The following is a 72,089-nucleotide window of genomic DNA, read 5'->3' as shown; positions in this document are numbered from 1 at the left end:
TACCCGGCTGGACACAAAAATGGGGCGAAGCTCACGTCATTTGTTTTTTAATTATTTCATGAAATAAGTGAAATAATTTAAAAAAAAAGGGCTTCCCTATATTTTTGGTTCTTAGCCGGGTACAAATAGGCAACTGGGGGTTGGAGGCAGCCCATAGCTGCATGCTGTACCTGGCTAGCATACAAAAATATGGCGAAGCCCACGCCATTTTTTTGGTGGGCAAAAAACTTCTGCATACAGTCCTGGATGGAGTATGCTGAGCCTTGTAGTTCTGCAGCTGCTGTCTGCTCTTCTCCATACAGACACACAGCAGCTGCAGAACTACAAGGCTCAGCATACTCAGCATACTCCATCCAGGACTGTATGCAGAAGATTTTTGCTGAAAAAATTATGTTGGCTTCGCCATATTTTTGTATGCTAGCCAGGTACAGCAGGAAGGTACGGCTGCCCCCAACCCCCAGTTGCCTATTTGTACCCGGCTGGGAACCAAAAATAAAGGGAAGCCCTTTTTTTTATTATTTCATGAATTTCATGAAATAATTAGAAAACAAATGACGTAGGCTTCGCTCCATTTTTGTGTCCAGCCAGGTACATCTAGGCAGCTGGGGATTGGAATATGCAGCACAGGTTGGCCTGAGCTTTCTGGGCCCCACTGCTGCAAATTGCAGTCTGCAGCCGCCTCAGAAAATGGCACTTTCATAGAAGCGCCATCTTCTGGCGCTGTATCCAACTCTTCCAGCACCTGCCTGCTATACCTGGCTAGCATACAAAAATATGGCGAAGCTCACGTCCTTTTTTTGTAGTTTTTTGGCCAAAAAATTAAAAAATGCTTCCCTGGATTTTCCATTGCCAGTGAAGGTAACACCAAACACTGGGGGTTAGCAGCCAGTAGCTGCTTGGATTACCCTTAGCTAGCAATACAAAAAATGCAGCGGGAGCCCATATATATTTTTTTTAATTATTTATTTAAATAACTAAAAACAAAATGGGCTTCCCTGTATTTTGATTGCTGGACATCACAGTGCTGTAAAAATAAATCTTTAAAAAAAATGACATAGCGCTCCGCGGTATTTTTGATTCTCAGCGCAGATAAAGCAGACAGCTATGGGTTGCCACCCCCATCTGCCTGTCGTTACCTTGGTTGGCAATCAAAATACAGGGAAGCCCATTAATTTTTTCTATTTAAAAAATAGTTAAAAAAAAATGACGTTGGGTCCCCCCATTTTTGATAGCCAGCTAGGGTAAAGCAGATGTCTGTAGCCTGAAAACCACAGCTGGCAGCTTTACCGTGGTTGGGGATCCAATGTGGAGGTCCCCCAGGCTCTTTTTTTATAATTATTTTATAAATATTAATAATTACGCAAAAAAAGTAGGGTCCCCTCCAAATTGGATCACCAGCCAAGGTAAAGCGGACAGCTGTGGTCTGGTATTCTCAGGGTGGGAAGGTCCATAGTTATTGGGCCTTCACAGCCTAAAAATAGCAGGCCGCAGGAACCCCAGACGTGGCGTATACACTAGATGCGCCAATCCTGGCGCTTCACCCCAGCTCATCCCGTGCCCTGGTGCAGTGGCAAATGGGGTAATAAATCGGGTTGATACTAGCTGTAAAGTCACCTGAGATCAAGCCCAGCAGTTTGTGATGTCATGGCGTCTATTAGATACCCAACATTATAAACTGTCAGTACTAACAAAAACAAAAAATCGACAAAAGAAATTTATTTGAAAAAACAGTCCCCAAAACATTTCCTCTTTCACCAATTTATTGTAAGAAAAAAAATAAAGGGGTCCCACGACGACTCTGGACCGTCTAGAATATGGGGGGGAGACACTCAGGGAACGTATCCCCCATTTTCTAGGACTGCGGACCCTTCATGTGAGGAGTGTGGGTGCAATGAATCTGCACTCACTCTCCCCGGGTCCACAGCAGCAGAGTACATGTCGTAATGGTTGCTACCAAAGCTGCAATGCCCTGCTCATGAGGTAAGGGCATGCCTAATCAGGAGAACTACTGTAGAGGAAGCTCTGCTCACTGGTATATAGGTGCTCAGAGGTAAGATCAGATAAAATTAGTGAGTAACCTCGGCACTCTAAATCTCCCAGACTAAGTCAGTAAGTCACAACGGATAGTAATGCAAAATCACTCTTTATTGGTCCGTATTAAGAAATTTTTTTTTTTCATAAGCATATATGTTTTTGTCCAAAACAAGTTACAAATGACGTTTCGGCCTGAGCCTTCGTCAGATTGGACTTATCTGCATGTAATCATGAAAAATGACAATAATCAGTATCACATATGAGTGAGAGAACAATAACATAAACTCGAACAATGTAGAGGTACAATTGGGATGCAGCAAAAAAATTGCAACACAGCAAGAAATGAAACACATGATACAAATGTCATAATACAGTACAAGGACAATATAGTAATGACAAATATGGGGTCAGAGTAGGCTTAGACAGCTCTGGTACGAAAGAGATGTCAATCATAAAGTAACATGTGCAGTAGGTGTAGAGCTACAGTATGCATGGCAGAGCTAATGGGTAGACCGACCATAGAAAAAGAACGGAGAAAAAGTGGAGAAAAAGTGGAGAAAAAATGGAGAAAAAGTGGAGAAAAAATGGAGAAAAAGTGGAGAAAAAGTGGAGAAAAAATGGAGAAAAAGTGGAGAAAAAGTGAAGAAAAAAATGGAGAAAAAGTGGAGAAAAAGTAGAGAAAAAGTAGAGAAAAAATGGAGAAAAAGTGGAGAAAAAGTGGAGAAAAAGTGGAGAAAAAATGTAGAAAAAGTGGAGAAACAGTGGAGAAAATGTGGAGAAAAAGTGGAGAAAAAATGGAGAAAAAGTGGAGAATAAGTGGAGAAAAAGTGGAGAAAAAGTGGAGAAAAAATGTAGAAAAAATGTAGAAAAAGTGGAGAAAAAGTGGAGAAAAAGTGGAGAAAAAATGGAGAAAAAGTGGAGAAAAAATGGAGAAAAAGTGGAGAAAAAGTGGAGAAAAAGTGGAGAAAAAATGGAGAAAAAGTGGAGAAAAAGTAGAGAAAAAAATGGAGAAAAAGTGGAGAAAAAGTGGAGAAAAAGTGGAGAAAAAATGGAGAAAAAGTGGAGAAAAAATGGAGAAAAAGTGGAGAAAAAGTGGAGAAAAAATGGAGAAAAAGTGGAGAAAAAGTGAAGAAAAAGTGGAGAAAAAATGGAGAAAAAGTGGAGAAAAAGTGGAGAAAAAGTGGAGAAAAAGTGAAGAAAAAGTGGAGAAAAAATGGAGAAAAAATGGAGAAAAAATGGAGAAAAAGTGGAGAAAAAGTGGAGAAAAAGTGGAGAAAAAATGGAGAAAAAGTGGAGAAAAAATGTAGAAAAAGTGGAGAAAAAATGGAGAAAAAATGTAGAAAAGTGAAAAATGGAGAAAAAGTGGAGAAAAAGTGGAGAAAAAGTGGAGAAAAAATGTAGAAAAAGTGGAGAAAAAGTGGAGAAAAAGTGGAGAAAAAGTGGAGAAAAAATGGAGAAAAAGTGGAGAAAAAATGGAGAAAAAATGGAGAAAAAAGTGGAGAAAAAGTGGAGAAAAAATGTAGAAAAAATGGAGAAAAAGTGGAGAAAAAGTGGAGAAAAAGTGGAGAAAAAGTGGAGAAAAAGTGGAGAAAAAGTGGAGAAAAAATGGAGAAAAAGTGAAGAAAAAGTGGAGAAAAAATGGAAAAAAAATGGAGAAAAAGTGGAGAAAAAGTGAAGAAAAAGTGGAGAAAAAATGGAGAAAAAGTGGAGAAAAAGTGGAGAAAAAGTGAAGAAAAAGTGGAGAAAAAATGGAGAAAAAATGGAGAAGTGGAGAAGAAGTGGAGAAGAAGTGGAGCAGAAGTGGAGAAGTATTTGTTCATGCCAGATGGGAGATAAATAATTTTTTTACCGGCGCTGTCATTTACTGTAACGTGATCATCGGTGTACGGTGTATACCTGTGATCACGTGAGCGGTGACCATAAAAACCGTCCTGAATCATGATCTCCAGGGTCTCAGCTAGCCCTGAAACCCCGGAGATTTTCTGACGCTGGGGGGCGTTATTCACTTATTTCTGCCTGCTGTTTATAAACGGCAGATCAGAATAAGGCTACATTAACACGACCGATCCATTTTTGTGGTCTGCAAAAAACAGTCAGTTTTTTTTTCACGGGTGCATCCGTGTGGCATCCGTTTTCGTTCCGTAGACGGTCCGTATGTCATCTGTTTGTCATCCATGTGCCTTCCGTTTTTTTTGTGTACTGCAAAAAAACTGAATGAGGGTAAATGCATAAATTTACCCAGGATCCATAGCTTCATCCTACATGAGGCGGTCACATGTTCACTCCAGTGCCATTTTCTACTGCTTTTCATAGCGTAGAGCGCTCTGGTGATTTTCTTGTGCTTGTGCACTTCATATCAGTCTTTTCTGTCATTATAATGGCAGAAAGACACATAATGTCCCACTCTCCTGCATTTTGTAATTTTGCACCCTTTGGTGCCTTTCATGTGGCACTAAGGGGTGCTTAGCTTTGTATTTAGCCAAAAAAATGAAAAAAAAAAAATGACGTAGGGTTCCCCCTATTTTTGTAGCCAGCTAGGGTAAAGCAGACGGCTGCAGCCTGCAGGCCACAGCTGGCAACCTCACCTTGGCTGGTAATCCAAAACTGAGGGCACCCCACGCTGTTATTTTAAATTAAATAAATAATTAAAAAAAAAAACACGTAGGGGTCCCCCAAAATTGGATCACCAGCCAAGGTAAAGCAGACAGCTGGGGTCTGATATTCTCAGACTAAGGAGGTCCATGGTTATTGGACTCTCTCCAGCCTAAAAATAGCAGGCCGCAGCCGCCCCAGAAGTGGCGCATCCATTAGATGCGCCAATCCTGGTGCTTCGCCCCAGCTCATCCCGCGCCCTGGTGCGGTGGCAAACGGGGTAATATTTGGGGTTAATACCAGATGTGTAATGTCACCTGGCATCAAGCCCTGGGGATGGTGAGGTCAGGCGTCTATCAGATACCCGACATCACCAACCCAGTCAGTAATAAAAAAAAATAGACGACAAACACATTTTTATTTGAAAAAACACTCCCCAAAACATTCCCTCTTTAACCAATTTATTAGAAAGAAAAACAAATCCAGGTCTGGTGTAATCCAAGGGGTTGCCATGACGATCCACACTGTCCCAGTCAATGAAGAGCAGGATGTTCCCCATTGGCTGGGAGAGCAGTGCAGTGACCTGAGCTAACATCAATGGGTCAGCCCAGGTCACTGCAGGGGATGACAAGTGCTGCTGTCAGCGAGGTACATTACCTGCGCTGATCTCCAGCACACTGACAGCACCTGTCACTGAGTTCAATGACCGGCGCCTTCACACCAAGTATCGCGAGAGGCCCGTGACGTCACCGCTAGTCAGACTCGGGTCGGAAGCGAGAGGTGATGTGACAAGCGGCGGCCATGGAGGACAGTGACAGCGCTGAGGTCGGGATGGCGGGACTTCATCACCGCAGGTAAGCCGAGCGGGACCATGTGTATGTGTGTGTGTGTGTGTGTGTGTGTGTGTATGTATGTATGTGTACATGCCACGGGCAGGAGGGGGCGGAGCGAGCTGAGCGGGGAAGTTTGGGCTTCCTGCACGTAACTAGGATAAACATCGGGTTACTAACCAAAGCGCTTTGGTTGGATACCCGATGTTTATCTTGGTTACCAGCTTCTGGCAGGCTGCCAGGAATGCTCCCTGCACACTGTAGCTGTAAAAAGCCCTGCTTTTTGCTGCTAGAACCGTTCTCGAACGTATCTAGAACTATCGAGCTTTTGCAAAATGCTCGAGTTCTAGTTCGATCTCGAACAGCCCCCAAAATCACTCGAGCCTAGAACTGGAGAACCTCGAACCTAGAACCGCGCTCAACTCTAGTCGTTACCAGTGTTTGTGTAGGGCACTGTAAATGTTCTGGGTATTGTCTGGGTGGGGGTGTGTGAGAGAGCGGTGTTGTATGTTTGTTGCGTTGTGTGTGTTGCGTTGTTTGTGGAGCGCTGTGTGTCTGCAGTCTTGTCTGTGTGTGGTGCTGTGTGTGTTGCGCGGTTTGTGTGGGTGTGGAGTGCGTGTGTGTGTTTTGGGGGAGGTATGTTTTGTGCAGTGTGTGTGTGTTGCGTGGTATGTCTGTATATTTGTGTATGCCGCGGTGTTTGTGTGTTGGGTGTTGTGTGTGTGCGGCATTGTCTGTGTAGGGTGGTTTGTGGTTCCCAGTTTGTTTGTGTGGTGTGTTGTGTGGCGCTGTGTGTGTGTTTTGGGGGGAGGTGTGCACCCCCATCGTGCTCCATCCCCCATGCTGCGCACCCCCCATCGTGCTCCATCCCCCATGCTGCGCACCCCCCATCTTGCTCCATCCCCCATGCTGCGCACTCCCCATTGTGCTCCATCCCCCATGCTGCGCACTCCGCATCGTGCTCCATCCCCCATGCTGCGCACTCCCCATCGTGCTCCATCCCCCATGCTGCGCACTCCCCATTGTGCTCCATCCCCCATGCTGCGCACTCCCCATCGTGCTCCATCCCCCATGCAGCACACTCCCCATCGTGCTCCATCTTCCATGCTGCGCACCCCCCATCGTGCTCCATCCCCCATGCTGTGCACCCCCCATCGTGCTCCATCCCCCATGCTGCGCACCCCCATCGTGCTTCATCCCCCATGCTGCGCACTCCCCATCGTGCTCCAGTCACAGATCAGACAGTATACACTCACACCCCACTTCTTCCTTTGCCCTCCGGTGGGCGGTCCCAGCAGCTGTGCTGCACGCCGTGCTCCTCTGCCGACACTCACAGATCCGATCGCATACACGCACACATCAGAACACACGCACACACCCGATCGCATACACGCACACACACACTGACTATATCGCACATATGCGCTCACACACTCACAACATCCGCAGATACCACATGCTTCCAGCCATGTGATCCTCCGGCAGGTCCTGGAAGGTCACTGCATGGACAGTATCACCGCCGAGAAGTAAGCGATATCACTGGATGTTGTTGTGTGTGTGGATGCGATCTGATGTGTGTGTGAGGTGTGTGTGAGAGTGAGTGTGATCTGATGTGTGTGTGTCTGTTCTTATATGTGTGTGTGTGTGTGTGTTCCGCGGCTGCAGGACCTTGATGCGCTCACCTGCTCCCGGTCGGCATCTGAGTATGACTGCGGGGTCTTCTTTCTTCTGTTTTCTCTCTTCTGGGGGTGCCCGCTGCCTATAATGAAGTGTCTTGCAGTGTCTTTAACTCTTTCACCGCTGCATGACACTTCATTATTGACCGCAGCGTATGCCGGCTCCCTGCACATGTGTACCGGGAGCCAGTGTACGCTGGAGCGGGGCTGAGCAGGCGAGGCGTCAGCGTATGCCAGCTCCCTGCACATGTGTACCGGGAGCCGGTGTACGCTGGAGCGGGCGATGCGTGCGGAGGTCCAGGGCGAGCGGCTAATCCATGCGGGGGGCGGGGCCAGGCCAAGGCGAGCGGCCAATCTGACAGTTGTCACTGTTATGACACTTATGGTGACACTGTCACGGGATACAATTTTGGAGAAATATATATATATATATATATATATATATATATATATATATATATATATGTATATATGGCCCCGCAATGTCCCTAAATATAATTTTTTTTCTTTTCTTCTTTTTTTTTTTTTTAAACCCTTTATTGGGGATTCTTAATGGCCGGGTCAAATTTGGCCTGACATTAAGAATCTACTGCTCTGCTGTACTGCCAGCGTGACTTGAATGTCATGTGTGGGGATTGCAGTAATCCCCGTGTGGCCCAGCCTAATCGGCTGACACTGAAGTCAGCTGATCTGAACTCCTGTACACACAGCCCACACACGGTCACATATGATCGGCAGCAGGCAGTGACTGCTGTTAACCTGCATCCATTGCAGCGTGTGCGGGCTGTGAGATCAGGATCTCGGTTATATGCGGTTTGCGTTTTTTTGCCTACAGGGAAAACCCGCTGATGTGAAAGTTGCCTGCAAAATGCATGCCACATGGATGATACAGACGACACACAGAGACTAGGCAAGAGGGAAAAAGCAATCTCATGACTCCAATTTTTTTTTCCTCCCAATTATGTTTTTTCACATGTTGTGCCGGCTAATAATCATAATTTCTGTACACACAGACTATGAACTATATGAGAACAAGCAGAAGATGGATGCTTTCTTTCCCTGGTTGTGGCATCTTCGTTCTGGGTTACCAACTAAGTAAACGTTAGAACTTTTTTTTATCTTTTCTAAACAGAACAGATAAACAAGTGACCCTGTATTGTTAGCTATTTAAAAAAACCCTGCTGGGATACACAAATGACCTGTTTACCTGTCTAAAAAATATCAGATACAGAAACCTCAACACTTAAGCTGGGTTCACACTAAGCGACAGCGACAACGATGTCGCTGTTACGTCACCATTTTCTGTGACGTAGCAGCGACCTTGTAAGTCGCTGTTATGATCGCTGCTTAGCTGTCAAACACAGCGACGCAGCAGCGATCATAACGTCGCTGTGCTACATGTGCAGAGAGCAGGGAGCCGCGCTTAGCGCTGGCTCCTTGCTCTCCTAGGTACAGTACACATCGGGTTAATTAACCCGATGTGTACTGCAGCTACATGTCACAGTGCAGAGAGCAGGGAGCCGCGCACACTGCTTAGCGCTGGCTCCTTGCTCTCCTTGCTACAGTATAAATCGGGTTAATTACCCGATGTGTACTGCAGCCACATGTGCACAGAGCAGGAGCCGGCACTGGCAGCGAGGGCGGAGGCTGGTAACGAAGGTAAATATCGGGTAACCAGGGAAAGGTCTTCCCTTGGTTACTCGATGTTTACGCTGGTTACAGCTTACCGCAGCTGCCAGACGCCGGCTCCTGCTCCCTGCTCGCTTCATTTCGTCGCTCTCGCGCTGTCACACACAGCGATGTGTGTGTCACAGCGGGAGAGTGACGACCAAAAAATGAAGCTGGACATTCAGCAACGACCGGCGACCTCACAGCAGGGGCCAGGTCATTCCTGGATGTCACACACAGCGACAGCGACGGGACGTCGCTGCAACGTCACAGAAAATGGTGACGTAGCAGCGACGTCGTTGTCGTTGTTGCTGTGTGTGACACCAGCTTTAGGGTACCTTCACACTTTAGCGATGCAGCAGCGATCCGACCAGCGATCTGACCTGGTCAGGATTGCTGCTGCATCGCTACATGGTTGCTGGTGAGCTGTCAAACAGGCAGATCTCACCAGCGACCAGTGACCAGCCCCCAGCCAGCAGCGACGTGCAAGCGACGCTGCGCTTGCACGGAGCCGGCATCTGGAAGCTGTGGACACTGGTAACTAAGGTAAACATCGGGTATGGTTACCCGATGTTTACCTTAGTTACCAGCGCACACCACTTAGCTTAGCTGTGCAGGGAGCAGGAGCCGGCACTGGCAGCATGAGAGCTGCGGAGGCTGGTAACAAAGGGAAATATCGGGTAACCACCTTGGTTACCCGATGTTTACCTTGGTTACAGCTTACCGCAGGCTGTCAGACGCCGGCTCCTGCTCCCTGCACATTCAGGATTGTTGCTCTCTCGCTGTCACACACAGCGATGTGTGCTTATCAGCGGGGGAGCAACAATAAAAAAAAAACCAGGGCTGTGTGTAAGGAGCAGCCATCTCACAGCAGGGGCCAGATCGCTGCTCAGTGTCACACACAGCGAGATCGCTAATGAGGTCACAAAAAACGTGACTCAGCAGCGATCTCAGTAGCGATCTCGCTGTGTGTGAAATACCCCTTAACCAGAGACAATAATGCTGAGAGACGGTCACAAGGGACAACCACCCCCGACTGCAGTACTCAGAGATACATGTATACACAAGAGGACAAGGAGTATATGTGCAAAATAATGGACAATTTTATTAGATATGAAAAAAACACAATAGACAGTAGACAATTAAAAACATGATAAAACATCACCAAAATGAATCATCTGGGGGAATATACAGATTGTTACACGGACAGAATTTTTACACAGACAAGGATATATAATATATATACATTATGGCCCCTCATTGTCCCTAAATTTAAATATAATTTTTCTTTTTTTTTTCAGTTGGGTAACTAAGCCTCGTCATGCTGTTATATTGTGGTTCATTTATTTTTCCGCAATATGTAAATTAACTGTCAACCACTAACGTTGCTAAAATTGACTCGGTGTGTGAGCAGCGCAATTTAAATAAAAATGTTTTTTCTTTCTCATTGGAGTAAGTTCATACTGCTTGCACATGTGAGGTTTACTTTTGTATATGTGCAATCATATTGAGAATTTACTCGTTTCATCTGCAGTATATGGACTTATTCCCAAGTGTTGACTTAGTAAGCAACCATTTGCAGCATGGGATTTTGCCTCAAAATGTGGGATTTACAAACTTGATTCACATTACCTGCAGTGTGTGTGACTCCTATGCGGTGCACATGTGTGGCTATGTGGAGAATTTGGCTGTCTTATCCATAGCGTATAAATTTCTCCTGTGTGCCAACTATGGAGGTCGCTATCTGCAGGGTGTGATTTTGCTCCTAAAAGTTTGAGCTTGATTCCCAGGGCTTGCAGTATATGTAAATTCATGTGAAATTCATGAATGGCTGCATCGCGGACTTAACTGCTCCATTCACAGCATGCGATCTGATCTGATAGTGCTAATCAAGCAAGTCACTATCTTACTGAGCCCTAATTAGTATGTACAAATGTGTTGCCACACTCTGAGTAAAGCTGGGTTTACACACTGCAACATCTCAAAGGACATCGCTGTAACGTCACCGGTTTTGTGACGCAATAGCGATGTTGTTTGCGATGTTGCAGTGTGTGAATCACATCAGCGACCTGGCCCCTGCTGTGAAGTTGCTGATCGCTACAAATCGTTCAGGACCATTCCTAGGTCCTTTTTTTCCCGCTGTGCAGCATGCATCCGTGTGTTTGAAACCTTTACAACGACATCACTAGCAACTTCGAACCCAGCCTGTAGGCGTGCTATAGCGTTCCCTTTCCCGCCCCCTTACCTCCGATTGGTGGTCGCTGTAGTGTTTCTGATTGGTGGCTTTGAGTGAATAGAAGGCAACTTATTTCTGTTCTGTAGAACAACCTCGCTGGTCTTTGGGGACGTGCGGTGACTCCACACTGGTTTATCTATCAATACAGCTTCTCTACAATACTCAACTCCATCTACAAGGTAAGTTACTGGGTCTCAAATATGTATGAATTTTTTTAGCGATTCCTTTTTTTCCCCCTTTCACATTTGAGGTCTCTGTAGCGATTCCGTTGTTGCTACTTTATAGGAATCTGCGATCAGGCTGCCAAATCATTTTAGGTCTCTGTAGCGATTCCGTTGTTACTACTTTATAGGAATCTGCGATCAGGCTGCCAAATCATTTGAGGTCTCTGTAGCGATTCCGTTGTTACTACTTTATAGGAATCTGCGATCAGGCTGCCAAATCATTTTAGGTCTCTGTAGCGATTCCGTTGTTACTACTTTGTAGGAATCTGCGATCAGGCTGCCAAATCATTTGAGGTCTCTGTAGCGATTCCGTTGTTACTACTTCAAACTACTTAATTAACTCTGCGATTATGCTTAATTTACTGTACATTTCGCATGGGCGGCCATTTTAGTATGGGCGGCCATTTTCTGCCACGTCCTACAAACACTAGTGCGGTTTGACTTGTTTTTTTTGGTACTATGAAAAGGAAATGGAGGCCTACTGTACATTCCCTTTAGCGTGGGCAGACATTTTAGCATGGGCGGCCATTTTCTGCCTAGCATTTGAGCGTGCTGGTCTGCAATACTATACAGTCAATATATATTACGGTAAGCATCATTTTTTTAGCGATCACATTCAGATTTTTGTAGCGATCACATTCTGATTTTTGTAGCAATCACATTCTCATTTTTATAGAGTTTCCATTTTATTTTAGGACATGTGCAATCCATAACTCCTATTGTGTATTGTTGTCATGCTTCTACACTGGCTACCAAATGGAGGGCTTGCCTTCTGTGCAAACACCCATACTGGAGGTCCGTGCAGTATCTGATCTCAACATGGAATACAGTTGTCATTGACATTTAGCATGTACATGTGTAATGATTTTGTTGCAACTTCTCTCATCTTTACATTGTATTTTTGCAGTTTGCACATCATGACCGATGCAGAGCGTGCTGTTGTTGCTGCATTGCTGATGGAAGAATCACGGCGACGAGATAATGCAAGGATGCTTGAGAGGCGTTCCAAACTAAAACGTCGCATGTGGACCAGAGAGTGGTTGCTGAAGAGGTCCGAAATATCCCACATCCAACTTCTGCGACAGCTTCATGGCAAGGATCCTCAAGATTTCCGAAACTATCTGCGGATGACAGAGGAGTCCTTCCAAATGTTGCTGGAAATGGTTACGCCACTCATTCAGCGGAAAGATACACTGATGCGTGCTGCTGTCCCTGTAGACGAAAGATTGGCAGTCACGCTGAGATTCCTAGCCACTGGCCGCTCACTGCAGGACCTGCATTTTTCAGCAGCAGTATCAAAATCCCTTCTGAGCGGTCTAATTCCAGAGACATGCAGAGCGATTGTTGAAAGTCTACGTTCCTACGTGCGGTTTCCAAAAACACAGGCTGAATGGAAAAAAATTGCTTCTGATTTTGAACAAACTTGGCAGTTCCCGAACTGCGGTGGGGCATTGGACGGGAAACATGTGCGCATCACCCAACCCCACAACTCCGGATCCTATTTCTATAACTATAAAGGATATTTCAGCATCATCCTGATGGCCCTTGTTAACGCCAACTACGAATTCATAAATGTTGATGTTGGCATGAACGGGAGGGTTTCCGATGGTGGTGTTTTGGAGCACACACGTTTTGGAGAGCGATTGCTGAACGGTGAACTGAACTTGCCTCCAAACTCTCAGACTACTGGCAACCTTAATTTTGTTTTTATCAGCGATGAAGCCTTCCCGCTTCTTCCAAATCTAATCAAACCATTCCCCCAGAAAACTCTTACGAATGAAAGACATATTTATAATTATCGTTTATCAAGGGCGCGACGTGTTGTAGAAAATGCCTTAGGTATTATGGCAAATCGCTTTAGAGTGTTCCACACGTCTATTAACTTGAAGCTAGAGTCAATAGACTCTGTTGTGCTGGCGTGTTGCGTGTTGCACAACTTTCTACGCCAGCGCGATACTGTTGCGTACAGTCCACCAGGCTTTGGGGACTCTGTGAATACAGCCAATGGGGCAGTGGAGCCCGGTGAATGGCGTCAAGACACTGCTGCTATTGCAGACCTGCAAACATTTGCACACGGCAGAAACATGCATGATGCGAAGACCTGCCGTGAAAAGTACTGTGAATATTTTAATGGTCCAGGTACTGTTACTTGGCAGCAGCAGATATTATAGTTTGCGAAGTATATGTTATAGTTGCCTACTGATACCCTACTTTTTATTTTCTGTATTGATACATGCAATAAAATTTTTGTTTTACTTTACCACTGCTTTTTTTGTCATTGTTTCACTACTAAGCAGTTTGTAAATATGTATACACATGCGTGTTCATCTCCATAAATATATATACACCGACATGCATATACATCCGTGTACTCTTATGTAAACATTCATTCATGTACACATACATATTTATATGAATATGTATATGCACACACAGAAACCAAAACAGATATATATTATACATTACATTACATTATATATCCCCTGGACAGTCAAGATCATTGAAAAGAAAAAAAAAACCTTGTTGCCACTCTACAGTCTTGATGTCCTCCCGTTTTCGTGGGGAGGGGGTGAGTGGGGTCTGATTGGCTGGTGTGATCGTAATCGTATCATCGTTGTAGCGTCGGCGTAATCCATAATTACGCTGACGCGACGGTCCGATGTTGTTCATCGTTCCTGCGGCAGCACACATCGCTGTGTGTGAAGACGCAAGAGCGAGGAAAATTTCCTATCGGCGTCACCGCGGCTCCCGTAGGATATGCGGAAGGAAAAAGGTGGGCGGGATGTTTATATCCCGCTCATCTACGCCCCTCCGCTCCTATTGGCAGCCTGCCGTGTGAAGTCGCAGTGAGTCCGTACGACCCGCCCCCTTAATAAGGAGGCGGGTCACCAACCAGAGCGACGTCCCAGGACAGGTGAGTCCATGTGAAGGTGCCGTAGCTATAATGTTCGCTACGACAGCTATCACAAGGATATCGCAGCTGCGAGGGGGGCGGGGACTATCGCGCTCGGCATCGCGGCATCAGCTTGCGATGTCGCAGCGTGCAAAGTACCCCTAAGGCCATTATATACTGCCATTATATACTGCATTCTAACATGCTGTATATAAGAGCCCTGGCCGCTGTGACAACATAAAAAATACTTTATATAACTTACCTAGCCGTCGCGCTGCTGTGGAATAGGAGGACGGAGATGGCTGAAAGAGGCGCCGGCGGAACTGAACAACGTACACGCCTCCGTGACCCTATTCCACTGTAGCGCGACCGTAAGGTAAGTTATATAAATTGTTTTTTATTTGCTTTGTCTGGTCTTGTTTAGGGGTTAACAAAACCAAACCAGGCCAAAGCCGTAAAACAACACTCACCACGACGCCTCATGATGTCTGCCCGGATGCTGGCGAACAGATCACTTGACCTGTATCGCAGGTCCGCCACCTTCTTTCTGATTTGGGTTGTGGACCGCTCCAGCCCAAATCGACGGGACAGGCCTTTCCTGATCTTCTCCAGCACTGCCTGCTTATGCAGTATGGGATGCTCACGGGGGGGCCTCACAAAGGTAATCCAGTTTTACCACCATTTTCACTAGATAGTGAACCTCCACAGACCCCCAGGGAGAAGAGCGCCTCCTTGCCGCCATGTTCCCGCCTCTGGGCATAGTAAAACATCCACGCCGCCCACCAGACTTCAAAGACGACGAGAGCAACGTCATCACGTCATGTTATGAACAGCGTCGCAGTAGCGATCCCGCTTGCGGTCTCATTGTCAGCTAGCCCGCTCTAACCGCGTCAGCACAGCTGCGCCTCCGTCTGCCGGGAACGCAGTAGCGTCGCCGGCCAGAAGTGAACGCTGGTGTGGGCACTGTTAATACTAGTCCTTCTAACATAAAAATCCAATACACAAACATAAATCAATGATTTAAGTGCTATCTATGCAATTTGCTGTCTGACTCGGTTACAGACGATATCGCAGATGGGAACGCTACTGTGACTCTGTGCTAGCTTTATTCAGACCGCTAGTTTCACGAACGGGAACGCTACTGTGACGCGGTTCGAGCGGCTCGTTGAAAACGAGACCGCTAGTGGGATCGCTACTGCGACGTTGTTCAGAACGTGACGTGATGACGTTACTCACGTCGCCTTTGAAGTCTGTTGGGCGGCGTACATGCTCAGAGGCGGGAACATGGCGGCCAGGAGACGCAGTTCTCCATGGGGGCCTGTTGAGGTGCATTATCTGATTCGGATGATGATAAAAAAAGATTATTTTTGTGAGGCAGAGCATGAACATCCCATGCTTCACAAGCAGGCTGTGCTGAGGCTAATTAGCAGAGGCCTGGCCCGTAGATTTGGGGTGGAGCGATCCACAACCCAAATCCGGAAGAAACTGGCAGACCTGCGCTATAAGTCCAATGAACTCCTCGCCAGCATCCGAGCAGACATCGAGAGGCGTCATGGTGAGTGCTGTTTAGCGGCTTTGGTCCTGTTCGGTTTTGTTTACCCATGAACAACCCATGACTTTATGGTTCATGGATCATGGATCGAAACATCAGTGTTACCATTTAGTAAACATGTTAAATATAATATCCCCAAAATTATATTGTAGGATCACCTTTTATGGCCTAGAGCAGACCTGGGCAAGGGGCGGCCCGCGGGCCACATCCGGCCCGCCTACTCTCTGTGACCGGCCCGCCTGGCTCCGGGCATCCTTGCTGGCCGGTCACTGATGAGGGCAATCTGACCTGTTGTCCGGAGCTCCAGGCTCCGGCCGGCCCGTGGTCAGATTGCCCTCATCACACGCTGCGTGCCGGCAAGGAACAGAGGACAGATACTGCAGCACCGCACAGTGAAGCAGCGGAATGCAGGAATCTGTCCTCTGTTTCCTGCCGGCACTTTCTCTGTGACACACACGCGCGCGCCCTGATGTCGTCAGTACGTCGTCGGGTTCATCAGAGTTCATTGGGAACTGTGACAAGTCCCCGAGATGCTCCGGCTTCCAGGTTCTCAACATACACACACACCTGTATACTCACCCAGCGATGCGGTCCCCAGCACTGTCCCTTCTTCCAGCTGCTCACTCCAGTGAATATTCAGTGAGTATAATTACCAGCGATAAGGAGCGGGAGGCAGCAGAGTCAGAGACAGCAGCGCTGGAGAGAGGTAAATATAGAAAATCTTTTTATTAAAAAGACCCGTGTTTTCTCTGGTATTTGTCACACTGATGTCACACAGATCACATCAGTGTGCGATCCGTGTGACACCTGTGCTGCCAGAGAAAAAAAGGATATGTGTGCGTGCAGGTCCACGAGGGGTCACACAGTCCGTAACTTACTGTTTGTATCTGAAGGGATAGTATATATGCTATATACAGTATTGGGTAAAACTGAGTTAATTATATTAGTCCGGCCCTCTAAAACCATCCCAATTTCTCATGCGGCCCCATGGGAAAATTAATTGCCCATCCCTGGCCTAGAAAAATAAAAGGAATTGAGGACCCAAAGGAGGGGGTTTATTTCTGAAAGATATGTACTAGAAAAATGCACACACATATGGCTTCTAAACTTGCTCACTCAGATATGCACCGAGATAAGAAGGATAGTCAGATGACTGGACAATGCTCCAAACGCGATTAGAGCAAGGTTTTTTGGAAAGCACAGTGTAGTTCAAATGCAATATATTCCAAAGAAAATAATAACATTATACCAAGATATGATGTAGTGTGCATATCAGAGGGACAAGGTGGCGAAAAAGAGCTAATTATCCTTTGTAAAAGGTATGGTATGCAAACTTGATCAAATTCAATGCTCCTGGGGTATAATGGGATTATTTTCTCTTTGCATATATTAGCATTTGATCAACACTGTGCCAGTCTTTGCCTAAACCATTTCGCAAAAAAACATGCTGGGTAATCGCGTTTGGAGTATTGTCCATTGCCCTGATTTTCATTGTTATCTCGGTGCATATCAGAGTGACATTAGAAGCCTTGAGTACAACTATTTACCGAACAGTATAAAATAGACGAATTTTAAGTGATTGATTTTTGTGCATTGTTTTTTCAATGAATGCAGCATGTCTGCTGCTTTGAGGCAAGTGGTCCCCATGTGTCTGGTACCCTGAGAAAAAGGTTTGTCAAACATACATAAAAAAGCTACAATATATCTACCGATGTGTCGGCGGGGTCATGTTGTAAGTTATGCACATCCGGCATCGTTACAGATATTGTAGTGTGTCAAAACTACATGCGACTACGATTGAACGAATAACCGTTCATCGCATACACGTCGTTTGATTACTAAAAAGGGAACGTCTGGTTGTTAAATGTTCCCGAGGCAGCACACATCGCAGTGTGTGACACCCCGGGAACGACTAACTGCAACTTACCTGCATCCCGCTTCTTTCTTATGAATGGTCGTATGGAAGGGTAAGTACTTGTGACAGGAACAAAGCATAGGTGCGACACGGTTAACTAATTTAACTTGCAGAATTGTATGGTCTAAAGTAGGCATAGCCATGGAGGCCTGGAGCTATGCACTCAGTAAAAGTTTTCTCCTATACCTAGGACCACCTCCAGCTGCACAGGCACCTCCACCACCATCTCCTGGTGCAGCATCTGATGCGGATCCCCTACCTCCACCTGCTCCACCATCTCCTGGTGCACCATCTGCTGCGTCTACCCCACCTCCGCCTGCTGCACCATCTCCTGCTGGGCCACCCTCTCCTTCTCCAAACCCATCACCTGCTGCAACCCCATCACTTCATTCAACCCCATCACCACCTTATACCCTGTCTCCTCATCATTCACTGTCTCCCGATGCCTTTTCCCCCGCATCAGTTGGTGAGTTTGGTGCAGGCTACCCTTCCTGTAATTTATGCACATAACATGGTGTCCCTACAAGTTGGAAAGGATACATGGATGTTAAAATGATGGTGGGCTGTCGTGTACTAATAATTGATTTGTGTTCCCTAGCCACAGGATCTGGTTGGGCCGTCAGCGCCTCGGAGGATGAAGGTGATGAACCCCAAAATCGTAAGTGGTCAACAAAAAACATATACCTGTCAGTTCGATGTTTGAACAAGCCTGGTTAACTTTTACCATTCCCTCCACAGAAATCCCCACACTACAGGACCTGATCGAGTCAAACAGGCAGATGCTGGCATCACATCGGCGTCTGTCGCAAGCCATCCGCCAAAATGGCGATTTGTTAAACTAGTTTGTGGCAAGCCAACCACAGGGCCACTAAATTTCTTATTATTTGTTGTAAACAGGTTTTTTTTTTTTTTATTACACATAAATCTTTCAAGTTTATATTCAGTGTTGTGTCAATTTTTTGAAAAACCTTTCAAACAGGGGTTGGGAACCTTTTTACTGCCGGGGGACATTTGTAATTTTCTACCAACCTTCGGGGACCACTAAAAATTTTCAACTTGTAAACGACCTGGCTATATTTGGTCAATGAATTAATTAACTCACCCAAGTGGTGGCTGTAGCGACTGTGATGTTCGGTGATATTGATCATTTTGTTGCTCACAACTGCTTTTCCAGGTTTGTCTTGGTCTGGAGAGGCTGGGGGCATACACATCACAGGAGAAGCTGGGGCATCTACATCACAGGAGACACGGAGGCATATACATCCCAGGAGAGGCTGCGATATATACATCCCAGAGTATGGGGCATACACATCACCCTGAGCAGTAGGTGGCAGCACGAAGAGCACTATGCCGCCCTGGCAAAACCAGGGTGTCACAGAGGTCTGCATCCATGTTTTTGGTGCAGATCTCACTCTCCCTTGGGGCTCAGTCCTATATACAGTATATACGGGCTTTTTGAAGGTATGTGAAATAACGTGTGAATTTATATACACTATTGTCTGAAGTCCTTATTCACCCCCAAAAAAACATCTTTCATCACTCTCAACCATTATTTCATTCATGCCCACAGGCCACAATTTTGAAACAAAATAAAATGTTTTATTTTTAACAAAACACATATGGTATCAATACAATCAATAAATTGAAGAAAAAAAACAAACATCAACACAACATATCAAAAGAAGTATGGAAAACTGATAATTTACAATACAGCTACAACTCTTGGTAGTAGCCGTCTGAGTTTCCATATTGTTGGCTGGGCGTTGAGCGTAACTGGGAAGAGCTTGGAAAGAGTGGAAACTGTGGGGGGCCAGGGTGCGATGGTGGCGGAGGCTGCATTATATGCATGGGTGTGCTGTACTGTGGGTACTGGGAATACATATTTGGCTGAATGCTCTCAGTTACAACGGAAGTGTCTTTTAGTTTTCCTGCTGCTGCTTTCGCCAGTGCATCCAGGACGATCCTTTCCAGGTGGTTCCTTTGCGTGTCTTCTAGCTTGGACATTCTCTCGTCCATAAGTTTTGCAAAGCAGCCAACAGTGGGGCTGTTCTGCATGCTTAAGATTTTGTTGGCCAAACCTATCAGATCTGGAGATGGTGGCCGGCCAGCCTTTCGTTTACGCGATGCTATAAGGCGTTGAGGTAATGGACATGGTGGAGCTTTGTCAGGAGTGTCCTCGCTTGAAATTTGCGTGCTGGCTATGTCACTGTTTTCACTTGTGGACAATTCCTCTTCAGCATCTTGCATATGCTCCTGCGTGAACAGAAAATTCATGTTAACGCCAAACCAAAATATTACTTCACATCTTTCAACACCAACCCACCACAGAAATGTGTTTGCATTGGATATCGTGAGCAGCATTCACAAGGGTACACGTGCACTGGAAATCAATGGTAGGCTGGGATTAGTTTTACGGGATTTGAAATAGTAGTATAACGGGATATGGAATACTACTTGTACGGGCTATGAAATGGCATTTTACGCTATGATAACTGAGTGGGCAGAAACTAGTGAAGGGGTATACTTTTAGTAAGTGAAAGGGATAAATTTTGCATATTCCTAAAGTTATCATTGAAACCCATAGTTCAAAATCTTCTAGTAAAGTTAACCATATACCTACAAACTTTTTTTTGAATTTGTTTGAAATGCTGTTTAAAGGTCTAAAATAAGGTACTTACATCACCCGCAAGGGGAAAACTCCCGTGTCAGGGTTTTCATCCATGAGGTCTTCCATTCTCCGTGGTAGCTCTTGGTCTCTAGTGAAGGAAAGGAGCTCATAATACCACAACGTTGGTGTATATACGTCCTCCGTTCCGGTACCGGACTTAATTGACTGCTCCACCCTTTTTAGCTCTCTCCTATAAACTGTACGTAGAGCTTGAATTTTTCTTTTTACCAAATTTTCATCTACGGGGTCATCTGGCTGGTGTAGCTTAAAAAAGGCTACAAGCTTTTGATAGGCCTCCTTTTTTTTATATCTATTGGTATAATCTGCCGATTTTATCTTCCATAAACAAGGCAGTGAGCGATATAACTCAATAAGTTCTCTGGTAAATTCCTGAGAAGAGGGCATCTGAAAAAAATAAAAATAAACATTGAGAACGGAACATACTTATTACATTTTCCAAAAGTGCAGAAAATGCCCATGGCCGCCCACGCTAAAGGGAATGTACAGTAAAGTCAAGGCCTCCATTTCCTTTTTATGGTACCAAAAAAACAAGTCAAACCGCACTAGTGTTTGTAGGACGTGGCAGAAAATGGCCGCCCATGCTAAAATGGCCGCCCATGCTAAATGTACAGTAAATTAAGCATAATCGCAAAGTTAAGTAGGAACAACGGAATCGCTACAGAGACCTCAAATGATTTGGCAGCATGATCGCAGATTACTATAAAGTAGTAATAACGGAATCGCTACAGAGACCTCAAATGATTTGGCAGCCTGATCGCAGATTCCGATAAAGTAGTAATAACGGAATCGCTACAGAGACCTCAAATGATTTGGCCGCCTGATCGCAGATTCCTATAAAGTAGTAACAACGGAATCGCTACAGAGACCTTAAATGAGAAAGGGGAAAAAAAGGAATCGCTAAAAAAAATCATACATATTTGAGACCCTGTAACGATGCTTACCTTGTAGATGGAGTTGAGTATTGTATAGAAGCTGTATAGATGCTATATAGATGCTATATAGATCAGTGTAGAGTCACCGCATACAGAACTCTACAAAGATCCGCTAAGCAATGCAGAAGCTCAGGACCAAGCTCAGGAGAACGCCCTAGCGTTAACCAATCGGAGCTGAGGGGGGCGTGTAAAAAGGACTCTACCACGCCTACACATAGGTGGGAGTCGTCAAGTACCTGCTGTGTGACCCCAAAGACCAGCGAGGTTGTTCGGCAGGTCTGTATCGCTGCTGAGTTGTTGGCCAGGTTTGCCTGTTTGACAGCTCACCAGCGACTCAACAGAGACTTAGGGAGGTCGCCGTTACGTCACAAAACCGGTGACGTTACAGCGATGTCCTTTGCGATGTTGCAGTGTGTAAACCCAGCTTAAAACAGAAGCAAGGGATACATTATAAATGACAGTTTAATACAAATACCTATGAACTAAAATAAAACCAAAGTAGCCTTTGCTTAGTATAAATTACAACTTATATCTTACTTATGTCGACAGTATAAAATCATGAAAATTGGCCTTTCAACAACATAAATTCATTACAATGGAGAATGTGTACAAAAATGGATGAATTGGGTTTATCTGTATTTAGAGATATTCTTGGAAAAATATGGTTAATTAATCGTATATGCATATAAAATGGCATTTAATTTGAAAATATTAATTTCTAATCTAAATTTTATAAAAATATAACAAATGGAAATGGAGGGAAAAAAATATAGAAAAATGAATGCATATGTATGTTTATATATGCACATATATATGCACATGCCTTTGTTTATATATGTGCATACATATATTGGTGTACCATAATGAGTATTATAGAATATACATTTAAACCCAGTCCAGAAATTTAAAGATATTTAAAGAAATTGATTATTTACTTGTACTATATATAGAAAAAATATATTTTTTACGAAAGCAATATTTTTAACATGTATGTCTGGTGCTCAAGTAATTTAAACACTTGTGTTGTCAATCAGTAATTGTATATAAACCTTGTAGTGCCGCCTTCCCAGCATCATGATTAAGGGTGATTGTTTCACCTGAAACGCGTAGTGCTGTGCTGGTCATGTCATCCGCTGTCTGCATGCTAAAATAAAGACCATGGCTTTCCTCGCCTGAAGAGCTGGATGTTTCTTCTTTCTTTAACCAAGCAACGCAGGTGGCAGTGACATCACTATCGAGGTACGCCGTCCATCCTCTGGTACCACTGTGTAGCTGAGCAGGCCAGAAGATCCCGTACGTATGTTGTTTATGTATATACTAGCTGTACTACCCGGCTTCGCCCATGTTAATAACTGTTTTGTTTTTTTAATCCAATCAATTTTTATTGTAGGAAGTTACATTACAAAAAGGAGATATTCAGGTATCATTGGCAATAATACACAAAGAACAACGCTGTAACACGTGGTAGTATCACCTTTGATTATGATTCACATTTCCTGTCACACCACCAACAATCATGTCTGATGCAAGTTGCAACTTTTTTTTTTTGTTTTTAAGGTTAATCAATACCCAATACGTATAGAGTCAATCTAACTGTTATTAACAAAATAGAATGTATTAACAAAAATGTATTCTAAACACAATAACCGCTGCCCGGCATTGTAACTGTCTCTCTGTTTCTCTCCCATTTTCTGTCTGTGAAACGTCCACGCCAGGGCTTGCACGGTCACCAGGCCGGTGGTATTCGGGGTCAGGCTGTGAGTGGCCCGACCCGGCTTCCGTGACCCCCGGCGGGTTTCAATAAAAGGAAAGTCCGACCGTCAGTCCGGTGTTACCCTCCTTCCATCGGGGTCCCTGGGGGGGGGGGCTTGCCATCGCTCTTCCCCAGGAACCTGTACGGGACGGGGACGGGGGGGTGCTTGCAGCGCCACCCGTGGTTTGCGGCCAGGTGTTAAGCCGCCGCTGCACGGTCTCTCTTCGGGGCAGGTGTTACGGGCAGCCGAATGGAATCGCTCCCCACGGGTGGAGCCCCGGGAGGTTAATGAGACCCAGGGCAACAGTCCTCAGAGACACCGGGGGCACAGGGCGGCGGCATTACTCACAGCAGTCACGGTGTGCGGTTCCAGTTGTTCTTTATTTAAAGTCCGTTTCACATCGCACCCGGGTGCTGGTCCTCGTAGCCTTTGGTCGGTCCTGGGCAGATAGGAGGAAGGGGTGTCCGGTGAGGTGTTCTGGGGGTCTCTCCCTTTCGGTGCGTTAGTGCCGTCGCCGTGGCATAGAGCATCTTGAGAACTCGCCGCCTGTCTGTCTCTCATCCCCGGTAGCGGACCTAACACAACCACCACCGGGTACAACTTGCTCTAGGGAACCCCAGTCCTCAGCTCCATTCCCCTCCTCTAGGTGTTATCAGCCCTGGTCTCGTGGCATCTCCTCAACAGGAGCTGTTCTCTAGAAGTCTGCTTTCCCTTGCAGCCTCTGACGTTCTGCCCAAAACGTCTGTGTGCTCTGCACTAAACTCACTCCTTCAGGCCCCCCTCCCCTTTGGTTGTCATGGGGACCTGCCTGTGTCCAGCAAACTGCTCATTAAGGAGACAGGATGAGTCATGGACTCAGAACAAACTTCATGCTGTAAATGCTGTTTACTCCTTCCTGCCAGTGTGATGTTAGTGTGTATTGTGGGGACCCTTCTTCCTCCTGCCCGGGAAAAATGGGGTAACATTTAATACCCTGTAACGACCCGTTTACAGGGGTGTTACATCTGTCTAACCCCTCTGTATGTATCTGTGTCTCTCTCTCTCTTTCCCTGTCTGTCTCTATCCCTCTGTCTCCATCCCTGGCTGGTCCGTCCCTAAATTCAAATACATAATTTCTTTTTTTTTTCTTTTTCAATTGGCTAACCAAGCAACGCAGATGGCAATAACGTCACTATCGAGGGACGTCATCAATCCTCTGGTACCACTGCATAGCCGAGTAGGCCAGAAGAGATCCTGTACGTATGTTGTCTATGATATATGTATGAGAGTCTGTCTCCCTGCCTCCTCTGGATCCCCTCTGGATCCCTCCTGCCTCCTCTGGATCCCCTCTGGATCCCTCCTGCCTCCTCTGGATCCCCTCTAGATCCCTCCTGCCTCCTCTGGATCCCCTCTGGATCCCTCCTGCCTCCTCTGGATCCCCTCTGGATCCCTCCTGCCTCCTCTGGATCCCCTCTGGATCCCTCCTGCCTCCTCTGGATCCCCTCTGGATCCCTCCTGCCTCCTCTGGATCCCCTCTGGATCCCTCCTGCCTCCTCTGGATCCCCTCTGGATCCCTCCTGCCTCCTCTGGATCCCCACTGGATCCCTCCTGCCTCCTCTGGATCCCTCCTGCCTCCTCTGGATCCCTCCTGCCTCCTCTGGATCCCTCCTGCCTCCTCTGGATCCATCCTGCCTCCTCTGGATCCCCTCTGGATGCCTCCTCTGGATCCCCTCTGGATGCCTCCTCTGAATCCCTCCTCTGGATCCCCTCTGGATCCCTCCTGCCTCCTCTGGATCCCCTCTGGATCCCTCCTGCCTCCTCTGGATCCCCTCTGGATCCCTCCTGCCTCCTCTGGATCCCTCCTGCCTCCTCTGGATCCCCTCTGGATCCCTCCTGCCTCCTCTGGATCCCCTCTGGATCCCTCCTGCCTCCTCTGGATCCCCTCTGGATCCCTCCTGCCTCCTCTGGATCCCCTCTGGATCCCTCCTGCCTCCTCTGGATCCCCTCTGGATCCCTCCTGCCTCCTCTGGATCCCTCCTGCCTCCTCTGGATCCCCTCCTGCCTCCTCTGGATCCGCTCCTGCCTCCTCTGGATCCGCTCCTGCCTCCTCTGGATCCCCTCTGGATCCGCTCCTGCCTCCTCTGGATCCCCTCTGGATCCCCTCCTGACTCCTCTGGATCCCTCCTGCCTCCTCTGGATCCCCTCTGGATCCCTCCTGCCTCCTCTGGATCCCCTCTGGATCCCTCCTCTGGATCCCTCCTCTGGATGCCCCCTCTGGATCCCTGCTGCCTCCTCTGGATCCCCTCTGGATCCCCTCTGGATGCCTCCTCTGGATCCCCTCTGGATGCCTCCTCTGGATCCCCTCTGGATGCCTCCTCTGGATGCCTCCTCTGGATGCCTCCTCTGGATCCCCTCTGGATGCCTCCTCTGGATCCCCTCTGGATCCCCTCTGGATCCCCTCTGGATGCCCCCTCTGGATCCCCTCTGGATCCCCTCTGGATCCCTCCTGCCTCCTCTGGATGCCCTCTGGATCCCTCCTCTGGATGCCCCCTCTGGATCCTTCCTCTGGATGCCCCCTCTGGATCCCTCCTGCCTCCTCTGGATGCCCCCTCTGGATCCCTCCTGCCTCCTCTGGATGCCCCCTCTGGATCCCTCCTGTCTCCTCTGGATGCCCCCTCTGGATCCCTCCTGCCTCCTCTGGATGCCCCCTCTGGATCCCTCCTGCCTCCTCTGGATCCCCTCTGGATCCCTCCTGCCTCCTCTGGATCCCCTCTGGATCCCTCCTGCCTCCTCTGGATCCCCTCTGGATCCCTCCTGCCTCCTCTGGATCCCCTCTGGATCCCTCCTGCCTCCTCTGGATCCCCTCTGGATCCCTCCTGCCTCCTCTGGATCCCCTCTGGATCCCTCCTGCCTCCTCTGGATCCCTCCTGCCTCCTCTGGATCCCCTCCTGCCTCCTCTGGATCCGCTCCTGCCTCCTCTGGATCCGCTCCTGCCTCCTCTGGATCCCCTCTGGATCCGCTCCTGCCTCCTCTGGATCCCCTCTGGATCCCCTCCTGCCTCCTCTGGATCCCTCCTGCCTCCTCTGGATCCCCTCTGGATCCCTCCTGCCTCCTCTGGATCCCCTCTGGATCCCTCCTCTGGATCCCTCCTCTGGATGCCCCCTCTGGATCCCTGCTGCCTCCTCTGGATCCCCTCTGGATCCCCTCTGGATGCCTCCTCTGGATCCCCTCTGGATGCCTCCTCTGGATCCCCTCTGGATGCCTCCTCTGGATGCCTCCTCTGGATGCCTCCTCTGGATCCCCTCTGGATCCCCTCTGGATGCCCCCTCTGGATCCCCTCTGGATCCCCTCTGGATCCCTCCTGCCTCCTCTGGATGCCCTCTGGATCCCTCCTCTGGATGCCCCCTCTGGATCCTTCCTCTGGATGCCCCCTCTGGATCCCTCCTGCCTCCTCTGGATGCCCCCTCTGGATCCCTCCTGCCTCCTCTGGATGCCCCCTCTGGATCCCTCCTGTCTCCTCTGGATGCCCCCTCTGGATCCCTCCTGCCTCCTCTGGATGCCCCCTCTGGATCCCTCCTGCCTCCGCTGGATCCCCTCTGGATCCCTCCTGCCTCCTCTGGATCCCCTCTGGATCCCTCCTGCCTCCTCTGGATCCCCTCTGGATCCCTCCTGCCTCCTCTGGATCCCTCCTGCCTCCTCTGGATCCCCTCTGGATCCCTCCTTCCTCCTCTGGATCCCCTCTGGATCCCTCCTGCCTCCTCTGGATCCCCTCTGGATCGCTCCTGCCTCCTCTGGATCCCCTCTGGATCCCCTCTGGATCCCTCCTGCCTCCTCTGGATCCCCTCTGGATCCCCTCTGGATCCCTCCTGCCTCCTCTGGATCCCCTCTGGATCCCTCCTGCCTCCTCTGGATCCCCTCTGGATCCCTCCTGCCTCCTCTGGATCCCCTCTGGATCCCTCCTGCCTCCTCTGGATCCCCTCTGGATCCCTCCTGCCTCCTCTGGATCCCCTCTGGATCCCTCCTGCCTCCTCTGGATCCCCTCTGGATCCCTCCTGCCTCCTCTGGATCCCCTCTGGATCCCTCCTGCCTCCTCTGGATCCCCTCTGGATCCCTCCTGCCTCCTCTGGATCCCCTCTGGATCCCTCCTGCCCCCTCTGGATCCCCTCTGGATCCCTCCTGCCTCCTCTGGATCCCCTCTGGATCCCTCCTGCCTCCTCTGGATCCCCTCTGGATCCCTCCTGCCTCCTCTGGATCCCCTCTGGATCCCTCCTGCCTCCTCTGGATCCCCTCTGGATCCCTCCTGCCTCCTCTGGATCCCCTCTGGATCCCTCCTGCCTCCTCTGGATCCCCTCTGGATCCCTCCTGCCTCCTCTGGATCCCCTCTGGATCCCTCCTGCCCCCTCTGGATCCCTCCTGCCTCATCTGGATCCCCTCTGGGTCCCTCCTGCCTCCTCTGGATCCCCTCTGGGTCCCTCCTGCCTCCTCTGGATCCCCTCTGGGTCCCTCCTGCCTCCTCTGGATCCCCTCTGGATCCCTCCTGCCTCCTCTGGATCCCCTCTGGATCCCTCCTGCCTCCTCTGGATCCCTCCTGCCTCCTCTGGATCCCCTCTGGATCCCTCCTGCCTCCTCTGGATCCCCTCTGGATCCCTCCTGCCTCCTCTGGATCCCCTCTGGATCCCCTCTGGATCCCTCCTGCCTCCTCTGGATCCCCTCTGGATCCCTCCTGCCTCCTCTGGATCCCCTCTGGATCCCTCCTGCCTCCTCTGGATCCCCTCTGGATCCCTCCTGCCTCCTCTGGATCCCTCCTGCCTCCTCTGGATCCCTCCTGCCTCCTCTGGATCCCTCCTGCCTCCTCTGGATCCCCTCTGGATCCCTCCTGCCTCCTCTGGATCCCCTCTGGATCCCTCCTGCCTCCTCTGGATCCCCTCTGGATCCCTCCTGCCTCCTCTGGATCCCCTCTGGATCCCTCCTTCCTCCTCTGGATCCCCTCTGGATCCCCTCTGGATCCCTCCTGCCTCCTCTGGATCCCCTCTGGATCCCCTCTGGATCCCTCCTGCCTCCTCTGGATCCCCTCTGGATCCCTCCTGCCTCCTCTGGATCCCCTCTGGATCCCTCCTGCCTCCTCTGGATCCCCTCTGGATCCCTCCTGCCTCCTCTGGATCCCCTCTGGATCCCTCCTGCCTCCTCTGGATCCCCTCTGGATCCCTCCTGCCTCCTCTGGATCCCCTCTGGATCCCTCCTGCCTCCTCTGGATCCCCTCTGGATCCCTCCTGCCTCCTCTGGATCCCCTCTGGATCCCTCCTGCCTCCTCTGGATCCCCTCTGGATCCCTCCTGCCCCCTCTGGATCCCCTCTGGATCCCTCCTGCCTCCTCTGGATCCCCTCTGGATCCCTCCTGCCTCCTCTGGATCCCCTCTGGATCCCTCCTGCCTCCTCTGGATCCCCTCTGGATCCCTCCTGCCTCCTCTGGATCCCCTCTGGATCCCTCCTGCCTCCTCTGGATCCCCTCTGGATCCCTCCTGCCTCCTCTGGATCCCCTCTGGATCCCTCCTGCCTCCTCTGGATCCCCTCTGGATCCCTCCTGCCCCCTCTGGATCCCTCCTGCCTCCTCTGGATCCCCTCTGGGTCCCTCCTGCCTCCTCTGGATCCCCTCTGGGTCCCTCCTGCCTCCTCTGGATCCCCTCTGGGTCCCTCCTGCCTCCTCTGGATCCCCTCTGGATCCCTCCTGCCTCCTCTGGATCCCCTCTGGATCCCTCCTGCCTCCTCTGGATCCCTCCTGCCTCCTCTGGATCCCCTCTGGATCCCTCCTGCCTCCTCTGGATCCCCTCTGGATCCCTCCTGCCTCCTCTGGATCCCCTCTGGATCCCTCCTTCCTCCTCTGGATCCCCTCTGGATCCCTCCTGCCTCCTCTGGATCCCCTCTGGATCCCTCCTGCCTCCTCTGGATCCCCTCTGGCTCCCTCCTGCCTCCTCTGGCTCCCTCCTGCCTCCTCTCTGCTCCTCTGGCTCCCTCCTGCCTCCTCTCTGCTCCTCTGGCTCCCTCCTGCCTCCTCTCTGCTCCTCTGGCTCCCTCCTGCCTCCTCTCTGCTCCTCTGGCTCCCTCCTGCCTCCTCTCTGCTCCTCTGGCTCCCTCCTGCCTCCTCTGTTCCTCTGGCTCCCTCCTGCCTCCTCTCTGCTCCTCTGGCTCCCTCCTGCCTCCATTGTTCCTCTGGCTCCCTCCTGCCTCCTCTCTCCTCCTCTGGCTCCCTCCTGCCTCCTCTCTCCTCCTCTGGCTCCCTCCTGCCTCCTCTCTCCTCCTCTGGCTCCCTCCTGCCTCCTCTCTCCTCCTCTGGCTCCCTCCTGCCTCCTCCTACTCTTCTGCCTCCTGCCCTTCTCCTCCTCCTCCTCTGCCTCCTGCCCTCCTCTTCTGCCTCCTCCTCCTCTTCTGCCTCCCGCCCTCCTCCTCCTCTTCTGCCTTCCCCCCTCCTCCTCCTCCTCCTCTTCTGCCTCCCGCCCTACTCCTCCTCCTCCTCTTCTGCCTCCCGCCCTCCTCCTCCTCTTCTGCCTCCTCCCCTCCTCCTCCTCTGCCTTCTGCCTCCTGCCCTCTTTCTCCTCCTCTGCCTTCTGCCTCCTTCCCTCCTCCTCCTCCTCTTCTGCCTCCTCCTCCTCTTCTGCCTCCTGCCCTCCTCCTCCTCTTCTGCCTCCTGCCCTCCTCCTCCTCCTCTTCTGCCCTCCTCCTCCTCTTCTGCCTTCCTCCTCCTCTTCTTGCCTCCTGCCCTCCTCCTCCGCCTCCTGCCCTCCTCCTCTTCTGCCTCCTGCCCTCCTCCTCTTCTGCCTCCTGCCCTCCTCCTCTTCTGCCTCCTGCCCTCCTCCTCCTGCCCTCCTCTGCCTCTTCCCCCTCTCTCCTCTGTCCCCTCTCTGTGTGTCTGGCCCGTCCCTGGCCGGTCCGTCTATATACCCAGCAACTGCTGTAGAAGACAGACAGACATACAGGCACATGCACCAGCAGTCAGGGCCGGACTGGGACTAAAATTCAGCCCTGGCATGAATTTTACACAAGCTATATACTACTTGAGAATGCCTAATGCTATCTGGGTTTGCATTGTGTTATATGGGGGCTGCAAAGTGCATTTGGGGGCTACATAATATATGGAGGATAATGGGGGCTTCATAACACTATATATGGAGGAATATGGGGGCTGCACTCTACCCCCAGAGTTGTATGTCCCCCTCCACCCAGGTGCTGTATACTCCCCATAGCTGTATGTACCCCCCCACCCCAGAGCTGCATGTCACCCCCCACCTCACAGCTGTTTCTCCCCCCCACTTCAGAATCACTGCCCTCCTCTAGAGCTGTATGCCCCTCATTCCTGTATACCCTTTCCTCAGTAATATGTATTCCCCCCAGTAATGTGTATATCCCCAGCTTCTCTTGTGATGTGTATATATAGCAGTGTTAGTGTTCTCTATGTGCGGCCATGTCTGTTAGTGACTGCCACCAATTAGTGTGGCACCAACATATGCCCAGGAGGAGCTAAATGGAGACAAGCGGGGAGGTGAATGTGGCTGTTGCTGGCTTCCCAACATAAGAAATGTGTGTATGTGTGTATATATAAAAATGTGTGCATGTATATATACAGTGTATATGACTGTATAGATTTGTCTGTTTTTGTGAATTTCACCTTAAATAAGTGTGTGTACGTATGCATCAGTGCATATCTATGCCAGATGCTTTAGTTTACAAGATATTTAGTTGTAAAGAAACCCACTATCACCTGCATTGAATAACTTTTTTTTTTCTCCAAGTCCTGAGTTCCTGTTATCTGGCTCCAAATTAAGCTGGTGTCACACATAACGACGACGACAACGACGTCGCTGCTACGTCACCATTTTCTGTGACGTTGCAGCTGTCGCTGTGTGTGACATCCAGCAACGACCTGGCCCCTGCTGTGAGGTCGCCGGTCGTTGCTGAATGTCCAGCTTCATTTTTTGGTCGTCACTCTCCCGCTGTGACACACACATCGCTGTGTGTGACAGCGAGAGAGCGACGAAATGAAGCGATCAGGAGCCGGCACTGGCAGCTGCGGTAAGCTGTAACCAGCGTAAACATCGGGTAACCAAGGGAAGACCTTTCCCTGGTTACCCGATGTTTACGCTGGTTACCAGCCTCCGCTCTTGCTGCCAGTGCCGGCTCCTGCACTGTGACATGTGGCTGCAGTATGCATCGGGTAATTAACCCGATGCATACTGTAGCAAGGAGAGCAAGGAGCCAGCGCTAAGCAGTGTGCGCGGCTCCCTGCTCTCTGAACTGTGACATGTAGCTGCAGCACACATCGGGTTAATTAACCCGATGTGTGCTGCAGGAGAGCAAGGAGCCAGCGCTAAGCGCGGCTCCCTGCTCTCTGAACTGTGACATGTAGCTGCAGCACACATCGGGTTAATTAACCCGATGTGTGCTGCAGGAGAGCAAGGAGCCAGCGCTAAGCGCGGCTCCCTGCTCTCTGAACATGTAGCACAGCGACCTTATGATCGCTGCTTCTGCTGTGTTTGACAGCTAAGCAGCGATCATAACAGCGACTTACAAGGTCGCTGTTACGTCACCGAAAATGGTGACGTAACAGCGACGTCGTTGTCGCTGTCGTTTAGTGTGACACCAGCTTTAGACCTGTGAGATCTCGTTATCTGGACAGTATATATATAACAATAGCGACACCTAGTCTCAGACCGGCATGACAGCCAAGCATGTACCCAACTTTGCGGCCTTATATCTTGGAAGTAAAGCATCGCATGGGGTCATGTGACCCCTTAAAATTTAAGTAAGAATCAGGGCAAGCTAATGGGATAGATGGCTTAGTGCGGGGTCCCCCAAAAACGACGGAAATGCGCCCCAAAAGGGACGTCCCACTTTGAACCCCTGTAACTTCGGAAGGCGGGGTCCTAGAGCTTCGGGGATGGTCTCGGAATCGGGGTGCGGAAATCTGGGGGGGGGGGGTCTATACAGGCCGGTTCGTCCCAGGCCGGTACGTCTATATACTCAGCAAGTGCTGTAGAATACAGATACAGACAGACGTATAGGCACACGCAGCAGCAGTCAGGGCCGGACTGGGACTAAAATTTAGCCCTGGCATTTGGGGGTACACAGACCCACTTTATTTCTAAGTATTTTTCTCTTTTTTTTTTTTTTTTTTTAACCCTTTATTGGAGATTCTTAATGGCTGGGTCAAATTTGGCCTGACATTAAGAATTTACAGCGCTGCTGTACTGCCAGCGTGATTCGAATGTCGTGAGGGGATTGCAGTAATCCCCATGTGGCCCCAGCCTTATCGGCTAACACTGAAGTCAGCTGATCTGAACTCCTGTACATACAGCCCGCACACGGTCACATATGATCAGTAGCAGGCAGTGACTGCTGTAAACCTGCATCCATTGCAGCGTGTGCGGGCTGTGAGATCAGGAGTCAGCTGATTCCACTGCCCCCTGCCCTTACACCATACTGTATATACAGGTCCAAAAAATATCCTGTATTACATTGTGCATGCAGCCTGAGGGTCCCTGCTGCCCTTGCCCAGCTCCTGAGGGTCCCTGTTGGCTCCTGAGGGTCCCTGCTGGCTCTTGAGGGTCCCTGCTGGCTCTTGAGGGTCCCTATTGCCCTTGCCCGGCTCCTGAGGGTCCTTTCTCTGTCCTCTCCCTCCTAGGGCTGGCACTCTCCCCCCCTCTGTCATCTTTCTTCTGGGGCTAGCACTCTCCCCCTCTGTCCTCTCCCTCCTTTCCTTCCTCGGGCTGGCTGAGTGGGGGGGGGCAGCAGGGACACCCACAAGCCTGGGGAGGGCAGCAGGGACCCAAAATATACGTTTTGTAGCTCAAGATGACTTTCCCTTAAGGCCCTGTCACACACACATTGCTAAATCTGTGGCAGATCTGTGGTTGCAGTGAAATTGTGGACAATCAGGGCTAGGTTTGTGGCTGTGTACAAATGGAACTATTTGTCCATGATTTCACTGCAACCACAGATCTGCCAAAGATTTATCTGTGTGTGACCGGGCCTTTACCCCTAAAATTTGGTTCAAATGATACTTTCTGCCCCCAGACGGCAGTAGCAGAAGCTGCTTGACTTGTTACACCCTGTAGGCATACTTCAGAAAACAAACACAAGACACAGATAAATATTAAAATGTTTATATTTATTGTACATTCACGGTTGACAGACTGTTCCATGGGCCCCTACCTCATAAGACCACTACAGATTACTACACATTAACAAACAGATGTCAGTAATCCAGGTAAAAACACTGGTATATGGAGGCATGTGTTCCCTATAGCGACTTGACTAGAATATTCCGATTTGTCTTCTAAATGTTCTTTGTCTTAATATTCTATTTCAGAAACATATACACATTAATGTCTGGTGATGACTGCTTTTACACATCTTCATTCTGTGGGAACAACAACAGCAAACGTTAGCGAACTTTCCTTTATCTTTTCTAAACAGAACTGATAAACAAAAGTGACCCTGTATTGTCAGCTATTGAAATGTCCCTGCTGGGATACACAAATGTCCTGTCTACCAGTCTACAAGATAGCAACTTGAAAATAGCCTAATTTGGGAGTATGGATCGCATACAGTAACATTATTTTGTAAATTCTATTTGAATTCTAGTTCAAGGCATGAGGGGAAAAAAAAAAGCCTGTTTAGAAACAATGCCATACACGAACCTTCATACGTCAGACTGGTGGGGGTGCAGGCGGCAGCCCTCTGTCGCTCCTCCTGGTGGGGGTGCAGGTGGAAGCCCTCTGTCCCTTCCTCTCTGGCTGGCTTAATGGGCCTCTGGATCTTCTGTTACTTGGTTCTGTAAAGACATCTTAAAGTATCCTGCACTGTGCTACATTTTTTTTTTCTTTCTACAGAATGAAAACTGCAAGCTCGGAATGATCTATGTTCTCGTTTTTCTTTTTTTTCCTTGCTTAATTATTGAGTTTAATAAAATGTTTATAGTTTGACATGTTTGTTTTCTCTTATTTAATGTACATCATATGCCCATATATAAATTTGTATTCACCAATGCTCTCACCTCAGTAATACACACTATATATTATAAGTACTATTATATTGGGGGGGGGTTTCCCTTTCAGATTTGATGCCTGAACCATAATTTAAGGGGAAAAAAAGCAACGTGAGCACAGCACTTGAGACCTGTCATAGACTTTGCTGCCCTCAGGATAGATATGCAGATTTTGATGCAGATTCTCAATCTGCATGAAAAAAATCAAACACAGCGTGGGCACAGGGCCTAAGATGGTCTTAGGTGGAATGCAGTTGTGGTGGTAGGGCTTGAGTATTATTCTTGTTCTCTGGCTACCTTCACAGAGACATGTAGAGCAATGCTGGCCCACTGCAATATTCAAGGGCCACAAACAATCCAAGTTTTTTGGGGCCTTTGCAGCTGGCTCTTGGCGCAAACTGGTGCCCGGCCGGCGGGTTCTCTGTGCAGACAGGGCAGGGTGGGCTGCACGATTTTACCTGACACTGTTGTGGGCTATATCCTCTGGCGCGGCTATGTCCTCTGGCGCGGCTATATCCTCTGGCGCGGCTATATCCTCTGGCGCGGCTATATCCTCTGGCGCGGCTATATCCTCTGGCGCGGCTATATCCTCTGGCACATTTTTATTTTGTAAAGTTTATTTGAATTCTAGTTATAGAGACAAGGCATGAGGGAAATACAACGGCTCAGACATCTGACTAATAGTCATTGGCGATGCCATTCAAACCTCCATTTGTCAGAATAATTTCATCACTGCCGTTTATCACCTCCAGTTTGTCCCTATAGCTAGAATAGGGATAGTTAACAGTACATTTATAAGACAATATTCACCTGGTATTGGACCTAAAATGGGGAAAAAAAGCACAACATGAATTAATAAACTTTAACACGAAACATTCAACCGTCAATTCTCCTCAATATGAGCCTAGGGATAAGCTTCATTCTTCTGGGCGGATCCCTGCAGTCGTCATCTCTTTAAATGAAAAAAAGGAATACCTATGTTAAAACAGAAAGGTTTGTGGTTTAAAGACGACATCAATGAACATATTCACTTATTACCCGGGCTGTTTCCTTTTCCTCAACACCCTCCCCATTGTCGTGGATCTTGTGCGGACACTGGACGGGATAGATTGTCGGCCTGAAATAATTAATATTAGTATACACCCTGATGATGCACACATGATCACTGCTCTTCTAGCAAGTCCAGCTCATCCCACAGAAGCAGCTGCGCTCACTCACTGTGCGGTCACTGGCATAAGACAGCTTTACACAGGACATCTGTCAGGCATTGAAGTGGCCAGGGTATTAAATTGCTGTGAATCCCAGAGACATTTAACTTTTGATTGACAGACACTGGATGCCCTGTAAGGTGCCATGTTTACACGACCTTATAGCCAACTAAATGTGCTCATTTGAGCAATAATTCAGTAAACTGCTGGGCTGTGTAAAGCTACCCTAAGGGTAGAGTGACACTTGTGCATAGTAACTGAGGAGAGAGCATCAGATGCAATATGCTAATGACCCTTGGATCCCGCTCGCTGCAAGCATGAGCCGAGTGTCATGCCACTGTGATCCATTCCTGAGATTGGATGCCAGCTGCGGAAGAGACAGATTAATCCCGTCTTCTCCTCCATTGTCAGTCTTTGCGCATACCGCACTGCACTAGGATGACATCCGAGTGCAGTCCGATATTTCTCTCTCACCCACAGACTTGTATGGACGAGTGATAAGACTCACAGACCATGGCAGCATGCTGCGATTTTTTTTCCTCAGTCCAATTAGGGCTGAGAAAAAAAAAAAAAAAAAAACACTTGCAGATGTGAGCTGCTGTATTGTCTTCAATGGGGCCAAATGCAATGCCAGATTTCTCACATTGCTCTCGTGCGAGTCATACGCCATGGTGAGTGCGTGCCCACAATCAGGGTTGGCAGCGTTTGGGATGTAGCATGTTTTGCTGCTTCCAAAACACTGCGTTGTACAGTACAAGCATAGTGGACAGGATTTCTAGAAATCACATGCTCGCTGTGCTTGTTTTTTCCGCAGCAAACATTGACCTGTGGCACTGATTTAAAGGTATACCCACCTTGGATTTAAACTTGAGTCACCGGGTCCTTCTCCTTCAAGTTGGGCACTGCTAGCTTTGACTTCCTGGGCCTGGACCCTTTGCGCCTCTTCTCTGCTGCTTCCTTCTGCAGCTCTGTAGGGGAGACAGAAAACAAACTTAAATTCTGGCAACAGTTTATGTACAAATATGAAATCATATGTGCATTGCAATGAATTACCTTGAGGTGCTGGGCTAGTTTTCCCTTGGTCTGCCTGCTGCTGCAACCAGTTGGAATGCTTCACAGAGGTCCCCTAAGGTTTTCTCCCTGTAGTTCCTCTCTGCTGTCATGTTCGAATGGCTTAAGTATTTCGAGAACAGATACTTCTTTCTCTGTCAGGTTAGACACGGTCCATGTCTGACAGACTTTTCTGACCAGCTGACTAGAGAGATTTATAAATTTATACCTTGAAATTAATAGAGTAGATCATAAATACATGGCACAACATTTAAAATATAGTTTTGTAACTTATCACTTTTTGTGGTAGCGTGTAAGGTCGTTGGATACGTTATGAATCCTTATTCCTGTAATCGATGAGAAGTTATTCAGGCTGTTTCGTGTGGCCAGCACCGGTCTCACTTCTGAAAAGTAAACGTTAAACCACTGTGGAAAAAAACAAAGAAACCACTTGTTAGATTTTGAATGGGGCTTTTGAATGTTACGGTAAGAAGATTTCAACAAGACAATTTCTTACTGGAGTCCACAACAGTGCCCACATGAGCGGGATCTGCTCCACCAGGACAGGAAAACTTCAGGGTAAAAATACGGTACCTCTTCTAAGGCCCAGTTGGATTTCTGAGCAGGAGAGGGGCTACCACTGGGTTATCTTAATAAATAGAAAAGTCACCTCTGCGCCAACTGCGTCAGAGGAGAAGTACCACCCTTTTATTCTGTAGGTTTACTGTCCTGGTGGGGCGGATCCCCCTCTTAAGTCTAAGATACACGGCGAGTAATACGGAGTGAGTATAATGCGATAAAAAAAACCAACTCATTCCACTTGGACCAATATTACTCTATGGGGCAACTCCCATGAGCGATTATTTTCTCAGCCCTAATCAGACCGAGAAAACAGTCGCAGCATGCTCCGAGTGTTCTGCGAGCTTGTTTCACTCGCACCCATTCAAGTTTATGGGGGCGAGAGAAACATCGCATTGCTCTCACATTAAACTGGTGTAACGCAAGAGCAGTGCGATTCTCGCATCAGCCAGCAATGGATGAGGTTGGTCTCCCTATCCCTTCATCTCCTCTGCAGCGCCTGCCCGCCCCTCTGCAGCTGTGGTGTGATCGGACAACAGTCGCGTGTCACTCGCATGACACTCAGCTCCCGCTGTGCTGCGAGCGTGAGCCGAGTGTCATGCAAGGACTCTTAGTAATCCCCGTGTGGCCTCGGCCTAATGTGTGTGCTGTCGCTACGAGAGGAAAATCTTACCTCCTCTTCTTCTTGATTGAGAACAAAGCACGCTACTTGTTGGGCAGCAGTTTTATGGGATTTAACGCCAACAACTGCAGTTCTTCTTGATTTTGATGCAAGTAATGCATCCTTCCCGTCCACTCAGAAACCTGTGAATCAATACATGGGAAAGTTGGAGAGACAGATGGTTTTATAGGACAATAAGGAGAAGCAGGTTTTTACTTACGGTCATATTTCTGGCAACTCCTGGTCTTTGCAAGTGCCGTAGTACAAGTAGGGCTTCAAGATAATAAAGTATATTCAGCTGAGCCTCTTGATCTCGGGAACTTCTTTGACGTCCTCGATGGCTTGTTAGAACGCTGGCTTTGCGACATTCAAAAGCGCCCGACATTGCTCTGGTGTTTTGTCGGTTTTCTGCAATTCCAGGTATCTAAGAGAAAGATTAATAAATGTGATGGTTAGGTAAGGCCTATTAAAGAATTTGAAGATGGTAAAAAAAAAAAAAAAAAAACCTTGGTGAAAGGGAGAAATAAATTACAAAAAGAAAATTGTGGATACCCAGGAAGGATAAATGATAGCTCATGACATACCTTTTGCTAACCACCTCTTTTGCAATTCCCTTAGAAAAAGGTCTTCTGGATGTCCATAATCACGTTCTTGAAATATTTCATGATCTTATAACGTTTTCTGTTTTGCCACGTTACATCAGTTGCAATCAGCAGGTAGTGTACAAGTCTCCAGACATGCTTCAAGTAGTTGGAGGCGGTTTGGTTGCACAGGCCAATGTCTTTGAGCTTTTTGAAGAACGAGCGTGCTTTCTCAATCTTCTTTGCAAAGTTGAGGCTCACACGGCGGTGTCCATAACATACAGAAACCTCGACACATCTTCAACATTTTGCTTGTACCTCTAGTTTACAGTGGTTTTGCAAATAGTCAGAAAAACCTTGTAGGATTGGATCGGACGAAGGATGGCGATCATACAATCCTGCTACTTGCATTTTGATCCTCGAAGTAACACTCCATTTTATCCTTGAAGATCTATAAATTTGGAGGAAACAGATTACAACCTTGATAAAAAAAACCCCATATATGTATGTACAAGAGACAGACCAGGGTGGGAAGAAAGCAGGGAGAGGCAGGAGACCGAGACCAGGGTGGGAAGAGAGCAGGGAGAGAGGCAGACCCCAGAGGCGAGGGAGGGAGCCAGATCCCAGAGGCCAGGGGAGGGAGGGAGAGGGAGAGACACAGAAAGAGAGAAAAAGAGAGAGAGAGAGAGAGACACACACACACACACAGAGGGTGTCTTACCGCTCCCCATGCTCATCTGTGTTGCTGGGATTCTCTTCTTCTGTGGTCTCAGCTTCTACATTAGGCTTGTTGTCATTCTCTTTACTGGTTTCTGAGTTTGAATCTGCCTCACTGGGTGAAACGTTGGCCTCATCATCATCATCATTGGATACTTCAGAGGATGTAGCGTCTTCTGTATCCGCAGTATCTACACATTCATGATCTGCGGTCGGTGCGTTGTCCACATTAACTGACATGTGACGTGTCGATATGCCAGTTGATGTGGATGGTTCCTAGTCTTCACCAGTCCTGTAAATTATAAAAATCTTAGTAAGCTAGTGATGTGGACCCAGAATGCTACCTCAAATTATATAATATAAAAACAGTTTTTATTGAAATTCATTAAAAGTTCAAAATTCCACCTGTGAAAAATTATATAACACACAAACATAATCCCAGGACCATGGGACAGCGCCAATATATCCGCCCAAAGGAACAAAACAGTTATTCCATAAAGAATCGCATTAGTAATCCTGCCAGGGATATAGTTTTTAAATGACCCTTACTCTCTTTCCTCTACCTGCCAATGGAGATGCAACATAAAGTCACAATACACCCTAAAGGTAAATAGGTGCCCCCATTCCTTGGCGGCTTTACCTCTTAAGATATCCCTGATCTCCCTCGTGATCAAATGAGGTCTAGAGATTATACCATTAGTGGTCAGGAAAGATAGGGAAAATAAACTTATCTGAAAGATGTTTGAGTCAGAAATAATCCCTTAGCAATCCTTTTTTCATAGCGTGAAGGCGTCCGGGCTTTCCATGGTCCTCAACCCAATAAAATAAATTCGCACAGTCTCAACGCATTTCTCCCCATACAATTAGTTAGGGTTCATCAGGAGACAATGAAAAATAACTGGCTCAATCGCCTGTGGAACAAGCAGATAACAACCCCAAATCCAAACCATCATGTAGAAAATCTTAAAATATAAAACATACCTAATAGCTGTTGAGGGGGCTACTCATTCAGCAGCACACACCACTCCATGTGGAGGTGTATAATGGACGTCTTGCCCTGTGGCTACCTCTCCTTAAATACTCCCATACAGGGGTTATCTTAATTAGGTAATTGCCTCCAAGAACGCCCCGTTACCAGGGAAACCCCGGATGTATAATACGCACGCACTGACCATTCAGATAAAACCGGAGCCCATGCCGGAAGTAAACAATCCCACATGACCCGACCGGGTCACGTGAGCCCACAGGCTGCATCACCGGGTCATCACAGATTCCTCATGACACGCATGAAAGACCCGGAAGTGACGTGCGATCCTGAACGTCCCATATCCCAGCTAGTGCTGCCCACGTGGGTGTCGCCCACACGATCACCTGACAGCATAAGCCGTCCCCCCCACCTCCAACATACATCCCCGCCTCCCTTAAACTCACGCAGGATCGCAATAAGCAATTTCAGAATCTACATTAACCCACCGCATTTAGATACTATGCAGGGGGAAACTGATATAAATGCATGGCGATTCTTTAAATAAAGAAATCGCTATTCAGGGGGAGCCCGCGCCGGAAGTAAACAAACCCACATGATCCACCTTGGTCACATGATCGCACAGGCTACGATACCGATCCCAATCACTTGAACAAACAATACCAATATACACAAAGAGTCTCGTGCCATAGTTAGCATATGGAAAAAGCCATATACAGAATATGAGTGGAACCATGAAGAAAAAAAATCTGTACAGAGACTTTATAGTTGAAAAATAGAGTCAAATTTTATTAAGTACAAAAGACAACAATTAATATGATAAAAACTTTTTTGTAGAGACAGGTGATGATAACTACCAAATGATACCCATATACCAACCTGGCACACATTGCATGTAGAGAGCAGTCAGAAAGCCAAAAATACCCCAAACAGATGATCAAACAAAGGGGAGATCAATTGGCATGAGGTTATGAAAACCCTGTACCACTGTAAACTTATAGCCCTAGTGTTTCAGCTTGGGGTTCCCTTAGAATGACTACATGCCACATGGATAGTTATTTGTACTCAGTGGTGGTTACATTGTAGGTGGTCAAGTATAGTGGAGGTTTAAAGCATGGTGCTAGTGGTTATAGTTGTACCCCTTGAACATATTATATTACCTACCTCTAAACATAGGGTATTCATAACCTCATGCCAATTGATCTCCCCTTTGTTTGATCATCTGTTTGGGGTATTTTTGGCTTTCTGACTGCTCTCTACATGCAATGTGTGCCAGGTTGGTATATGGGTATCATTTGGTAGTTATCACCTGTCTCTACAAAAAAGTTTTTATCATATTAATTGTTGTCTTTTGTACTTAATAAAATTTGACTCTATTTTTCAACTATAAAGTCTCTGTACAGATTTTTTTCTTCATGGTTCCGATCCCAATCACTGTATATCCCAGCTACTATTTCAGAGGGGGAGGGGGGGGGAAGGGAAAGCGGATTAAGAACAAGAACCAATCAGATCAAAAGGTAAATACAAAACTAATGAGGGAGGCCAAAGATAAATATAAGACTCCAATAAGGTTGGTTCTAATACACCAACTAGATAAAACTACATGGATTCAGAAAATGGGGTAATTATGGATAGAGAATTAAATAGATTCAAATTATCAGAAGATGGTGAAAAATATTTTCACTAATCCAGACACGGCTTATTCCTTCATGGAATAGTATTAGCCTGACGGGTATAGATCAAAATTTATTTTGATGTAGTCCAGGGTGTCTCCGTTTCGGGACAGATGCCCCTCATAAGAAACAGCCAAAACGTCAGCTGTTCGTTCAAGCCTTTAGGGTGTACACAGTCAAAGCGATATATCCACTTACTTTCCCTTTGTAACAGGAGTTTATTCCAATTGCCTTTTCTAATTGGCTCCGGGATGACTTCAATGATTTTAAAACTAATAGAGTTCAAATCTCCACCGTGTACCTGTCTAACATGTCGTGAGGTCGAGGTGTCTCATTACGTACATCTCCCAGATGTTCCCCGATCCGCTTTCTTAGTTCTCTTTTCATTTTCCCAATGTAGTCCAGGGGGCAGGTGCATTTTGCCACATAACCCCCTCGGTACTGCAATTGGCAAAATCTCGGATCTCATATTCACGGTGCGTACATGCCGACACCACCTGTTTCCCCGGTGAAATCCATTTGCAGAACTTACAACGTCCACATCTATAAACTCCATTTACCTTCCTGTCCAGCCATGTCCCTTCTCTTTGGGGAGCCTGATACAGGCTGTGTACCAACCTGTCTTTCAGGGACCTCCCCTTACGGAAGGTAATCATGGGCCGTACCCCAATGAAATCCTTCAGATTCGGGTCCGCCCTCAGAATTCCCCAATGTTTATCCCCCCTTCCCCCTCCCCCTGTGAAATAGTAGCTGGGATATACAGTGATTGGGATCGGTATCGTAGCCTGTGCGATCATGTGACCAAGGTGGATCATGTGGGCTTGTTTACTTCCGGCGCGGGCTCCGGCTCCCCCTGAATAGCGATTTCTTTATTTAAATAAAGAATCGCCATGCATTTATATCAGTTTCCCCCTGCATAGTATCTAAATGCGGTGGGTTAATGTAGATTCTGAAATTGCTTATTATTGCGATCCTGTGTGAGTTTAAGGGAGGCGGGGATGTATGTTGGAGGTGGGGGGGGCGGCTTATGCTGTCAGGTGATCGTGTGGGCGACACCCACGTGGGCAGCACTAGCTGGGATATGGGACGTTCAGGATCGCACGTCACTTCCGGGTCTTTCATGCGTGTCATGAGGAATCTGATGACCCCGTGACGCAGCCTGTGGGCTCACGTGACCCGGTCGGGTCATGTGGGATTGTTTACTTCCGGCATGGGCTCCGGATTTATCTGAACGGTCAGTGCGTGCATATTATACATCCGGGGTTTCCCTGGTAACGGGGCGTTCTTGGAGGCAATTACCTAATTAAGATAACCCCTGTATGGGAGTATTTAAGGAGAGGTAGCCACAGGGCAAGACATCCATTATACACCTCCACATGGAGAGGTGTGTGCTGCTGAATGAGTAGCCCCCCTCAACAGCTATTAGGTATGTTTGTTTTATATTTTAAGATTTTCTACATGATGGTTTGGATTTGGGGTTGTTGATATCTGCTTGTTCCACAGGCGATTGAGCCAGTTATTTTTCATTGTCTCCTGATGAACCCTAACTAATTGTATGGGGAGAAACGCGTTGAGACTGTGCGAATTTATTTTATTGGGTTGAGGACCATGGAAAGCCCGGACGCCTTCACGCTATGAAAAAAGGATTGCTAAGGGATTATTTCTGACTCAAACATCTTTCAGATAAGTTTTCCCTATCTTTCCTGACCACTAATGGTATAATCTCTAGACCTCATTTGATCACGAGGGAGATCAGGGATATCTTAGGAGGTAAAGCCGCCAAGGAATGGGGGCACCTATTTACCTTTAGGGTGTATTGTGACTTTATGTTGCATCTCCATTGGCAGGTAGAGGAAAGAGAGTAAGGGTCATTTAAAAACTATATCCCTGGCAGGATTACTAATGCGATTCTTTATGGAATAACTGTTTTGTTCCTTTGGGCGGATATATTGGCGCTGTCCCATGGTCCTGGGATTATGTTTGTGTGTTATATAATTTTTCACAGGTGGAATTTTGAACTTTTAATGAATTTCAATAAAAACTGTTTTTATATTATATAATTTGAGGTAGCATTCTGGGTCCAAATTGATATACTACCTTTTGCAATAGGTTTCTAAGTGGTAAAGTAAGCTAGTGATGTGCAAATTTGAGTAGGCCAGTGGTGTTCGCAGTGGCATAACTAGAAAGTTATGTGCCCTGGTGCAAACTTTTAAATGGGGCCCCCAGAGCGAGAGAGAAGGCAGCAGAGCCAGAGATCACAGGCAGGGAGAGGCTGCAGTGAGCCGAGCCAAGCACTGCCTGGCCGCTTGTATTAAAACTAGTACAGGAACAGCATGACCTCTCTCTCTCGCTGAGTGGAGTCAGCTGTTTCTCTGCAGGGCGGGCACAATAGTTATGTTCCTGGGTGTTCGTGATTAATTAATTTATTTATTTTTTTAAGGTAGCCTAAAAGCTAGGATGTCCTGAAGCCTGTGCAGTGTTCAAGAGAAGGGTTAAAGGCAACCTGCCAGGTGCAATATGCACCCGGGACCATGACAGTTCTTGGTGCATATTGCTATTCCCTGCCTAACTGTCACTGTAACTAGTAGCATACATAGAGATCTTTGGAAAAAGTATTTCTAAAGATCTTTTATTATATGCTAATGAGCGCAGGGACTAGTCACAAGGGTGTTAGCAGGTTAGCACACCCACAGGGGCGTGCAGTTGTCGCGGGTGGAGGAGGGGACGCTGCGCTCTCCCACTGCTCGGGTCCGGCTGCCGCTGCGACCTGCTGCTGCTCGGTGGCTCGAGCGATGGACCGGATCCCGGGGACTCGAGCGGCGCTCCTCGCCCGTGAGTGAAAGGGGTTTGGTTGTTGGGATAGTTTATTGTCAGTGACGCCACTCACGGTTGTGGTGATTGTGTGGACACCACCACTGCTCTGTCTGGGGATCCCGGGAGTGGTGGTATGGAGCAGCCAGTTGTTGATTTATCCCTCCGTGGGTAGGGGGTTTGGTGGTGCCGGGGCCCAGTGACGGGGTTGGGATGGTGGACAGGCGGGTTATGGGGCCTGTGGAGGTGCAGGGACGCAGGGGCAGCGCTGTGCCGCACGGCACGGAGGTACTCACTCAGCCAAAGGATGATGACAAAGTTCTTGGTAAACAAATGGCTGGTTGGACGGGTCCCTCGGACGGCTACGGTGCTGATGTTCCCTGCAGTTAGCGGTGACAGTTTCTTCCCTGCACCTATGTAAAGTCCTTTGGTAGCGATTGATTCCCACCGGTAACCCGCTCCCCGACCTAGATATGAGCCGGAGGAGCCCCTCTCTTGCCCGCAGGCACTGGCACTGGGAAACTGGTGCCTTGGCGGTGGCGGTGTCTCCCCTTAACGGTCGGACTGTTGCCTTCAATCGGGACTTGGTTGTTGGGAGACCCAGTGGTCCCCTTCACTGACGGATTTGGCAAATTATGGCGACTGCTAGCCTTGCCAAGATCCAAAAGGCCCCTGCCCTGGTGCTGACTGTTCTTTGTATACCGCTCCGGTACCGCTGGGTCACCACCCGTCCACGGTCCTTTCAGCAACCTCCGAGCAATCTCTCCTGCAGACAGTCACCGCCGTCTGCCAACCTTGCTGTCTCAGTCCGGGGCACACACCCGGACCAACTTCAGGCTTCTTGCTGTCACTTTTCTCTTACTCTACTTTCCCTCCTTCACTGTTTACTCCTTCACTTCCCTAGCTTATCTGCCTGGTTTTCCCGCCTCCAGGGCTGTGAACTCCTCGATGGGTGGAGACCAACCGCCTGGCTCAACCCCCTGGTGTGATCATCAGCCCCTGGAGGAAGGCAACAAGGATTTGTGTTCTGACCTTAGTGTTCCTGCAGGGAATGTGGGGTGTGTGTGGTGTTGTGACCTGTGACCCCTGGCTTGCCCAGGGCATCACACTATCATGCTATTCAATGCAGCATCACCAGCGGTTATGCGCGTACCTGTGTCCGCTGTCCCCACTGATCTGAAGTCCCGGCAGTTCCAGTCATGCGCACCAGACCTCTCTGAAGCCAAGAGGCATACGCTCTGCTTCATAGTGCGCATGTCCGGAAGTGGTGTGCATTCAGATCACTGGTAACAGGCACACGGGTCACCTCTGGTGATGCTGCATTGAATAGCATGTTAGGACGCCCCTGCAGGTGTGCTAACATACTAAGAGGGCGGAATGAGCGCTGGAACTAATGCCCTTTCGACTAGACCCTGCACCGTATGACTCTGGAGGGGGGGGCATTTTTTGGATTAGCGCCCCAACTGTCCGGGGGGCCCCGAAAGTGGGCCCCGCGTTGACAGTTTTTCGCCTATCCGTTTTCGCTCGCGTGGGGCGGGGTTTTGCGCTTTGAGCGCGAACTGAGCGGCTCCCGGCGCCGCGATCGCGCACCCATAACCCTCGTGGCGGGCCGGATGCGATGGCGCAAAAAAAGTTTTTCGAGAGTCAAGCCGCGATAGCCAACAGTCACCGCCACAATCAGGGACATTTACCCAACTCAGGTGGCTATTTTTGAAAGTGTGACATTTACCCAACTCTCATTCATATGTAGTACTGAAAATTGAACACCACGTGGCAGTCGGATTAAAAATCAGTCAAGACAGATGAATGATGTGCCCAGAAAAGTGTCACCGTAGGGCGCTGTTGATTAATTGAAATCTGACAATGACTTTGTATTTTATTTTTTTTCTCTGCATAAAACCCCACCTCCTGCTATGATTTAATTGAACCAATCGCTGCAGAGGCTGAGCTTGACTCTAGTCTGACACTGAAGAGACATGAGAGGTGTAGAATAAGTGGGAGGCCCCCGTCCCGGCCGCCCTCCGGGCGTCGGATAAGGGGATGCCGCCGGTGAAATACCACTACTCTTATCGTTTTTTCACTTACCCGGTGAGGCAAGTCCTGAGGGGCTCTCGCTTCTGGCTCCAAGCGCACGCCCCCCTTCCCCGGCTACCCAGGCCGCGGGCTGGGCGGGGGCGCGACCCGCTCTGGGAACAGTGGCAGGTGGGGAGTTTGACTGGGGCGGTACACCTGTCAAACCGTAACGCAGGTGTCCTAAGGCGAGCTCAGGGAGGCCAGAAACCTCCCGTGGAGCAGAAGGGCAAAAGCTCGCTTGATCTTGATTTTCCGTATGAATACAGACCGTGAAAGCGGGGCCTCAAGATTAGAGTTGAGCGCGGTTCGCGGTTCTCCAGTTCGCGGCTCGAGTGATTTTGGGGGCTGTTCTAGATCGAACTAGAACGAGCTTTTTGCTAAAGCTCGATAGTTCTAGTTACGTTCGAGAACGGTTCTAGCAGCAAAAAGACAAGCTAATTACTAGCTGGCTTTCCGCTGTAATAGTGTAAGTCACTCTGTGACTCACACTATTATGAAATTTCAGCGTATAGTGTGCGGGAACAGCGCATTCAGATCACTGCTATATGGATAATGGTGATCGCCATTTTTTTTTTTCCTTGTCTTCCTTCCCTAAGCGCGCACGTGTAGTGGAGCGGGCCAGCATGTCAGCCAATCCCAGACACACACAGCTAAGTGGCCTTTTAGCCAGAGAAGCAACGGCATGTGTGATCGGGTGTCCATGTCACATGTCCCTGCATTATAAAAACGGACATTTTCCTCCAGCACGCCATTATCTGCCTTCTGCGTCTGGGTGTCAGTCACCGCTGGCGTAGCTCCTGTCTCCGATACGGCTGTGTACGCTCTATACACAGCGCTATACAGAATAGGGATAGAAGTTTCTATTAGTCCTTGTAAGGGCTAATACCGGCAGGGTCAGAGCCATAGGTGATAGTCAGGTCCGTGAAAACAGATTTTAACAGCTACACAAGATGACAGAGTCTGCGTAGCTAAGGTCAGGGATTTCCTCGCTGCATTTCCCCATTAGGAGGGATAGAAAGGGAGGCTTCCTTTCCTCTACCCAGACCCACAACCATGCCACTGTACCCTCCTGCCCTTTGCACACTCAAGCTCATTGTTACTAAGCCATTATACTAGCAAACACTGAGGAAACTTAGTGGCATCCTAGAAGTGGCTGTTGGACTTCCATTATTGTCCCACTGGTGCAAAGCTCTTTGCAGCACCACTGCATTATACCCTCATGCACATTTTGCTACGCTAATTTTATAGCAAACTCAGGGAATTCCTTGCTGCATTTGATCATTCGGAGGGATAGAAAGTGAGGCTTCCTTTACTGTCCTGGTACCCACAGAACACGGCCACTGTACCCACCTGTCCACTTTTGCCACGCTATTTAGTTTGCCCAAAGAGCTGACTCTTTCTGCCTTCCTAAAATTGTCTGTAATACTAAGTTAGTGTTCCTTTGCTGCCAAGCAAGGTACAACACATGTGCATTCTACACTCCTTTCCATTTCTGGAATGCAATTATTAACTGCAGGTAGTCCAGCCAATCTGTGACGAAGGTGCAGGTGTGGATATAATGTAGCCTGTATCCAATGTTGGTTTTCTCGATGTCTGACAGCTCAACAATACCATTTGTTTCCACTTCCAAAACAAGTGATGACCTGCCAATCACACTCCCTGTTGCGTGTAAAGGGTGGAAGTTCAGTGTGAAAAATCATGTGAGACTGCTGTCCCCACAGTCACAGAGGATGAAGAGCACGCAGATGCACTTGATGGGGCAGGCGGTGGTTGCACCGGCATGCTAGGCCGCATTGTAGCACAGTGAAATTCCCATTGCGACTTATGCTTCATTTTAAGACGTGTATAGGGTGGGCTCCCCAGTATGCAGCAAAACCAGGCAACAGGAAAAGGACTCTAGGCAGTTGGGTTGATAAATGATTGTTTAACTTTACCAAAAACAAACAATAAGAACCATGCATACAATTTAATTGAACAATCTATTCTGTTGCCTACTACCTGCTAATCCCTCTGCGTAGCAGTAATTGTGTGTGCGTGTGCGTGTGCGTGTGCGTGTGTGTGTGTATATACACGACTTACCAGTGGCACATCACAAGAGCTTCCAAGTTATCTACCTAAACAGACAAAATACATTACCCCCCCCCCTGAATACCCTTGTTAGCTGAAGCCTCACAGATAAGGCAGACGATAACAGTGTGAATGCAAACCACACAGCTCTGCAACAGTCATGGAAATCTTGAAAATCAACAGTCAATGCAAACATGTGTCGCTGTCCCTCTATGATTTAAACTGTACGTGACAATTTGACAGTGCAGAGGCAGCAAGTCTTATTGTCTATATAGTCGGCCTACCCAGAACAGATATGTGTTTTGCTAATAAAACAAAGTGTTGCGTGCCCGCATTATTGTCTGGGCACAGCCTACTGTACCCGGGTACTGTGATTTCCAGTTGCCAGAAATACAGACTTTACGCTCCTCTCACGGTAAGCAGTATAGACAGCACCGTAAGAATGTTGGTCTGTGGCACAGGATGCTGCTCACTGGCGTTACGGTACTCCTCACCAGACTCCAAAATGACTCCCCTCACAATTGAACGAAGTGTTTCCGCGGTGGCTCCTTGCTGTAACACACACCTTTAGCTTTTCCTTCTGTTCATAGACAGCATCTCCAAGTCCACACCCGAAGAGCAATTTCTCCTCCACGTCTAAGTGTGGAGAGGCAGCTAGTGCGCATGCGTGTGCAGATTTACCCCAGCCGCAGCCTAACTACAGTGTTTCGCCCAGTGAGTATGCTCAGCCTGACTGTGCCATTCCTGAGGCTAAGTCTTCATTTCGGGATACAGCGCATGCTCCCACACTTAGTGCGAAAAGCCTCTTTGCACAGGTACTTGCATTCCGTGCCGGGTCTAAGTCCTGTGTTGTGCCTAGACACCATGCTAAAGCTGATAGTCCTTTTTCAGAGACTGTATTTCATGCTACTGAGCATGCTCAGGCACTTTCTGCATCAGAGACTAGGTCCGGTAATGAACTCTTTGGCCCTGCCCCTGATGTGGGGCGCCCATATAGAACACAGGGCATCAGGTGTCCTGACGGCGTGGCCAGGCCACTCCCAAATGGCTTGCAGAGGCCCGCCCCTATGACTTGTCACCTCATTATTGATGGTCAGACGATGACTGGTGGGGTGTTTATGTCGTGGCAGCCATGAGGTCATTATTGAAGTTGCGGTTCCAAATAGGACGCTAGTTATGCCACTCATGACGTGTCACTCTGCTTTTGTCTCCAGGTGATGCATTGTGGTCCAACCTGGTTTGGGGCAGACCCAGGTTATAAAACGGGCTGGAGCCAACAAGGAGGTGCGCAGTCTTCTATTATGCTCCGAAAGAGCACACCTCCATGTGTTGAACCCATTGCGGCTTTAGGCCAGAGGTAGGCAGGGATAGGACGTCGATGCAGGCCGCCACCACAGTTGGTAACGCAGAACGGTTAAGACCAGCTCCTGTCCTACCAGTCCTGCTTGTGCAGCCCAGTGGCATTAACAGACCTGCTGCTGCTGATGCGCCTGCTGTCCACAGGTGTGGCCCCAATGCACACGGTCAGCGTACTCAATGGCCCCTGTGATGTTAACAGGGAGTTCTTGGGCTGGGAGGGCGTGTGGACCCTGTGACGCTAACAGGGCTCCCAGTCTCCAGATCCGAGTGGCGTCTAACTCGGTTCAGGCTACTATTAGTTTCATAGCCACACAGCTCTGTATCCTCCACCTAACTTTCAGTTGCCAACCTCTCCTTTTCCATCTGGGAGCACAGTGGACACTGACTGCTGATGGGGATATATACCTCTCTCTTTCTTTCTTTTCTTATTAAATTTTCGTTATATAGCGGTAACATAGTATATACCACCTTATCCAAATCTGCCAGTCCCACCGTAACAGATGGCGTTTCTTCAGCAAATGTTACTTTTGCTTAACCACCAAACCCACGGAAAAAAACTGGGAGGAGTCTGACCAGTTGCTGCTGGAGTCTGAGGAGGAAGGACGGTTTGAGGCTTGCTCTGCTCCTACAGAGCTTAGCCTCCCCTGCTGCCTCTCCCTTCCCCAGGGGAGAGGCAGTGTGCTTGGGGCACCATGGAGCCTTGGGCCCCAACCTCCCGGTTGCCATCTGCGGGAGGAGGGGAACAGAGACTGGAGGAGCCCGGAGAGGAGATCCTCCCGGATGCGCAGGCCGATGACCAGAGAACATGGGTCAGAGGGGACCCTAGCCCCAAGACCCAGGACCCAGGGAGCTGGCCAGAAGGGAAGCCAGGACCAAGGCCGGGACCAGAGCCAGGACCAGGGCCGGAGCCAGGACCGGAGCCGAGATCAGGAACGGAGCAGAGATCAGGAACGGAGCCAGGACCAGGACCGGAGCCAGGACTGGAACCAGGAGCAGATCCCAATCCCGAACCAGGTGACTCCTGAACAAGGAGGCACCAGTGACGTGACGGATTGGGGTAGGTTGAAAGCCAATGAGGACACTGGAACATACGCCCTCCGTGTGAGGCATATGTTCCAGCAATACGAAGAATCGGGGCGGCAGGTATGTGTGCTGCAGGAGAGGTTAGTGGATGCCAGGTTCACCCAGGACCACGAGGAACCGGGAGGAAAGCAGGGCCGCCGTTGGGCACCTCCGGGCAGAACTAGAGGCGGTCGTTGCTTTCCGTGAGGGAATCCTTAGGAATTCGGGTCCCTTTACGGGAAAAATGCGCAATGACAACCGCTTCGAAGCCATGAGGGGGGCAGCGAAGCCGGGAGCCAGGGGTGTGGGGTCGGGGCTTTCGGGGCCCCCAGGCGTGAGGTCTGTTTTGACCTCAGTGCCAGAGGGGGCTCCGCTCCCTGTGTCAGCGCATAGACCGGGGAGGCCTGGACGGGAAGGGACACTGACCCCAGAACAGCTGAATACTGCTGCTTGTAGCAGCAGTGTGGCAGAATCTCTCCACGTGGCGCTCCCGCAGCCGGAAGTGACGTCACGGGTGGCGGCGCGGGTACCGCGACCGGAAGTGACGTCACCGGAAGTGGCGTCGCGGATGGTCCGGTGCCAAAGGTGGCGTCTCTGAAGGTGGGGAGTGTCTGGGAAGTGAGGGAGAGCAGGCTGACCACATGGCTCCAGTTGTCGGTACTGTATTCCCAGCAGGGACCGACAATGATTGGGGAGGAAAGCCTAGCAGCACTGCTGGGATTACAGGTGGTGCTGCTGAGCATGGGCAGGCTCCCCCTAGTCGGGAGCGGGAGGTACCGGCGGCACGGCGGAGCCCGGGAGGCTGCCCTGTCAATGTCGGACCTGGCCAGACTGGAGGATCTCCTGCAGGCACCAGCCGCCCCAGAAGACAAGGTAGAGCTGTTTCAGGGAGCACCTCCGTGTGCCCAAGACAGTCGGTGGGACGAGGGGTACACGGAGGGGGACTCATGGATACCGATTCCTATAGCTCATCCTCCTCTTCAGAGGGGGATGGGCTTTTGAGGGTGATCCGGCACCTGGAATCCCCAGTGGAGTTCTCTCGGTTCTGTTTTGGGGATGAGGTGCCGGAAGAAGCGAAGATGGGAAAAAAGAAGTTTCACCGTATGAGGGAGGTGGTGGGCTTCCGGTAAACATCGATGTCGGATTCGGAGGCCGCCACCTCCCGAGTCAGCCCAAGGCGTTGTGTACCCCAGGGTCCCTCAGGGGGCACGCGTCTGATGGGGAGCGGGGGAGGAGGAAGGGGACAGTAAACCCTGTTGCAGCCCCTGCTCTGGACCTCTCCAACATGGATGACTTCCCGCGTCGCTTCCCTCTCCTTGTGCCCTGGCAGAGTTTGGTACGGGGGTCAGTGGGGAGGTCCAAAATAATAATATTGAAATGGAGGAGCTGGAAGTCGAGCCTGGCCCGGTAGGTGTGGTATCTGGACAAGTATCGGGGGTTGTGGATGAGAGGATGCCTGGAGAGTTGAATGAAGCTTTGTTAGCTGAGGCAGCATTTCAGAGTGCAAGGCGTGAAAGGAGGGAGAAAGGCAGAGGAGAGAGAGAAAGTGAGGAAAGAGAGAATGAGGGAGCAAGAGGAGAGAAAGAAGGGGGGGGGGAAGAGTCTGCTGTGGGTTCTGCTGCCCCCCAGTGGCGGCAGCTGGCTCCTCAAAAGCCGGTACGTATGCTCAAGCTGCTGCTGCTGAGGAGAGTGGACGGAGGGTGGCTGAGGTTTTGTATGACCGTTTCGAGGCAGGTGACTTGCAACATCGTCTCCTGAGCTCCCTGAAGAGAGGAGAGGAGACTATGCAAGTAGGGGATGAGGTGATAGACCTGTCGTTTTGGACAAAGCGACATGGGCTGGCTGCTTTCCAAGATAGAGAGCGGGAGGGACTCATTGAGTGGTCTCTTCCTACAGCACTGGGTCAGGGTGCCAGGAGGAATGCGGTCCGTTTTCGCTGGTCCAACGTGAGCGGTGAAGCCTGTCCCTGGAATTGCCGGGACAAAATAGCTTAACTCCTAGCGAAAATGGGCTTCAGGGGCCAGGATCTGGCCGCTTTCATCAAGCCTGTTGGTACCCTTGATTTTGCGGCCAGTTTTATGAGACCAGAGGGCATGGAACTCTTCTGGTCTCGGTATGAGCTGGCCAAGCATACCCCTGCATGGAAAAATATAGCGGAAGCGGTCTCTCGGCAGAACATGGTGAAGACTGTAACGGTCATTACAGCAAATGAGTTACTGTCTTGTGTTGATATCATGACCTGGATCAGCCGCTACGGGGAGGTGGTCCAGGTCCCCAAGAAGATTTGTGACAGTTTTGGTTTCTGGACTGGAGGCTGGACCTTTAAGGTAAAGTTAAAGGTTTCAGGAAACTGTTACCCACATCCCTCCCTCAACGTTCCTGGGGAGGGATCGGATCCTGATCCACTACTGGGGGCAGCCGAAGGTCTGCTACAAGTGCGGTAGCCCCTCCCATTTCAGCGCAGGCTGCAAGGCACAGAAATGTGCCTTGTGTGGGGGGCTTGGTCATCTTGCCGCCACGTGTCGGACGATTCGGTGTAACCTATGTGGGGATCTGGGTCATCCATTCAGCCGGTGCCCACGCTCGTTCGCCAATGCGGTCCTTCGTAAGACCGCGGCTTCACAGGGTGCTGAGGAGCCCGCGGCAGAGGGTACTAGCAGAGGTGAGCAGAGCACTGGTCCAAGGAAGGAAAAGAGGGTGCCCCCCTCAAGAGTGAGGCGAGCGCAACAGCGCCGGAGGGAGCGGGGTGTGATGACCTTGCCCTCTTCCTCAGGGGCCCCTGTGGCTGAGGATCTGGGCAACGAGCTGGATGAGGAGGAGAGAAGGATTAGAGAAGAGGAGGACACCAACGCCTCACCTTCCTCTTCTGAGGAAGAACAGGGAGAGGGGGCGCAGGCATGGCAACATCGTAAGAAGAAGGGTAAAAAGGAGTAAAGCCAGGAGGGGGAACAGGACTCCTTTGGAGTGGGACCCCTCCGGAACATCTATCCTGGAGAACCCTCCTGGTGAGTCATCTACCCAGACCAGAAAACCGAAGGAAAGTTCTATTACCTCGCCTCTGGTGGTCCTCTCCAACCGGTACCAAACCCTGGATGAGAACATCCCTCCCTGCTCCGGTGGGGAGGAAGAGGGTGAGGTGCCGGGGGCTGCGGACAAGGATGTAGAGGCCTTGGGGTATGATGGGTCCCCACCTCTGGGAGATCTCTCCCTAGAGGGGGGGAGGGGGAAATCACCCCGAAACCGCCAGACAAATTGAGTGATAGGTGTATGGATGTATCAGTGTGCTTGAAGCGAATGGCCTCCTCACACAGTGAAGAGGAGTCTGGTGGTGGTGGGGGTTGGAAAAAGTTGTCTGTCGAGCTTCATAATCCTTGATGGCGGCACTCACCCCGTTGACGCTGGCAACCATTAATGTTGCCAGCATTAAGTCAGATGCGGCTAGATTTTACGGCCTTTGATTTTCTCGGCCGGTTTGATGCCGACCAGTCAGCCTTGAAGAAAGCAAGGCAGGAGTGGACCCATGGTCCATCCTACTGGTCTCTTGCGGCCGAGCTGTATAGCGGGGTGGCGATCCTTTTTAAGATCGCAGAGGTCACATGCCGACGGATTATTGAGCTCAAAATGGGACGGTGTCTGATTTTAGATGTGCTTATGAAGGGTCAAGAGCTTCGGCTCATCAACATCTATGGTCCCCAAACCAAGTGGGATCGGAAAAGACTCTTTATAAGGATCAAACCGTTTGTTTTGTAGCCGGCAGGTGGTCTTTGGAGGGGACTTTTACACTATCACGAGGCCCTGAGATAGAGGAGGTTCCAAAGACCGGCTGGCATACGACAGCGTGACGTTAAATAGTGTAGCTAGTGAGGCTCGCCTGGTTGATGTCCACATCAGGACTGATCCAGGCCACTCGGGGTTCACCTATTTTAGAGGTAGTCAGTGTAGGAGTAGGATAGATAGGTTCTATTTAAAGGAGGAAGCCATTTTCTCACTGTTATCGGTTGTGGAAGTGGAATTCTCTGATCACTGTCTTATATGTTTTTCTTTGAATGTTGTAGAGACCCCTCGGATGGGAAGAGGCATGTGGAAATTAAATTCATCACTGCTGGAGGAAGCAACTGTGAGAGTCTTTTGAGGAATTTCTTCAGAGCCAGGTACCGTTATTGGGCCTTTGTAGCACTGAGTCAGAGTGGTGGGAGATGTTTAAATATCGGGTGGCTAGGTTCTTCCGACAGCTTGCCAACCTCAGAAGCTTGAACAGGGATCGCCTGTATCACAGCCTGAGGAGGAAACTCGAGACCTTAGTCTCGGCTGGGGGTGACCGTGAGGAAATCTCCAGGGTGAAGGCCTTGCTCAAGAGGTGTCAGTATGATAGGCACATATCTTTGGTTTTTGAGAGGTATTTCGGGAAATACCGCTCGCCCGACCCCTACAAAAACTGTAGGATATCAGTGAATGGTAAACTGATTGTGGGTCTGAGGGATAGTACAGGATCTCTGGTATGGTCCAAGTCAGAGATCTAGGAAGTCGTCAGATCTTTCTACTCTCACCTCTTGGGGAGGAGGGAGCCTGACCGAGAGGGGATTTCGGCTTTCCTGGCTGAGACCATCCCCATGTCAGGGGTAGACCCCTCGCTTGGCGCTTTGACAGAGGATATTAGGGAAGAGGAAGTGAGACTGGCCATTGATGGGCTTCGGCCCAAGAAATCGCCAGGTCCGGATGGCTTAACATCCGAGTTTTACAAGATCTTTAAGGACTCTTTAGTCCCCTTATTGACAAGGGCTTTTAACGCTTGCCTTTCCTCGGGCGTGCTACCAAAATCAATGAGGAGATCAGCTTTGATTCTTCTGTCAAAAGCTAAAGATCCATCGCACATTGAGAATTGGAGGCCCTTATCACTCCTCAATGTGGATAGAAAGATTTTGGCAAAAGTGCTTTTCACTAGGTTGGTGAAATTTGCACCAGAGCTCCTTTCGGAGCCCCAGCACTGCACTGTTCCTGGTCGAGGCGCTTTTAGCGCTGTTCTGGGTGTCTGGGAGGCCGTGGAGCAGGGCAAGGCGGGTCTTTGGAACGGGTACTTACTGTCCTTGGATCAAGCTAAAGCTTTTGACCGGGTTGATCATGAGTATCTCTGGTCCACTCTCTTGAGATATGGTCTGCCGGGTGGGTTTGTTAGCTGGCTACAAATATTGTATCAAGGGGCAGAGACTTTCCAGTTAGTGAATGGTTGGGTTGGACAGCCTTTTGTGGTGGGTTCTGGTGTTCGCCAGGGTTGCCCGCTGAGCCCACTGCTCTATGCTTTTGCAATCGACCCCTTCATCCGAAGGATAGATTGTGGGCATTTGAGGGGGGTTCGGATGGGTGATCCTGGCCCACGGGAGGCCATGCTGAAGGCAGTGGCCTACGCGGATGATGTCACCGTCTTTGTCTCTTCGCAAGAGGAGGCAGGGGTGGTGTTGTCGGAAGTGGAGCGCTACTTGGAGGTTTCCGGGTCCAGGATCAATCCGGATAAATGTGAGAGTCTCTGGCTGGGTGGAGGAGAGCCTGATTTTAGTCTTCCGGACACTCTACCAGAGCCCCAGGACTATGCCAAGATTCTAGGCGTGGAATTCGGCCAGGGTGATTACCCAATGCGAAATTGGGATGGCAGAGTGGACCGCTGGAAGGCTTTAACTTTGACCCTGAGGGAAAGGGTTGCCCTGTGCAAAACCTACTTGCTCCCTGTGTTGCTTTATTTGGGCAGTATTTGCATTTTGCCAGAACCTCTCTGGATGAGGGTTTACAGCCTGTTTTTCCAGCTGTTATGGGGAAACAGGTTGAACCTAGTCAAGCGGGAGGTTACTTACCGTACGAGGAGACTAGGGGGGGGTTGAATATGGTCAACCCCGTGGTATTTCTGGTGGATACCTTTTTAAAGCTGAATATTGCAAACCTCTGGAAAGAGAGGGCTCCTCCGTGGGTATCCTCCTGTGGGGGGTGGTTTCGGCCTTTCTTCCAGGAATGGGAGATGGGTGGGCGTGTGAAGGACCTTCGCGTGCCTCACAGACATCTCCCGGCTTATGTTACCCCAGTTCTGAAGGTCATCCGCAGTTAGGGGTCTGGGGGTGTGGGAGGTGAGGACTCTGTCGAGGAGATTACTCGATGACAGGATCTTATCTACTCATTTCCGGGCCCTTCTGGTCCTCAGGGATTGCCCGAGCTGGGATCTGGAGGTAGGGCGGGGTCTATTGAATTCCAAGAGGATCCCAGAGACGTTTTGGGACTTTGCTTGGCGTTGCTTCCTGGGGAAACTATATATGAGGGACAATTTGAAGTACAGGAACTCCGATGACAGAGATTGTCCTCGTGAGACTTGTGTGGGCATACTGGAAAGTATGGACCATTTCCTGCTTCATTGTCCCTTTAATATAGAGGTTTACAAACGGGTAGGGATTTCCATGGGTTGGCCTCGGCTGGCCAGTCTTTCCTATGCCGAGTGGGCCTATGGTGCATTCAGAGAACAGGGTGGAAGGGATCTGACCACTTTGTTCCTAGTTAGTATAGTGATTAGGTACTTCACATGGAATGCACGATCCTTAGTTTCGACGGGTAGCAAAATCCTCCAAGTAGAAGACTTGGTGAGTAACATTCTTGGTGACCTGGCAAAGGTACGCTCCCTGGAGTTTGAGCGGTCTGGTGCATCGAGGGCCTCTCGCCTGTGGAGGGGCTTCTCATTCCGGGTGCACTGACCGTTAGGACTTCAGTATCCTTCCCTTCCAATTCTATTCCTTCCCTCCCCTATTTCCTTCCCCCTTTTTTCCTTCTCTCCTGGTGATGGGCTAACTTTCTCACCATAGGTTTTTGTTTTATTAAAATTTGAACTGTGAGAAAGGTTTGCAGACACGGTTTTTGAGTCTTATGGTTTTTGGTTTTGATATTGTGTACTAATGTTTGTCTCTTTGTCTTTCAGATTGTCGGGTGATAAGTGTATAGGTATAGTAAGGGTTTGGGTGGGGGAAGTTATTTTATGGGGGGAGTGGGTGTTCATAAGGACCGGAGGCCCGGCTCGGTTCCCCAGTCTGGGGAGAACTTTGGGGGATCCCTTCAAGCTCGGAGTACTTTTCCTTGGAACTTGGGAGCTGGGCAGCTGGATGGTGGTGGGATAGTTAGAGATGTTATTGTAGGGTTTTAATTGCGTGTTTTTGTGTGTGGGAAAAAAAAAAAAAATTTGCCAAGTTGTGTTTATTTTCTTTTTCTGCTTTATATGTATATATTTGTTCTTGTATATATTGTGTATATTGTATGGTGGGTATGGTAGTAAGGGCAGTAGAACTGGGTTTGGATGGTTGTGATGTTTTGTTACCGGGTACGGGCTGGAATGTAAATATGGTTTTATTTTCTGTTATTGTATATATCTACTTTTTATTTAATAAAAGACTTCCAGCTCCAGTAGCGTACACTAAAGCTGCTGCAGTTAAAAAGCTCGTAGTTGGATCTTGGGATCGAGCTGGCGGTCCGCCGTGAGGCGTGCTACCGCCAGTCCCAGCCCCTTTGCCTTGGGGCGCCTCCCCGATGCTCTTGACTGAGTGTCCCGGGGGCCCGAAGCGTTTACTTTGAAAAAATTAGAGAGTGTTCAAAGCAGGCAGCCACGCCTGAATACTCCAGCTAGGAATAATGGAATAGGACTCCGGTTCTATTTTGTTGGTTGTCGGAACTGGGGCCATGATTAAGAGGGACGGCCGGGGGCATCCGTATTGCTCCGCTAGAGGTGAAATTCTTGGACCGGCGCAAGACGAACCAAAGCGAAAGCTTTTGCCAAGAATGTTTTCATTAATCAAGAACGAAAGTCGGAGGTTCGAAGACGATCAGATACAGTCGTAGTTCCGACCATAAATGATGCCAACTGGCGATCCGGCGGCGTTATTCCCATGACCTGCCGAGCAGCGTCCGGGAAACCAAAGTCTTTGGGTTCCGGGGGGGGGGGGGGAGTATGGTTGCAAAGCTGAAACTTAAAGGAATTGACGGAAGGGCACCACCAGGAGTGGAGCCTGCGGCTTAATTTGACTCAACACGGGAAACCTCACCCGGCCCGGACACGGAAAGGATTGACAGATTGAAAGCTCTTTCTCGATTCTGTGGGTGGTGGTGCATGGCCGTTCTTAGTTGGTGGAGCGATTTGTCTGGTTAATTCCGATAACGAACGAGACTCCGGCATGCTAACTAGCTACGCGACCCCCCGCGGTCCAAGTCCAGCTTCTTAGAGGGACAAGTGCCGCTCAGCCACGCAAGATCGAGCAATAACAGGTCTGTGATGCCCTTAGAAGTCCGGGGCTGCACGCGCGCTACACTGAACGGACCAGCGTGTGTCTACCCTTCGCCGACAGGTGCGGGTTACCCGCTGAACCCTGTTCGTGATGGGGATCGGGGGATTGCAATTCTTCCCCGTGAACGAGGAATTCCCAGTAAGTGCGGGTCATAAGCTCGCGTTGATTAAGTCCCTGCCCTTTGTACACACCGCCCGTCGCTACTACCGATTGGATGGTTTAGTGAGGTCCTTGGATCGGCCCCGCCGGGGTCCGCCAAGACCCTGGCGGAGAGCCGAGAAGACGATCGAACTTGACTATCTAGAGGAAGTAAAAGTCGTAACAAGGTTTCCGTAGGTGAACCTGGGGAAGGATCATTAACGAGAGAGAGAGCGCGAGCGGCCCCCGCGCCGTCTCGTCCCGGCGAACACCCCCACCAAGGCGGCGCGGGGCCGGAAGCTCGCGGTTCGTCTCTTACCCACCGCTTCGGGGGTGGAGGAGGGAACCTGACTTCCGCCCCGCCGGCGCTCCCCCCGCGAGGCGGGGGATGGCGCGGAGGGGTCCCTTCCCTCCCGCCGCAGGAAAAAAACGAAACGACCCCCGCATCGCAGGCCGTCCCGGGTACCGCTCGCCCACGTGAGCCCGCGCCCCGCTCCGGGGGTCGGGACCGGGCGGTAGGTCAAGAAGCCTCGAGCCCTCCTTTGTCCGCCTCCCCGTCAGAGGGAGGGACGGCGGAGGCTGAGCGCCCGGGACAACAGGACCCCCCTTCTGAGAGGAACGCCCCCCAGCCCACGCCTTTTGCGGCCGACCGACGCCAACCAGAGAAATTAAACCGAGCGCGACACCTAGAGTTGAGTGCAGTTCGTGGTTCTCCAGTTCGCGGTTCAAGTGATTTTAGGGGCTGTTCTAGATCGAACTAGAGCTCAAGCTTTTTGCTAAAGCTCGATCGTTCTAGTTGTTACGTTCGAGAACAATTCTAGCAGCAAAAAGCCAAGCTAATTACACTATTACAGCGGAAAGCCAGCTAGTAAGTCACTGTGACTCACTATTATGAAATTTCAGCGTATAGTGTGCGGGAACAGCGCATTCAGATCACTGCTGCTGGGATAATGGCGATCGCCATTTTTTTTTCCTCGTCTTCCTTCCCTAAGCGCGTGCGTGTAGTGGGGCGGGCCAGCATGTCAGCCAATCCCAGACACACACACAGCTAACTGGACTTTTAACCAGAGAAGCAACGGCATGTGTGATAGGATGTCCATGTCACATGTCCCTGCATTATAAATACGGGCATCTGCCCGTCAGGACGCCATTATCTGCCTTCTGCGTCTGGGTGTCAGTCACCGCTGGCGTAGCTCCTGTCTCCGATACTGCTGTGTACGCTCCACACACAGCGCTATACAGAATAGGGATAGAAGTTTCTTTTAGCCCTTGTAGGGGCTAATAATAGCAGGCTCAGAGCCATAGGTGGCAGTCAGGTCCGTGGAAACAGATTTTAACAGCTACAGAAGATAACAGCGTCTGTGTAGCTAAGCTCAGGGACTTCCTCGCTGCATTTCCCCATTAGGAGGGATATAAAGTGAGGCTTCCTTTCCTCTACACAGACCCACAACCCTGCCACTGTACCCTCTTGCCCTTTGCACACTCAAAGCTCATTTTTACTAAGCTATTATACTAGCAAACACTGAGGAAACTTGGTGGCATCCTAAAAGTGGCTGTTGGACTTCCATTATTGTCCCACTGGTGCAAAGCTATTTGCAGCACCACTGCATTGCACACTGAAACTCATTGTTACTAAGTCATTCTAATAGCAAACTATGCTGCCAGTTTTAAGGCCGTAGCTGCATTGTCAGGGATAGTTATTGTTGTTTATTCTGCTGTTAAAGCTAGACTACCACTGCAATCTACACCACCTCAATTTTTACTACCACATTTTAAGTGCACAATCTTGTCGCAATCAAAATGAGTGGCAAAATGACAGATGCTGGTGGAAAGGGGTAGAGGCGTGTTGGAAAAGGAAAAAAAAAAGGGTTTGTCCGTGGGGAAGGTGGCAAAGCTCCATTAACATCTGCTGAAGATAAGCCATCTTTCAGCAAAAGTAAGATGTCTACTACTTTCTGTGGACAATCCGATGTGCTCCCTTTTTTACGGACACGAACAACTGGAACAAAAGGTAGACGATGGCCAAAAAAAGAAAATGCTTGAATGGATCTCAAGTGGTCCAACAAGTGCCCTCTCCGCCACCTCAACTACCGCATCCAAAAAACACCAGTCCTCTGAGTTGTCATTCCAATCACACTTGCTTTCTCCCAGCTCTGAAGTCTCAACCCACCCTGCACAGTATGGTGGAACTGAGATGGTTGAGTCTGCAGAGCTGTTCAGTCACACTATAGCCTGGGAATCAGAGGTATGCTCCCACGCTACAATGATTACAGACCAGGAATGGTCTGCAGTGATGCCCAGAACCTTTGTGACTCTGATTCAGGCCCTGATGACCAAGTTTCTGAGCATAATGTTGACCGTTATTCACAAACTGAAACACCTGTTGGTGGAGACAATGAGAAACATACTGATGACGATGAGACGCAGATAGCAGATTGGGATGACCACTTAAATATTCGGTCAGGGCAGGAAGAGGCTCGGTCTGAGGGTGAGGGGAGTGCAAACAACAATTGATGAGGAAGTTCTAGATCCCACCTACTGTCAACCCACAGTCAGGCACTTGAGGAGGTCAACAGAGGCGGTGGAGGAGGATGCAACTGACGACGAAGTTACCTTGCGCCTTCCTGGACAGAGGAGTAGTACTGGTAGCACGTCTACAACTGCAGCCACCACTCTGCCTCTGAGCACTAGTCAGGGGGGCTCAGCAGGTCGCATGCTCTCCAAGCATTGCCTAGCCTGGACCTCTTTTGACATAGCAAAAGATTGCCCAAATCATGTGATATGTAAAATTTGTCGGGATTCTGTTAGTAGAGGGCAAAACCTCAGCAGTTTGACAACTTCTTCCATGAATCGTCACATGAATAAAGATCATATGTCCCAGTGTGAAGCTCACCGTGCTGCAATCCGGTCTAGCAGAGCGAACCATCCACGGCCTGCCCCTTCAAGTGCATCCGCGCGCTCTTCATCTTCTAGGACTGTGGGGACAGCTGTCACACCTGGTTTTCCACGCACAACTTCCAACACTGTAACCGCAACAGGCAGTTTGCTTGGTAGGAAGTTGGTTTGGAAGGGGAAACAAGTGCGTGTGTACAGCTCTCTCAGACATCGATAGCATCAACGTTGGATGAAGGCAACATCATGACTACGCCTGCACTTTCCTCACAAACCTGCATTTTTTCCAGGGACACACTACTCACCACCATCTACACACAGCTGCCAGATCTCGGTCCCTCAGATGGGGACAAATAAAAGGCCAATTCCTCTGACCCATGACAAAGCTAAGAGGTTGACTTTATCCCTCTGTAAGCTCTTGGCTACCGAAATGCTGCCTTTCCGCCTGGTGGACACACAGGATTTTCGAGACCTTATGTCCGTCGCAGTGCCCCAGTACCAGATGCCCAGTCGCCACTACTTCTCCAAGAAAGGTGTGCCTGCGCTACACCAGCATCTCGCACACATCACCACTTCTTTGAGAAACTGTGTGTGAACGGGTGCATTTCACCACCGATACTTGGACCAGTAAGCATGGACAGGGCGTTACATGTCACTGAGTGTGCACTGGGTAACTATAGTGATAGATGGAGAAGGGTCTGCTGAACAAGTCTTGCCGTCCCCACGAATTGTGCGTCAATCCTCTGTATGTATAAGTTCCTCCAACGCTTCTGCCTCAACCCCCTCTGGGTCCTCCACCTCCGCCCCAAGCCTGCCTGGTCAGGCCACCAGCGTTGTAACTGTGCAGAAGGAATCACGCACCCCTCATTACTATGCTGGCAGCAGAGCGCAACGGCATCAGGCAGTCTTTAGCTTGAAATGTCTTGGACCTAAGAGTCACACAGCGGCTGAGTTGTGGTCACCTCTGCTATCCGAGTTTAATTAAATGGTTGTCTCCACTCAACCTGCAGCCAGGTAAGGCTGTGTGCGACAATGCTGCAAACCAGGGTGCGGCCCTTCTCCTGGGCAAGGTGACACACGTGCCTTGTATGGCTCACGTGTTGAACCTTGTTGTCCAGCAATTTTTAACACACTATCCCGGCCTAGAGGGCCTTCTGCACAGGGCACGAAAACTGTCTGCTCACTTCTGCCGTTCAACTGCTGCCCCTGTGCGACTTGCATTGCTCCAGAAGTCTTTCGGCCTGCCGGTTCATTGCCTGAAATGCGATGTGCCAACCACCTGGAATTCGACTCTCCACATGTTACAGCGACTGTGGCAGCACCGCCGAGCACTGGTGCAATACGTCATGACGTATAGCCTGGGCCAACGAGATGCAGAGGTGGGGAAGATCACCCTGATGGAGTGGTCTCAAATCAAGGACCTATGCACCCTTCTGCACAGTTTCGACATGGCGACAAATATGTTTAGCGCTGACAATGCCATTATCAGCATGACAATTCCAGTCATTTACATGCTGGAGCACATGCTAAACACTATTCGGAGTCAGGGGGTGGTTCAACAGGAAGGGGAGGAAGTACATGAGGATTCATATGCGTAAGGGATAACATCACCAAGGTCCAGACGTTCATCATCACCAAAGCGGCAGGCATGGGACAGTGGGGGAGAGGGATTAACAAGGGCGCATGGTAGCAGGCAAAATGTTGAGGAAGGTGCAGGAGAACATGAAGAAATGGAGGACAAACTGTCCATGGACATGGAAGACTCAGCAGATGAGGGAGACCTTGGTCACATTTCAGTTGAAAGAGGTTGGGGAGAGATGTCAGGAAGAAAGAACGGTTAGCACCTCTATGCCACAAACACAGCAAGGACTTGGTCTGCATGGATGTGCAAGACACATGAGCGCCTTCTTGCTGCACTACCTACAACATAACCCTCGGATTGTCAAAATTAGAAGTGATGATGACTACTGGCTTGCCACACTATTAGATCCCTGGTACAAGTCCAAATTTTGTGAAATAATTCCAGCCATAGAAAGGGACACATATGCAGGAGTATTAACAGAAGCTGTTACTCAATCTTAGCTTGGCTTTTCCACCAAACTACAGTGGTGCACGGAGTGAATCTCCCAGTTGTAACTGGACAAACATGGGACGGTCTCGTCATCAACAGTCTAACCGTACCAGCAGCACCGTAGCTGGTGCTGGTAACAGCAATTTTATTGAATCGTTTCAGAATTTTTTTTTTAGATCATTTGCAAGGCCAACAGAGACAAGAAGTCTGACACAGTCAACGGCTGCAGAGGATGATACAGGAGTATCTCCAAATGAACATCGATGCCATGACTTTGCAACTGGAGCCTTTCTCATTTTGGGCATCAAATCTTGAAAAATGGCCTGAGCTCGCCACTTACGCCTTGGAGATCTTGTGTCCAGCTGCCAGCGTTGTCTCTGAACGTGTCTTCAGTGCTGCTGGGTGTGTGTGCTGACAGATAAGCGCACGCGTCTGTCCAGTGACAATGTGGACAGACTAACGTTCATCAAAATGAACAAGTCATGGAAATCTACCTGTGAAGTGTACAACTGGGGCACAAGTGCTGCCACTGAAGGGGTGTGTGTCTGTGGCTTCCTTTTTTTTTCCCAAAAATTGAGACTCTGCTTGGAGTCCCCTTTCTGTGTTTTGCATGATTTTAGAAGGGCATGCCATGCCTATATCTGGGTCTCCTCCTCTTTTTCCTCATCCAGCTGTTTAGTTTTCGCATGAGTATTTGTCCTTGTCACTTTCCCATGTGTTTGTGTTGTCTTGGGAGTTGTTTGGCACCTTTTGGACAACTTTAATGGTGTTTTCCAGATGTTTTTAGGTGTTTGTGATTGCCTCCCCTTGTTTTCAATGGGGTTTGAGAGGTTCGTCGAACGGGTCACCGTTCGATGAGCCGAACCCGAACTCTAGGGGGGTGGCTCATTTCTAATCACTATATATCCTGGCAACTATACCTGTTATAATGTGAGTGGTCAAGGGAGAGATATGGGTAGATTTCAAGATGGGTTCTGTGGGTCCTATAGCAATCTCACCCGTGATCAATTAACCAGGTACAGTCCGTGGCAGATGTGTTTTGGATTTTTGGGGATATGAAAATTCGATCACGAGTAGAAGGTAATTGGAAGGGAGAATGTACTTTAGCCAAGGCACTTATGCCTATACACATAGCCCCCGCTGACCACACTGTCAAAGAAAATGACTTTAGCACACAAAGTCAACTTAAGGAATCGACGGAGTGCAGATGATGACCGTAGCGGTAGAAATACACCGAAAGGTTCTTTTGACCCACATGTTTACATTGACGCTATCGGAGTGCCCAGTGGGGTCCCTGCCGAATATAAAGCTAGAGACCAAGTCAGGGCGGGATTCAAATCATTTATCCCCATAATTACTGTAAAAAAAATGTAGACTGGAATAATTATATTTACTATAATCAGCAATGTTTCATTAACTATACACGAGACGCCTTACAGGGACTAGCAGAACAACTAGATTCGACCTCCATCATGGCTTATCAAAGTAGAATGGCCTTAGCTATGAGCCTTGCAGAGAAAGGTAGACTCTTTAAAATGGTGGGGGATGTTTATTGCACATACAGTCATGGCCAAAAGTTTTGAGAATGCTACAAATATTAATTTTTACAAAGTCTACTGCTTAAGTTTTTCTAATGGCAATTTGCATATACTCCAGAATGTCATAAAGAGTGATCAGCTTAACAGCAATTACTTGCAAAGTCAATATTGGCTAAGAAAATGAACTTTAACCCCCAAAACAGATTTCAACAGCATTGCATTCCTGCCTTAAAAGGAGCAGCTAACATTGTTTTAGTGATTGTTCCATTAACAGGTGTGGGTGTTGATGAGGACAGCGCTGGCGATCATTATTAAGTAAGAATGACACCACTGGATACTTTAAAAAGGAGGCTGGTGCTTGGCATCATTGTTTGTGTTCAGTTAACCATGGTTATCTCTAAAGAAACACGTGCAGCCATCATTGCTCTGCACAAAAATGGCCTAACAAGGAAGAGTATTGCAGCTACAAAGATTGCACCTCAGTCAACAATCTCATTATCAAGAACTTCAAAGAAAGAGCTTCCATTGTTGCCAAAAAGGCTCCAGGGCGCCCAAGAAGGACCAGCAAATGCCAGGACCGTATCTTAAAACTGTTTCAGCTGCGGGATCGGACTACCAGCAGTGCCGAGCTAGCTCAGCAATGGCAGCATGCTGGTGTGAGTGCTTCTGCACGCACTGTGAGGCAAAGACTCTTTGCTGCCCTCCTTGAAACCAGGCCTTGCTCAAAGAAGCCACTTCTCTCCAGAAAAAACATCAGGGACCGACTGATATTCTGCAAAAGGTACAGGGAGTGGACTGCTGAGGACTGGGGTAAAGTCATTTTCTCAGATGAATCCCCTTTTCGATTGTTTGTGACATCTGGAAAACAGCTTATTAGGAGAAGAGGTGAGCGCTACCACCAGTCTTGTCTCATGCCAACTGTTAAGCATCCTGAAACTATTCATGTGTGTGGGTTGCTTCTCAGCCAAGGGAATCGGCTCACTTACAGTCTTGCCCCCGGGGGCCCGAGCGGGGTCCCGGGCGCTCTCGCCCAACTGCCATCAGCGCTCGGATGAAAACTGGAAAGTTTCAGGCCCCCGCGACTTACCGGGGGTGTCGGGGCCCTCGGGGGCCCGAGCGGGGCTCCAGCCGATCTCTCCCAATCTTCCCCGGCAGTTGGGAGAAAAAAAAAAGAGCCGTTTAGAATTTTCTTGGATCTTGGGATCAAGCTGGCGGTCCACTGTGAGGCGTGCTACCGCCAGTCCCAGCCCCTTTGCCTTGGGGCACGTCCCCGATGCTCTTGACTGAGTGTCCCGGAGGCCCGAAGTGTTTTTTTCAAAGTAAAGAGTGTTCAAAGCAGGCAGCAACGCCTGAATGCTCTAGCTAGGAATAATGGAATAGGACTCCGGTTCTATTTTGTTGGTTGTCGGAACTGGGGTCATGATTAAGAGAGACGGCCGGGGGCATCCGTATTGCGCTGCTAGAGGGGAAATTCTTGGACCGGCGCAAGATGAACCAAAGCGAAAGCATATGCCAAGAATGTTCTCATTAATCAAGAACGAAAGTCGGTGGTTCGAAGACGATCAGATACCGTCGTAGTTCCAACCATAAATGATGCCAACTGGCGATCCGGCGGCGTTATTCCCATGACCTGCCGATCAGCGTCCGGGAAACCTAAGTCTTTAGGTTCCGGGGGGAGTATGGTTGCAAAGCTGAAACCTAAAGGAATTGACAGAAGGGCACCACCAGGAGTGGAGCCTGCGGCTTAATTTGACTCAACACGGGAAACCTCGCCCGGCCCGGACACGGAAGGGATTGACAGATTGAAAGCTCTCTTGATTCTGTGGGTGGTGGTGCATGGCCGTTCTTAGTTGGTGGAGTGATTTGTCTGGTTAATTCCAATAACGAACGAGACTCCAGCATGCCAACTAGCTACGCGACCCCCCCGCGGTCCGTGTCTAGCTTCTTAGAGGGACAAGTGGCGCTCAGCCACGCGAGATCGAGCAATAACAGGTCTGTGATGCGCTTAGATGTTCGGGGCTGCACGTGCGCTACACTGAACGGACCAGCGTGTGTCTACCCTTCGCCGACATGTGCGGGTAACCCGCTGAACCCAGTTAGTGATTGGGATCGGGGATTGCAATTCTTCCCCGTTAACAAGGAATTCCCAGTAAGTGCGGGTCATAAGCTCGCGTTGATTAAGTCCCTGCCCTTTGTACACACCGCCCATCGCTACTACCGATTGGATGGTTTAGTGAGGTTCTTGGATCAGCCCCGTCGGGGTCCGCCAAGACTCTTTTGGAAAGCCAAGAAGACGATCGAACTTGACTATCTAGAAGAAGTAAAAAAAAAAAAAAAAATCATAACAAGCTTTCTGTAGGTGAACCTGCAGAAGAATCATTACCGAGAGAGAAAGAGCGCGAGCGGCCCCCGCGCCGTCTCGCCCGGCGACACCCAAGGAAGCGCTGGGCCGGAGGCTCACAGTTCTTTTCCTAAACCCCCGCTTCAGGGGGCGGAGGAGGGAACCTGACTTCCGCCCCGCGAGGCGGGGGACAGCGCGGAGGGTTCCCTTCCCTCCCGCCGCAGAAAAAAAATAAATAAATAAACGACCCCTGCGTCACAGGCCGTCCCGTGTACCACTCGCCCGCATGAGCCCGTTTCCCGCTCCGGGGGTTGGGATCGTGCGGTAGGTCGAGAAGCCTCGAGCCCTCCTCCATCCACTTCCCTGTCGGAGGGAGAGACGGCGGAGGCCGAGCGCCCGGGACAACAGGGCCCACTTCCAAGAGGAACTCCCCCCCCCCCGACCCACGTCTTTTTTTTTTAATGCCTTTGCGGCCGACCGACGCTAACCAGAGAAAATAAACCGAGCGCGACTCACAACGGTGGATCACTCGGTTTGCGCGTCGATGAAGAATGCAGCTAACTGCGAGAATTAGTGTGAATTGCAGGACACATTGATCATCGACACTTCGAACGCACCTTGCGGCCCCGGGTTGCTCCCGGGGCTATGCCTGTCTGAGGGTTGCCCCTCAGTCGATCGCCTCTGCGGCGCTGCTGGGGTTCGGAAGGAAGAGGAAGGGGGGGATAAGGTCCCAGACCTTTCTCTCTCTCCAGTCTCCTCGCGTCCCCCCAAAGCTAGACCCGCCCCCGCCCCGGGTATTGGGAGGCTGTCTGTGGCGATACAGGGCTGCCTCTGGTCGCTCCCCCACTCCCTACGGCGGTGAGGGCAAAACGGCGCGGTCCGTAGAGAAAAGAGGTCCGAAGGGGAAATAGAAAATGACTGCCCGGCGCGTCGTTTCTCTTTTTTCCCCGCTCGGCCTCCGCCCCCTCCCCGGGACTCTGACTCGACTAAAGACCTCAGATCAGACATGGCGACCCGCTGAATTTAAGCATATTACTAAGCGAAGGAAAAGAAAACTAACCAGGATTCCCTCAGTAATGGCGAGTGAAGAGGGAAGAGCCCAGCGCCGAATCTCCGTCCGCCCGGCGGGCATCGGGAAATGTGGCGTACGGGAGACCGGACCACCCCGGCGTCGCCTGGGGGCCCGAGTCCTTCTAATAGTGGCCCCAGCCTGCAGACGGTGGTAGGCAGGTAGCGGCCCCCAACGCGGCGGGACCCGGTCTCCCCGGAGTCGGGTTTCTTGTGAATGCAGCCCAAAGCGGGCGGTAAACTCCATCTAAGGCTAAATACCAGCGCGAGACAGATAGCGGACAAGTACCATGAGGGAAAGTTGAAAAGAACTTTGAAGAGAGTTCAAGAGGGCGTGAAACCGCTAAGAGGTAAACGGGTGGGGTCCGTGTGGTCCGCCCGGAGAATTCAGCCAGGCGGGCTCTGGTCGGCCGTCCTGGGTTCCCGCGCTACTTCCCACCCCTGCTCGCCCGGCGGGCCATCTTCCCCGTCCCCTCTCGGGAGGGCAGGGTGGGCGCCGCCGGCTGCAGGGGGCGGACATGGCACGGGCGGCTCCGGCCCCCGCAGGGTGCATTTCCTCTCCGGCGGTGCGCACATTTTGCTACGCTATTTTTTATAGCAAACAGTGCTGCCAGTTTTAGGGCCATAGTTGCATTGTCAGGGATAGTCAGTGTTGGTTCTTCAGCTGTCAATAAAGTTAGACCACCTTTGCAATCTACACCACCTCTCAAATTTTTGCTACCACATTTTAAGTGATTAACCTTGTCGCTAACAAAATGAGTGGCAAAAGGACAGATGCTGGTGGAAAGGGGAACAGGCATGTTGAAAAAGGAAAAAAAGGGTTTGTCCGTGGGGAAGGTGGCAAAGCTACATTAACATCTGCTGAAGATAAGCAATCTTCCAGCAAAAGTAAGATGTCTACTACTTTCCGTGGACAATCCGATGTGCTCCCTTTTTTACGGACCCGAACAACTAAGAAAGGTAGATGATGCACAAAAAAAAAAAAAGAACATGCTTGAATGGATCTCAAGTGCTCCAACAAGTGCCCTCTCCTCCACCTCAACTACCACATCAAAAACAAAAAAAAAAAAACACAAAAACAAAAAACCAGTTTTCTGAGTTGTCATGATAATCACACTTGCTTTCTCCCAGCTATCAAGTCTCCACCCGCCCTGCACAGTATGGTGTACCAGAGATGGCGTAGTCTGCAGAGTTGTTCAGTCACACTATAGCCAGTGAATCAGAGGTCTGCTCCCAAGCTACAGTGAGTACAGACCAGGAAATGGTCTGCAGTGATGCCCGGAACCTTTGTGACTCAGATTCAGGCCCTGATGATGACGACCAAGTTTCTGAGCATAATGTAGACCCTTATTCCAAAACTAACACCTGTTGGTGAAGACAATGAGGAACATACAGATGATGATGATGAGACGCAGATACCAGATTGGGATGACCACTTAAATATTCGGTCAGGGCAGGAAGAGGCTAGGTCTGAGGGCGAGGGAAGTGCAAATGTCGCGGGCGGAGGAGGGCCCACTGCTCGGGTCCGGCTGCTGCTGTTGCTGCTCGGTGGTGGCTCGAGCGGTGGGCCGGATCCCAGGGACTCGAGCGGCATTCCTCACCCGTGAGTGAAAAGGGGGGGGAATTGATTGTGGGGATTTGATATTGTACGTGACGCCACCCACGGTTGTGGTGAGATTGGTGACACCACCGCTGCTCTGGACGGGGATCCCGGGAGTGATGACAGGGAGCAGCCTGGATGTTGGTTCTCCCCTCCGTGGGTAGGGGGTTGGTTGTCTCGGGGCCCGGTGATGGGGTAGGGATGGATGGCAGGTGGGTTACGGGGCCTAGCGAGCTGCAGGGTCGCGGGGGCAGCGCTGTGCCGCACGGCACGGTGGTACTCACTCAGCCAATGATGTACACAAAGTCTCCGGTAAAGCAAATGGCTGGATGGACGGGTCCCACAGACGGCTGCGGTGTTTCTCCTCCCGGCAGGTTGGTGGTGACTGCCTTTCCCTGCACCTGTGTAGTGTAAACGGTTCTAATGGGTTTCCACCGGTAACCCGCTCCCCAGCTTGAAGGTTGCTGAAGGAGCCCTTTTACCCGCAGGCTCTGGCCCTGGGAACTTTAGCCTTGGCGGTGACCGTAAGCCCCTGCCGGATGGTGCTGGCTTCTCTTTGCGTACCGGTCCGGTACCGCCGGGCCACCGCCCGTCCACGGTCCTTACGGCTAGCTCCAATAGGCCTCTCCTGCAGATGGTCACCACCGTCTGCCAACCTTGCTGCTCCGTCCGGGCCACACACCCGGACCGACTTCAGACTCCTCAACTGCCACTTCACTTCCACAACTCAACTGCAAACTATCTGCTCTCTTTTTCCCGCCTCCAGGACTGTGAACTCCTCGGTGGGCAGGACCAACTGCCTGGCCCACCCCCTGGTGTGGACATCAGCCCCTGGAGGGAGGCAACAAGGATTTTGTTTGATTTAGGTGTGCCTGACCGGGAGTGTGGGGTGTGTTGGTGTAGTACCTGTGATGTCCTGGCTTGTCCAGGGCGGCACACAAAATGCTTGATGAAGTTCTAGATCCCACTTACTGTCAACCCACAATCACGCACTTGAGGAGGTCAACAGAGGTGGTGGAGGAGGATGCAACTGACGTCGAAGTTACCTTGCGCCTTCCTTGACAGAGGAGGAGTACTGGTAGCACATCTACAACTGCATCCTCAGCCACCACTCTGCCTCTGAGCACAAGTAGGGGTGGCTCTGCAGCTCGCATGTCCTCTAAGCCTTGCCTAGCCTGGTCCTTTTTTGACCTTGCAAAGGATCTCCCAAATCATGTGATCTGTAAAATTTGTCGTGAATCTATAAGTAGAGGCAAAAAGCTCACCAGTTTGACAACTTCTTCCATGAATCGTCACATGAATAC

At 49.7% G+C, this 72,089-nt stretch overlaps 1 long non-coding RNA gene and 1 other non-coding gene across 2 annotated transcripts; one reads left to right on the top strand and one right to left on the bottom strand.

The window, feature by feature from the left end:
• Positions 1-33,257: 33,257 nt before the first annotated feature.
• LOC142290237 (uncharacterized) lies at positions 33,258-34,551 on the bottom strand. Its single transcript, XR_012750247.1, has 3 exons — positions 34,470-34,551; positions 33,665-33,798; positions 33,258-33,384 (listed from the first exon to the last, which is right to left on the bottom strand). It is a non-coding gene; the product is annotated as an uncharacterized LOC142290237 (long non-coding RNA).
• Positions 34,552-68,626: 34,075 nt separating this feature from the next.
• LOC142293152 (5.8S ribosomal RNA) lies at positions 68,627-68,780 on the top strand. Its single transcript, XR_012751145.1, has one exon. It is a non-coding gene; the product is annotated as a 5.8S ribosomal RNA (ribosomal RNA).
• Positions 68,781-72,089: the final 3,309 nt, after the last annotated feature.

This window comes from Anomaloglossus baeobatrachus, chromosome 2, assembly GCF_048569485.1.
Source record: "Anomaloglossus baeobatrachus isolate aAnoBae1 chromosome 2, aAnoBae1.hap1, whole genome shotgun sequence".
In the NCBI taxonomy this organism is placed as follows: Eukaryota; Metazoa; Chordata; class Amphibia; order Anura; family Aromobatidae; genus Anomaloglossus; species Anomaloglossus baeobatrachus.
This window is presented reverse-complemented; position numbering and strand designations above follow the sequence as displayed.